Source organism: Mus musculus, chromosome 2 (assembly GCF_000001635.26).
Source record: "Mus musculus strain C57BL/6J chromosome 2, GRCm38.p6 C57BL/6J".
NCBI lineage: Eukaryota > Metazoa > Chordata > Mammalia > Rodentia > Muridae > Mus > Mus musculus.
In genome coordinates, this window is record NC_000068.7 from 83,884,819 (window position 1) to 83,955,678 (window position 70,860).

General features: G+C 40.8%; 1 protein-coding gene and 1 pseudogene across 1 annotated transcript; one reads left to right on the top strand and one right to left on the bottom strand.

The window, feature by feature from the left end:
- Nucleotides 1-30,260: 30,260 nt before the first annotated feature.
- Zswim2 (zinc finger SWIM-type containing 2) lies at nucleotides 30,261-56,408 on the bottom strand. Its single transcript, NM_027964.2, has 9 exons — nucleotides 56,196-56,408; nucleotides 54,809-54,885; nucleotides 53,915-53,955; nucleotides 40,244-40,454; nucleotides 38,751-39,002; nucleotides 35,845-35,929; nucleotides 33,076-33,185; nucleotides 32,027-32,180; nucleotides 30,261-31,179 (listed from the first exon to the last, which is right to left on the bottom strand). The coding sequence occupies exons 1-9, from the start codon at nucleotides 56,358-56,360 to the stop codon at nucleotides 30,379-30,381; spliced, it is 1,896 nt and encodes a 631-aa protein (NP_082240.1). The 5' UTR covers nucleotides 56,361-56,408; the 3' UTR covers nucleotides 30,261-30,378.
- The window catches only part of Gm13698 (predicted gene 13698), a 3,054-nt pseudogene continuing 2,980 nt past the window's right edge, over nucleotides 70,787-70,860 (top strand).

Below are 70,860 nucleotides of genomic sequence, written 5' to 3' on the forward strand. Positions count from 1 at the left end.
CTCCACTTTGCTAGTTGAAACAAACGGACATCTTTGCATCTCTATTTTTATAATGAATTATATGTGGGCAGAGCCTTCCTTAGCTGAGCCCCTCATTCCCTGGTCTTTGTACCTAAACTAGTGGTATTGTAAATAATAATCTATAATTTTATAGGGGTGTCCTACTCTTTTTTATGAGTTGGCTCTTTTCCTTCTTTTGTTCAGGTTGACAGTGGGTTTCATAACTCATCTGTTCACTGTTTCTAGTCCTTGTAGACCTTATTAAAATACTAGACTAACTACAGACAGTCTGATCCAAAACAAACTGGATAATTACAGCCCCAGGAGTCTCTAAGCTTGTTATACTCTGATGCCTTCATTAAAACACCTTTCAAAAATACAACACTGAAAAGTACAATTTTGGCTACTAGGAAAGGTGAAATAGTGTTTCAGAATATTTTTACTACATATTTCCATCTTTCAGCTCAGAAAATATATCTTTGTCTTGTACAAAAGTGGTAGTTAAAAAGTTATGCTCAAGTTTATCTCCACTAACTAGGATTTTGTGTTAAGTGGTATTTTGAAGCCTTACTTTCTATCTTGAATAATTGCTGAAATATTTGTATCCACTAAACAGAGAATATTTTAATTATGAATGTACACTTTTATAATTTTTCTTTTTGCTCATTTTTCATTTTTGTTTATTTCTAATTTAAAAATATTTTCATTTCATGAATTATTTATTAACTATTTTTTCTATTTTTAAAAGATTTCATATATTTATACAATATATTTTGAGCTCTTTAGTAAATACTATTGATTTGATTGCTGATTGTGGGGCAGAGCACATGAGGTTTGTCACTCAGGACTTTGTTTTTCTAGGGAGCACGTATATCTATAAGCACAAAGGGAGAAGAGGGAAAACAGGCACTTGCATGGTTAGATACTTTGCTTTCTTTCTTGCTGGTAAAAATGATAAATTAATTTTTTAAAGGATTCTAGAAATGAATTTATGCTAATGATTACTAACACACAAACTCATTTTCTGAAACCCTTGTTTCTCACCAAATATTCCTGTCTGCGATTTTCCTTTTCAGTCAAGGAACAAGTTGTAGATTATTTAGAGTGGAACTGAAATTGTTCCTCTGCTTATTGAGACTTAGCTTTGTCATCTGCTTATCTGTCTTCTTTTAGAAGTCCAGGTGGAATTTTGTACTATTAAAATTAATTTTAATAAAACAATTTTAGTGTAAATTAGATAATTTCTAAGACTCCCATCTTCCAAGACATACTCAATCACTTCTAAAGAGAAGAAAGGTTTTATTTTACTTATGTATGTCCTGGAGTCTGAGATGGTCTACGTTCTTACATTGCACTGATAACCTTACATATGTCTGCTAAGACCATAGGATCCCTGTGGATAGGAATTGCTCTTTAACACCCTTAGTTTCCAAGAATAGCTTTGTGATATACTTAATAATATTGATTAATGAATACATGATGATAGATTTTGTTCAATGGAAATATCTAAGTGTTTAGAGAAGTAAGGAGAGAGGTGTCAGCAAGATGGTAGAAAAAGAGCATCCTGGAGAGATGGTCTAGGGGCCCTAGGGAAAATGAGAAGCTGAGTTTGAATCTCAACACTAACATAAAAAGCTGGAGACATGTTCCTGCAGCCCCTGTGCTGTAAGTGGGAGACAGAAATAGGAGGTGCTCCGTGGGTGCCACCTTACATCCTGGTTTAGTAAGAAATTCTATCTCAAAGGAATAAGACAGAAAGTCATAAAACAGGATAACCATTGTATTCTCTTTTGTCCTCTGTGTACTCACATTCATGTGCATATGCCAGACACACATATGTGTGCACATGCACTTCCCACCCAACCATGTGCATATCACACACACTATGTGCATATCACACACACCATGTGAATATCACACATGTGCCTATCACACACACACACACACACACACACACACACACACACACACACACACGGCCTCCCTTCTTGCAATTCTAATAGCAATAATTTAGTATGTTTTCACAAACTAAAGAGTCTTTATAGCATCTTTAGGATATAGGTAGGAGGCTGTAAAACACTGTAAGGGTCAAAACTTTAAGGGACTTTTTAATTGTTAATATTTTTTTCCATTTTATTAGGTATTTACCTCATTTACATTTCCAATGCTATACCAAAAGTCCCCCATACCCACCCACCCCCACTCCCCTACCCACCCACTCCCTCTTTTTGGCCCTGGCGTTCCCCTGTACTGGGGCATATAAAGTTTGCATGTCCAATGGGCCTTTCTTTCCAGTGATGGCCGACTAGGCCATCTTTTGATACTTATGCAGCTAGAGTCAAGAGCTCCGGGGTACTGGTTAGTTCATAATGTTGTTCCACCTATAGGGTTGCAGATCCCTTTAGCTCCTTGGCTACTTTCTCTAGCTCCTCCATTGGGAGCCCTGTGATCCATCCATTAGCTGACTATGAGCATCCACTTCTGTGTTTGCTAGGCCCCGGCATAGTCTCACAAGAGACAGCTACATCTGGGTCCTTTCAATAAAATCTTGCTAGTATATGCAATGGTGTCAGCGTTTGGATGCTGATTATGGGGTGGATCCCTGGATATGGCAGTCTCTACATGGTCCATCCTTTCATCTCAGCTCCAAACTTTGTCTTTGTAACTCCTTCCATGGGTGTTTTGTTCCCACTTCTAAGGAGGGGCATAGTGTCCACACTTCAGTCTTCATTCTTCTTGAGTTTCATGTGTTTAGCAAATTGTATCTTATATCTTGGGTATCCTAGGTTTAGGGCTAATATCCACTTATCAGTGAGTACATATTGTGTGAGTTCCTTTGTGAATGTGTTACCTCACTCAGGATGATGCCCTCCAGGTCCATCCATTTGCATAGGAATTTCATAAATTCATTCTTTTTAATAGCTGAGTAGTACTCCATTGTGTAGATGTACCACATTTTCTGTATCCATTCCTCTGTTGAGGGGCATCTGGGTTCTTTCCAGCTTCTGGCTATTATAAATAAGGCTGCTATGAACATAGTGGAGCATGTGTCCTTCTTACCAGTTGGGGCATCTTCTGGATATATGCCCAGGAGAGGTATTGATGGATCCTCCGGTAGTACTATGTCCAATTTTCTGAGGAACCACCAGACTGATTTCCAGAGTGGTTGTACAAGCCTGCAATCCCACCAACAATGGAGGAGTGTTCCTCTTTCTCCACATCCACGCCAGCATCTGCTGTCACCTGAATTTTTGATCTTAGCCATTCTGACTGGTGTGAGGTGGAATCTCAGGGTTGTTTTGATCTGCATTTCCCTGATGATTAAGGATGTTGAACACTTTTTCAGGTGCTTCTCTGCCATTCGGTATTCCCCAGGTGAGAATTCTTTGTTCAGTTCTGAGCCCCATTTTTTAATGGGGTTATTTGATTTTCTGAAGTCCACCTTCTTGAGTTCTTTATATATGTTGGATATTAGTCCCCTATCTGATTTAGGATAGGTAAAGATCCTTTCCCAATTTGTTGGTGGTCTTTTTGTCTTATTGACGGTGTCTTTTGCCTTGCAGAAACTTTGGAGTTTCATTAGGTCCCATTTGTCAATTCTCGATCTTACAGCACAAGCCATTGCTGATCTGTTCAGGAATTTTTCCCCTGTGCCCATATCTTCAAGGCTTTTCCCCACTTTCTCCTCTATAAGTTTCAGTGTCTCTGGTTTTATGTGAAGTTCCTTGATCCACTTAGATTTGACCTTAGTACAAGGAGATAAGTATGGATCGATTCGCATTCTTCTACACAATAACAACCAGTTGTGCCAACACCAATTGTTGAAAATGCTGTCTTTCTTCCACTGGATGGTTTTAGCTCCCTTGTCGAAGATCAAGTGACCATAGGTGTGTGGGTTCATTTCTGGGTCTTCAATTCTATTCCATTGGTCTACTTGTCTGTCTCTATACCAGTACCATGCTGTTTTTATCACAATTGCTCTGTAGTAAAGCTTTAGGTCTGGCATGGTGATTCCACCAGAAGTTCTTTTATCCTTGAGAAGACTTTTTGCTATCCTAGGTTTTTTGTTATTCCAGATGAATTTGCAAATTGCTCCTTCCAATTCGTTGAAGAATTGAGTTGGAATTTTGATGGGGATTGCATTGAATCTGTAGATTGCTTTTGGCAAGATAGCCATTTTTACAATGTTGATCCTGCCAATCCATGAGCATGGGAGATCTTTCCATCTTCTGAGATCTTCCTTAATTTCTTTCTTCAGAGATTTGAAGTTTTTATCATACAGATCTTTCACTTCCTTAGTTAGAGTCACGCCAAGATATTTTATATTATTTGTGACTATTGAGAAGGGTGTTGTTTCCCTAATTTCTTTCTCAGCCTGTTTATTCTTTGTATAGAGAAAGGCCATTGACTTGTTTGAGTTTATTTTATATCCAGCTACTTCACCGAAGCTGTTTATCAGGTTTAGGAGTTCTCTGGTAGAAGTTTTAGGGTCACTTATATATACTATCATATCATCTGCAAAAAGTGATATTTTGACTTCCTCCTTTCCAATTTGTATCCCCTTGATCTCCTTTTGTTGTCGAATTGCTCTGGCTAATACTTCAAGTACTATGTTGAAAAGGTAGGGAGAAAGTGGGCAGCCTTGTCTAGTCCCTGATTTTAGTGGGATTGCTTCCAGCTTCTCTCCATTTACTTTGATGTTGGCTACTGGTTTGCTGTATATTGCTTTTATCATGTTTAGGTATGGCCCTTGAATTCCTGATCTTTCCAAAACTTTTATCATGAATGGGTGTTGGATCTTGTCAAATGCTTTTTCTGCATCCAACGAGATGATCATGTGGTTTTTGTTTTTGAGTTTGTTTATATAATGGATTACATTGATGGATTTTCGTATATTAAACCATCCCTGCATCCCTGGAATAAAACCTACTTGGTCAGGATGGATGATTGCTTTAATGTGTTCTTGGATTCGGTTAGCGAGAATTTTAGTGAGGATTTTTGCATCGATATTCATAAGAGAAATTGGTCTGAAGTTCTCTATCTTTGTTGGATCTTTCTGTGGTTTAGGTATCAGAGTAATAGTGGCTTCATAAAATGAGTTGGGTAGAGTACCTTCTACTTCTATTTTGTGAAATAGTTTGTGCAGAACTGGAATTAGATCTTCTTTGAAGGTCTGATAGAACTCTGCACTAAACCCATCTGGTCCTGGGCTTTTTTTGGTTGGGAGACTATTAATAACTGCTTCTATTTCTTTAGGTGATATGGGACTGTTTAGATGGTCAACTTGATCCTGATTCAACTTTGGTACCTGGTATCTGTCCAGAAATTTGTCCATTTCGTCCAGGTTTTCCAGTTTTGTTGAGTATAGCTTTTTGTAGAAGGATCTGATGGTGTTTAGGATTTCTTCAGGATCTGTTGTTATGTCTCCCTTTTCATTTCTGATTTTGTTAATTAGGATTTTGTCCCTGTGCCCTTTAGTGAGTCTAGCTAAGGGTTTATCTATCTTGTTGATTTTCTCAAAGAACCAACTCCTCGTTTGGTTAATTCTTTGAATAGTTCTTGTTTCCACTTGGTTGATTTCACCCCTGAGTTTGATTATTTCCTGCCGTCTACTCCTCTTGGGTGAATTTGCTTCCTTTTTTTCTAGGGCTTTTAGATGTGTTGTCAAGCTGCTAGTATGTGCTCTCTCCCGTTTCTTCTTGGAGGCACTCAGAGCTATGAGTTTCCCTCTTAGAAATGCTTTCATTGTGTCCCATAGGTTTGGGTACGTTGTGGCTTCATTTTCATTAAACTCTAGAAAGTCTTTAATTTCTTTCTTTATTCCTTCCTTGACCAAGGTATCATTGAGAAGAGTGTTATTCAGTTTCCACGGGAATGTTGGCTTTCCATTATTTATGTTGTTATTGAAGATCAGTCTTAGGCCATGGTGGTCTGATAGGATACATGGGACAATTTCAATATTTTTGTATCTGTTGAGGCCTGTTTTTTGACCAATTATATGGTCAATTTTGGAGAAGGTCCCGTGAGGTGCTGAGAAGAAGTTATATCCTTTTGTTTTAGGATAAAATGTTCTGTAGATATCTGTCAGGTCCATTTGTTTCATAACTTTTGTTAGTTTTACTGTGTCCCTGTTTAGTTTATGTTTCCACGATCTGTCCATTGATGAAAGTGGTGTGTTGAAGTCTCCCACTATTATTGTGTGAGGTGCAATGTATGCTTTGAGCTTTACTAAAGTGTCTCTAATGAATGTGGCTGCCCTTGCATTTGGTGCGTAGATATTCAGAATTGAGAGTTCCTCTTGGAGGATTTTACCTTTGATGAGTATGAAGTGTCCCTCCTTGTCTTTTTTGATAACTTTGGGTTGGAAGTCGATTTTATCCGATATTAAAATGGCTACTCCAGCTTGTTTTTTCAGTCCATTTGCTTGGAAAATTGTTTTCCAGCCTTTCACTCTGAGGTAGTGTCTGTCTTTTTCCCTGAGATGGGTTTCCTGTAAGCAGCAGAATGTTGGGTCCTGTTTGTGTAGCCAGTCTGTTAGTCTATGTCTTTTTATTGGGGAATTGAGTCCATTGATATTAAGAGATATTAAGGAAAAGTAATTGTTGCTTCCTTTTATTTTTGTTGTTAGAGTTGGCATTTTGTTCTTGTGGCTGTCTTATTTTTGGTTTGTTGAATGATTACTTTCTTGGTTGTTCTAGGGCGTGATTTCCGTCCTTGTATTGCTTCTTTTCTGTCGTTATCCTTTGAAGGGCTGGATTCGTGGAAAGATATTGTGTGAATTTGTTTTTGTCGTGGAATACTTTGATTTCTCCATCTATGGTAATTGAGAGTTTGGCCGGGTATAGTAGCCTGGGCTGGCATTTGTGTTCTCTTAGTGTTTGTATAACATCTGTCCAGGCTCTTCTGGCTTTCATAGTCTCTGGTGAAAAGTCTGGTGTAATTCTGATAGGCCTTCCTTTATATGTTACTTGACCTTTCTCCCTTACTGCTTTTAATAGTCTATCTTTATTTAGTGCATTTGTTGTTCTGATTATTATGTGTCGGGAGGAATTTCTTTTCTGGTCCAGTCTATTTGGAGTTCTGTAGGCTTCTTGTATGATCATGGGCATCTCTTTCTTTATGTTTGGGAAGTTTTCTTCTATTATTTTGTTGAAGATATTAGCTGGCCCTTTAAGTTGAAAATCTTCATTCTCATCAATTCCTATTATCCGTAGGTTTGGTCTTCTCATTGTGTCCTGGATTTCCTGGATGTTTTGAGTTAGGATCCTTTTGCATTTTGTATTTTCTTTGACTGTTGTGTCGATGTTCTCTATGGAATCTTCTGCACCTGAGATTTTCTCTTCCATTTCTTGTATTCTGTTGCTGATGCTCACATCTATGTTTCCAGATCTCTTTCCTAGGGTTTCTATCTCCAGTGTTGCCTCGCTTTGGGTTTTCTTTATTGTGTCTACTTCCCCTTTTAGTTCTAGTATGGTTTTGTTCATTTCCATCACCTGTTTGGATGTGTTTTCCTGTTTTTCTTTAATGATTGCTACCTGTTTGGCTGTGTTTTCCTGCTTTTCTTTAAGGGCCTGTAACTCTTTAGCAGTGCTCTCCTGTAATTCTTTAAGTGACTTATGAAAGTCCTTCTTGATGTCCTCTATCATCATCATGAGAAATGTTTTTAAATCTGGGTCTAGATTTTCGGTTGTGTTGGGGTTCCCAGGACTAGGTGGGGTGGGAGTGCTGCGTTCTGATGATGGTGAGTGGTCTTGATTTCTGTTAGTAGGATTCTTACGTTTGCCTTTCGCCATCTGGTAATCTCTGAAGCTAGCTGTTTTAGTTGTCACTGTTAAGAGCTTGTTCTTCAGGTGACTCTGTTAGCCTCTATAAGCAGACCTGGAGGGTAGCACTCTCCTTAGTTTCAGTGGGCAGAGTATTCTCTGCAGGCAAGCTCTCTTCTTGCAGGGCAGGTACCCAGATATCTGGTGTTCGAACCAGACTCCTGGCAGAAGTTGTGTTCCACTCACTAGAGGTCTTAGGATCCCATGTGGAATCCTGTGTGGGCCCTTGCGGGTGTCAGGCGACTCTGCTGGCAAGGTAGCCCGGGGCTCGAGTAGAGCAGAAGGGGTTTGTGCCCCAGATCAGGCCCGGGTAGCCTGCTTCCCTATGTACCGCAGTCTCAGGTTCAGCGCGATTGGATTGGGGCAGGCGCTGTGTTCCACTCATCAGAGGTCTTAGGATCCCGTGGGGAATCCTGTGTGGGCCCTTGCGGGTGTTGGGCGAGACTCTGCTGGCAAGGTAGCCCGGGGCTCGAGTGGAGCGGAAGGGGCTTGTGCCCCAGATCAGGCCCGGGTAGCCTGCTTCCCTATGTACCCCAGTCTCAGGTTCCGCGTGATTGGATTGGGGCAGGTGCTGTGTTCCACAATTGTTAATATTTTAAAGTTAAATTGTTTTAGATGATTTCACACATGTGTGGAATACATACCCCATACCATTATTTCCACAAATCTCTCTCACATTTAGATCTATTATTTTTTTATGATCCCTGTAGCTATACATTGGAGTCTGGTGGGCTCCTTGACTTCCTACTGGGTCTTGTGTGGACCCGGAACAGTACAGTTGTGAGCTAATGGCTGCAATCTTATGAATCTAGAAAATGGCATTTTGTTGCCCTTCACCCCATTTTCCACTCTTACATTCTTCCTGTTCTGTCTTCCACAATGTTCTCCGTGCCTAAAGGCAGTGGGATGAATGTTTTGTTTAGGGCTGACTCTATGTGGTCGGTTGGAAGGGATCCTGAGGAATGCAGTATTCATGCCTTATATTGTAAGTCCAGCTAACAACCCAGGGCTGATAAGGTTATAGGTCTAGCCAATACATTTACTACTGATATTTAATAAAGCTGATGACACAGCAAAATTCCTTCTAAGTATCCACACTTAGGCTGATAAGCAAAAGTTGCTTTCAACCATAGACCAGCATGGGTCATGACTGGCTCGTCATCTGAGGGTCGAGATGAAGCCTCATCCCAACAGAGCTCAACTTTATGAAGGTTTCCCCTGGAAATAACAGTCAGACCAAATATGGACATGGTAGCAGTCACATGACCTCATTTCAGCCTTACTTGAACATGATCTTGGAGGCATTTATATCAACCAGAGATTGCCCAGAGACCAAAAAAAGGACAAGGACTTTTCTTGCCAAAACCAGCTAGTAAATACTGGAAGAAATGTTTTCACTTTCAAATGCTGACATTCAAGGTTTTGCAGGTAATGGACAACTTAGCAAACATGAAACATTACAGGAAATTAAAAATCTAGGAACCAGTTCCTTGGAAAAGGAGGCCCACAAAATTCTTGAAAAGTCATTTGAAGTGATTACCTCAAGGCTCAGCTAATAGCAAGAAAATACCAACAGGAAACTACATAAGATCAGGGTAACAATGCATGATGAAACAAACTGGAAATTTAGTAAAGAAATAGAATACAAATGAACCAAACTGAAGTCTCAGAATTGAAGAAGGAAACAGCAGAACTGAAAAATCCAGCAAGGACCATCACCAACAGAGTTCGTCCAGTGGGAGAGGTAATTAGTGAGATCAACTAAGCATGTTTAAGCGTAGTGTAGTAATGATAAATAAGTATAACAGAGTGAAGAGGAAAAAGGAATAATGTGATACCACTTAATGTACGAGTAAATAAATTATGGGATTTTAGAAGGAAGGATAGTAAGGTAGAGGAAGAGAAGGGAGAAGGAAAGGAGAGAGAAGGGATAGGGAAGAAGGAAGAGAAAGAGAGAAGTCTATTCGAAGAAATACTATCTCAAAAATCCACAAATATTGGAAGAAACATGGACATGGATTAAGACAAGGATTTTAAGCAACATTGAAATGAAATACAATAAGTAATGATAACTAAATGATCAAAGAAAGTTAATGACTGTTTCTAACAATAAGAGAAAAGTGATGACCTCTATCAGGAGCTGCTACACTGCTATCAGCAGACTTCTCAACAGATCCTTGTGAGGTCACTGTGGCAGGGGACAAGTCCTTCAACGGTAGAGGCTACTCTACCCAGAAAATTCCTCCCCCAAAATGAGAGAAACAGTCCTGGATGAAAAAATGCTGTTGAAATTCATTGCTGTTATATCTTTCTCAAGAGGAATGGTCGAGGGATTCTCTGCACGAAACAACATAGTGTGAAAACATAAAGCTCACTGGTTAAAGTGAACACACAGTCAGATTAAGACAAATAGTCTATGAACTGCTCTCTTCTTTAGTACAAAAGCTGGAGCAAAAGTATTTAAAATACAGTTCCAATAATGTTAAATTATAAACAAAAGGCTATAATGTATAACCTCAAGAGCATAAAAGATGTGGAGGAGGGAAGTAAAGTGTAGAGTCTTGCATGTGTCTGTATTTAAATTATTATTTGCTTAAAATAGAATGTTATAAGTATGTTTATGTAAGTCGTACGATTAATCAAAGGAAAAATTCCCTCTAGTATATACACAAGAGATTAGAACAAAGGAATTAAGACATGTTACTATTAGTCTTAGTACATCATATAGGAAAGTGGACAATTGGGGGAAAACAAAGGAATTACAAAATAAACAAGTTAAAATATCAATAAGAAGTCCTTATAAATCAACCATTACTTTAAATGCAAAAGAATAAATTCTCTAGTCAAATGGTGTACAATACTTGAAATTAAAAATGATCAGGCAAACACTACTCTTTACTATTTTTTCAAGATTAAAAAATATGCTGCATATGAGACAATAGTAGCAGGGCTGCCTGTGAGTGTATTAGACAAGATAGCCTTCAAGTCTGTAACTATGTAACAGCAATGCCATTGACATGAGTCAATCAAGAGAAATCTATTTATAAATAAATGTGTCCTAAACCTTAGAGTATTTAATATACCACAAATGTCAAAAGATATACATGAAAAATTTTATAGCAGTATAAAAGTACTTCATTTTCAGTAATGGGATATTTAATACAGACCAATTTCTCTAAAATCTATTAGATCAACATGGGAATAGTAGATATAAAGATATTATAGACCAAACAGTTATAAACATTCATAAATGTATGATTGCTTTCAACAGCAGCAGAATACACAACCTTCTCTAGCCTAAAACATTATTCAGAAAAAAATCACATATTAAAAATGAATGTATGTTGTGAGAAACCACAAGGCCTGCCATTAGCACAGTAGCTTAAAGAGGTGATGCTGAAGTCAGGAGGCAGGCGCTTGCTCACCCACTCAGGTTAGAAATGTGGCAAGCCTTCACCCAAAGCAACCCAAGCTGGGAGGAGATGTATACCATTAAGGAGAGTAAGAGGAGGATCAATCTTGGCCTTGGATTTGAAGTCCAGTTCCAGGACTGCTGCAGCGAAATCTTGTTCTGGGAAACCTCACACAAACCCTACTCTTCCAGCCAGCACTGCTGGATGAAACTGGGGAACTGTTAAGGCAAACGGTGACTGGTACCTTACCTCAGAACCCTGGGTAGAGCAGGAGCAAGACTCTGGGAATCAGGGGTCAAGGAAGGAAGTTATGACTGGTTTTGCGTGAAGATAGGTTCAGGTCTATTGACACACAGTGCATGGTAGAAACACAATACACAAGCCATATTTTACACTTGGAGCCTCTAGATAGACCCTACCATTACTTTGAGCCTTGTGATGCATTACAATAGACTCGTGCCTATGTCATTTCCAGCTTTGGAGATGGCAAGATGCATTTGCAGTATTCCTGAGACTTCCAGCCTCTGTGTCTGTGGCATCATGTCATGATGCAACTTAGCATTAGCCTTTGTGTCCAAGGGACTGTCTCCTTCACTTGTCCCCCCAACTCTGGACTGTCTCCTTCACTTGTCCCCACAACTCTGGATGGTGCAACTATCACTAAGCCAGTGCTTATAGATAGGATCCCACAACTGCCTAGTGTTACAACGGTGATGCAGAAGCTCAGATTGGCCTTTCTCAGAGCCAGGCTAAATCCAGTTGTGACATGCTAAGACTGTGTCCCAGAGAATCTTTGGGGGCCATAATATCTTAATATCTAGATCTATAATTCACTACTCAGCAGTAACTCATGGGATCTAAAGTTTTACCATGGAATCTGGACTGTTTGCTTAGATGAATAAAATAGTAGTGAAGCATGTCTATAATCTATTATTTCATTTTCACGTAAAACCAACTTATTTAAATTATCTTTCATACACAATTAAAAAAAAACCAAAACACTGTCATATGACTACCTACAAACTGATCTGAGGGTCGGTTTCCCGTTCAGAATTCTCTCTTCTGCTCTTTACTCTCAGGGTTTCAAGATATCGAGCAAGTAAAAATCTTGGAAATAGTATATAAAAATAAAGTATACATATACAGCTACAACAGTGTCTATTCACAAACTCAAAATGGATTTTCAAGCACTGAGACTCTCAGTGATCTAAACCTGTGATGTGGTCTTTTATATAAATCCATGTTTTAATGCGTAAACTGAAAAGGCTTCTCTAATCTTCAAGAGATCATTCTGTTAAGGTTTGGTCTGTTGTATTGAAATGTTAAATTCTGTACCCCAAGGTCTAGGCCAGCTTTTGTTGTGCAAATCTTGTTCCTTAATTGAAAACTATTGATTAAATAAAAAATGGCTACAGCCAATTGCAGGAGGCATTAGAGGTAGGTGGGGTTTTGAGTTACCTGGTTAAGGTGAAAGGGAGAAGGAGAATGAGGAGGAGAGAGGAGAGGCACCATGAGCATGTGACCAGGAGAAGCGGGGAGTATTTGGGGTACACCACTGGGCAGTAGTCAGGCCAGCAGTTAGAAAAGTAGACTAGGGGCTACCTCCCAGTAATTGTCAAAGCCAAATAAATTAACCATAGTCTGAGACTCATTTTTTTTTAAAGCTAGTCAGAGATAAGTTTAAATTGGTTGTACTATATCATTCACACACTCAGATAATACTAATTACATATTTTTTACTTACTGGTCTTTGCCCTTTGATTGTAGCCAAGGAGCAAAGCTGGCTTCATGCGTATCACTCACTATTGTGGTAGAATTCCTCATTCTCTACAAGGAAGGCTTTGAACTGGGTTTCATCTTTGAATTAAAATTTGAGACCCAATATATCACTGGTATATTGTAGATGCATACCCATCTACTGTTCATTTGAGGCTCAAGGATTCTCAGATACTGGCACAGTCTGGATTTGTCAATCTGTAATTGAATTTTGACTGTCTAGGAGTGATGCTAAGTTTTTGAGATGGTATTTCTTGTTAGGATGGCAGCCATGCAGTTTTAGGTGTCTTACTCAGTACTTAGGGGCATCCTGGCTGTAAACTGATTTAAAATATACGTCTTTCTTTCTTTCTTTCTTTCTTTCTTTCTTTCTTTCTTTCTTTCTTTCTTTCTTTCTTTCTTCCTTCCTTCCTTCCTTCCTTCCTTCCTTCCTTCCCTCCTTCCTCACTTTTCTTCTTCCTCTTCTTCTTCCTCTTCCTCTTCTTTTTCTTTTCTTCTTCTCTTCTTTCTTCTTTTCCTCCTCTTCCTCCTTCTTTTCTTCTTTTCCTTCTCCTTTTCCTCCTTTTTCTTCCCCTTCCTCTTCCTCCTCTTCCTTCTCCTCCTCTTCTTCCTTCTCCTCTCCCCCTCCTTCTACTACTGATTCTTTGTGAGTTTCACATCCTGTTCCCCAATCTTACTCATATCCCTGGTCTTCCATGTCCACTCTCTGCTCTTGCAACCTCCTCTCCAAAAGTAGAAAAAAAAATCCAACCCAAAAAAAGATCTTGTCTTGGAAGCTGTAGAGTGTTATGTTCGTCACATAGTATATCCTTTTGCCCACATATCCCTACTTGGAAATGTTCATTACAATGAGTCATTGGTCTGGCTTCTGCTACACTGTCAATGAACCTCACTGGGATTCTTCTCACATATCCTGTTGCCCTGTCATGGAGATCCTGCAGCTTTGAGTCTGCAAGACTGGCTCTTCACATGTTCTAGCAGTTCCTAGGTAGAATAGATGTTGGGTTGGGGCAACTCAAAGTCCTGGATGTGGGCTTGGGAGGAAGCTGAGTTGGTCAGCCCACCAGCTCGTCTACACCCACACCACCAGGCAAGCTCATCAGCAGTGCTCTGGCTAGCTCACCCAATGCTGCATCCTGCAAGGGGAAGGGGCAGGTCTCTTGTTCTCATGTCTTCAGAGACAGCTTACCTGTGCCTTTGCCACCAGGGCCAGCTCTACTGTGCTGCCTAGGCAAGGTGCAGGGCCAGATCATCTGAGTGTGGCAGCTGGTGAGGGGCAGGGCCATCTCTTCTGCTTTCATGACCTCAGGGCCAGCTCTCCCACCTGCTGTAGGTGATGAGGTGCAGGGGAATTGCCTATACCACCTGTACTGGCTAGTTTTGTGTCAACTTGACACAGCCAGAGTTACCACAAAGAAAGGAGCTTCAGTTGAGGAAATGCCTCCATGAGATCCAACTGTAAGGCATTTTCTCAATTAGTGATCAAGGCGGGGAAAGACCCCTTGTAGGTGGGACCACCTCTGGGCTGGTAGTCTTGGTACTATAAGAGAGCAGGCTGAGCAAACCAGGGGAAGCAAGCCAGTAAAGAGCATCCCTCCATGGCTTCTGTATCAGCTCCTGCTTTCTGACCTGCTTGAGTTCCAGTCCTGACTTCCTTGGTGATGAACAGCAGTATGGAAGTGTAAGATGAATAAACCCTTTCCTCCCCAACTTGCTTCTTGGTCATGATGTTTGGTCCAGGAATAAAAACCCCGACTAAGACAAATTGGTACCCGCATAGTGGGGTATTCCTGTGACAACCTGACCATGTTTGGGGAGGACTGTGGAAGAACTTTGGAACTTTGGGCCAGAAGATCCATTTGCTGTTAAGAACTCTGTGAGATGTTGTGTAGGAGCTTGGAGGATAATGTTGAGAACAGTACAGAAAAATGGAGGCCTGGCTTGTGAGATTTCAGAGGGAAAATTAAAGACTCTTTTCAGGGCCATTGCTATTTTGATTGGGAAGATTCTGTGGTTCTGGTTAGCTGGGGCTGAAGAATCAGCTGTGATTAACAAGATACCAGAACTACTAAAGTAAAACCTTTGCATTACTGGGACTATTGATGCTGGTTAGCTGGAGCTAAGAAATTAGTGGTGATTAAGAAGAGACCAGCATCACTGAGATGAAATCTTCTGGGAAGTGTTTTCTTGAGAGCACAGAGGCTGGGTTCCAGAGATAGCCAAGGTTGTATCTTGTGCTGTGGATGGACTTAATGTGTAAGAGTTACCCAGGTGGTACTTGTTTTGAAGGCACGAAGGGGTCACACAGAGCAGCTGAGGCTCGGCAGTATGAGAGGTGATGGAAGGCCATTGGTGAAGCCTCAGTTGCAATTGACGGCCCAGGACTGAAGGGGTCATGCAGTGTTTTAGAGATGCCAGAACCATGAGATGACCACCAAGAGTAGCAGCAGTGGAGTACAGGCATCTGGAGCCTAGAGGATGACATGTGTGCTACAAAGAGCATGGCTGGAGAAGTGACCCAAGCCCTTGGAGGAGCCCAGAATATCGTGAGTTGGATCCCAGACATTGGACGGTTGGAGATTGATTTTAGCTTTTGATTGTGACTGTGCCCTGATATTTTTCCCTCTTGAAGGAAGTTTTTTAGTGAAGCCCACAGTTAAGAGACTTTTAATTGTAAAGAGAATTTGTAAAGACTGTGGGAGTTTTAAAGTTATTTAGATCTTGGGGATGAATAAGAAACTAAAGGTTGAGGCTTACCAGTGATGTGTTTGTGTGTCAAGTTGACAAGGGGTCAATTGTACTGGCTAGTTTTGTGTCAACTTGACACAGCCAGAGTTACCACAGAGAAAGGAGCTTCAGTTGAGGAAATGCCTCCATGAGATCCAACTGTAAGGCATTTTCTCAATTAGTGATCAAGGGGGAAAGGCCCCTTGTAGGTGGGACCATCTCTGGGCTGGTAGTCTTGGTTCTATAAGAGAGCAGGCTGAGCAAGCCAGGGGAAGCAAGCCAGTAAAGAACATCCCTCCATGGCTTCTGCATCAGCTCCTTTACCTGACCTGCCTGATTTCCAGTCCTGACTTCCTTGGTGATGAACAGCAGTATAGAAGTGTAAGCTGAATAAATCCTTTCCTCCCCAACTTGCTTCTTGGTCATGATGTTTTGTCCAGGAATAGAAACCCTGACTAAGACACCACCCCATGGCAGACAAGGGGCAGGGCTAGCGCTCTTGAGGTTATTCCCTTGGGGCTCGCTCAACCCTCTCCTACCATCAGGGTTAGCTCTACTGTACTGTCCAAATGAGGGACGGAGCTAGCTCCTCATTGTCCAGTCCAGACTAGGGACATTTTCAAGGCCTTTGATGGTAACACGGGACTGGGACAACAATACAGACTCCAGATGCCATAGGACCAAGGACCCAGACATGGCCCACAGCAGCTGCCTGGGTCCAGATGTCCCCATGGTCTCAGGTGGCAATACAGGCCACTAAGATCCACTTGGCCTTTGATGATAACTCTGTTCACAGATATCAACATAGAACCCAGCTGGAGCAGGACCATGGACCCAGATATGGCCATTGGTGGCAGCACGGGCCAGGATCTCACCATAACCTCCTCATGGGCCTATTCCTCACCACAGTCTAGTCTCCAGTTCTGCCTTTCTCCACAGTGCTTTGCTTTCGTTTCCATCTCTCCACCAGCTACTCCATCTTTCCCATCTCTCTGTCACACATTCATTTACTGTAGTGGGGCTTACAGAAGATGCTTGAATGTCTTTTAGCTGCCCCGGTGGGCATGGCCTGATTTTAGGGCTTTTTGCTCAGAGAAGGCTGTTCCTGGCTGGAGAGACTTTTGTTCATGCTCATAGGTGGTTGCTGCAGATTCATTCTGCTCATTGGAAATCACTGAATGGTTGTGATTTGCCAGAAACTTTGAAGAGCAGTGTTGAATGGACTCCCAAGTGCTAGCAATCCTGGTTGCTAACAGGATGTCCTAGTCACACTCTGAGAATAGGAAGGAGTTGTCTTGCTGTAGCTTCATGATTTTCTTACTCCTCTCCAAATTTATTTGTAACGTCTTTTCCAGATTGCCCATTCAAAATGCAATTAACCTTTGAAATAGAGGCTGCTAAAACAACTGAGCTGGATTAGAACTCCAACAGAGGAAGGAAGTAATCCTGGTCTCTGAGGAAGAGCCTATCAGTAGTTGCTCTGGATCATTTTCTCAGTCAGAGAAGGTTGTATCCCTGTTCTTCCAACCCACAGGAATGACCAGGGCCTGGTGACATTGCTTGCAAGTTAAGAGTACTTGTTGCTCATGCAGAGGATCATTTTCTAGTTCATGGAATGTGGCATCTTTTGACTTTAGGCCAGTGACCAGTTATTGAAATTCTTCACTGGTTAATCATTGAAATTAAGGGGCTGAATAGGATTGGTATGTACTAGTTGGTGAGAGTTAGGAGTCCTTTGAAAAAGGTCAGAAACCATGTGAATGGATTGGCACTGTTAAGCTCACAGCTAGCCTAGAAATCAATAATGAAATGATGTGGATAACTGGATACTGAATGAGAAAGGGAATGGACTTTGCCAATGACTGTATAAACACGCCTGCACACAATGAGTTCATAAACACTTGGGGTCATCAGGAAGGGAGAAAGAGCAGAAAGCCCAGCCTTAGTGGTGTGGCCAAGCTGCAACAAATATTCAACCAGTGCAGGCAAATTATGTCAGCCTCACATCATGGTTAGAAAAAAATGTAGGACTCTGAGAGAATGTTAATGATCTCCCTTTCAGTTTTACAGCTCTGACCCTCTTGGCTTTCCTGAAAATGAGGAAGACAATCCTCTTGTTTGAATACAAAGTTTTTCTCTGTAAGACTGAAGTGTGCTCCCTCATGAATTTATCTTTACCTTCTTTTATGGTCAATAGATGTATAATTATAGCTAAGTCTTAATTAATAAACCCAGCCAGGGATGTGCTGGTGCCCATATGGCCTAATATCCTTAAGATATAGTCCTACTAGTGTGTATTGTAGAAGAGAATATGTGGGTCTGAATTAAGAGATTACTTAGACTAGCTGGCTTTCTGTTGCTGTGATAAACATCATTACCAATAACAACGTGGGGAAGGAAGTTTGGCTTTATTTGACTTACACTAACCTATTATAGGATTATAAAATGGGTTGGTTTCATTTGCAATATATCACAATGTGAATTTGACACATTCAGTGTTGGGCACTAGCAGTGTTTTGGGCTTGGTTTCTGAATGGGTCAGCTAAGTAGGGCAGTTAAAAGTGGATGGTACCTAGTTACTAGATGTGGTCTTAGCAGTGGTTAAAAAAAAAAAAAAGGGAGTGGAGCTAGGGCAGTGCCTTCATCAATGTGTTATCCACATACCTTTGGTACACACTAACTTATTTATTCTTCTGGGACCTGTCCAGCCTGATAGAAAAGCCACTGCCTATGCTACTGGGGGGGATTTCTCCCTTGTCATAAGCAGGGAGATACTCTGCCTGGAATCTGTTTAACAAAATAACAAGACTAGTCAACTTCCCTTCTTTGAGTCACCAAAACTCACTTCCCAAATTGTGATCAATGCTAGTGCTGGTTACATAATAGCTGCTGCTTATTATCCCAAGAAATTGCTATTAGATCAGATATATTTTGTAAGTAACATATTATTCAACAATAAAACCCAAAGTCATTGTGAAACCTTCACAGAAAAGTTTGATTAGCATAAGACTAGTATGATAATTTGAATAGGTATGGCCTTTAATGATTTGTTTGATTGCTTGGCCATAGGGATTGGCACTATTAGGAGGTGTGGCCTTGTTGGAATAGGTATGGCCTTTTTGGAGGATGTATATTACAGTGGGGACAGGCTTAGAGCTCTCTTATGCCTAAGCTATACCCAGTGTGGACACAGTTTCTTCCTGCTGCCTATGGATCAAGATGCAGAATTCTTAGCTCCTCCAGCACAGTGCCTGCCTGCTGGTGCCATGCTTCCTGCCATAATGGTAATGGACTGAACCTCTGAAACTGTAAGCCAGCCCCAATTAAATGTTTTCCTTTGTAAGAGTTGCCTTGGTCATGGTGTCTCTTCACACCAGTAAAACTGTAACTAAGTCAACTAATATCTTTCTTACAAAACTATTTTATAGCATCATTTTTCTTGGCTAGCATGTGGATATCATTTTTCTCTTCCACAGTTTTGCTTTCTAAAACATTTATCCTTTCCCTAGGGATGATTTTGAGAAGACAAATATTTGTTGTAAAGGAAATATTGGGATAAATAAAGAATTACATTGGCTTTTCCTTAACCTATGTTTTAAACAATTAGTTTGATAAATTCTGGGTTTGTTGACAAATATATGTATTCATTTAAATATCAGAAACAAGCCAAACTTTCAGTTTTAAAATGTGGCTCATTGTCATTCATTGTTTGTGGTACTAAGGGGGGTAGGGGAAGAGAGGGGAAGGAAAAGAGCCCGCGTCTGGCCAGAGTTCCACCTATGCTCTGGGCAGGCAGATGTGGGAGGGCTGCCAGATGCTTTCCACTCGACCCTGGGTGGGCATCTAAGCCACTGACCCCATTCGATGGGGGTGGACAAGGGTTAGCTCACAATACCAGGGGCCCTGGAGTGACACCCTTGGCCCCGGGGATACAAGAGAGAGGGCAGAGGGAGAGGTTCCCACGCAGGTGAGAGTCCTTAGTCCAGTCCGTGGCTGGAGCACAGGAAGGCCTTCTGATGGGAGATGAGAAACAGCTATTTAGGAGAAAGCCTATCCCATCATCCAAGCACAGCAGACCTTGATGAACAGAGACAATCTATGGTTTTAGAGCTTTATTGTAGAAAGGCAGGGGGGAAAAGAAAAGAAAAGAAAAGGAAAGAGAGAGAGAGAGAGAGAGAGAGAGAGAGAGAGAGAGAGAGAGAGAGAGAGAGAGAGAGGCCATGGCCAAGAGGAGAGAAGGGGGGAAAAGGAGAGAGAGAAGAAAGGCTAGAGAGTAAGAAAGAGAGAGGGAGAGGGAGAGAGAGTAAGAGAGTCAGAGGAGAGAGTAAGAGAGTCAGAGGAGAGCATGAGGAGAGGAGAGAGTGAGGTGGGGCCAAGCAGCCCCTCTTATGGTGGACTGTTATCTTGCCATTGCTAGGTAACTGGGAGGAGTCTAGCCTGAAGGTCAGAAGCTTGGGACATTGTGTACGTTCGTTCTCCTGTGGGGGCTGTGGAGGTGGTAACTTTGACAGCAGACAGGGTTCCAGAAGACATGAAGGAACACCTACCGTGCCATGTAGGTGAATTATCACCACTGGGTTTCTCCAGGGTTCAGTCCTCAGCTCGACTGTTTGCGTATAGCCCAATGCCCCACAATTGTTGCTACATTTTTGTAATTACTTTCTTGATTAGTCTAAATACTTTTTAAAAATTCAAATGCATCTTATCTTTCCACCCCCTCTTTCATGAGGTACCCCGTCTCCTGGGGAGGGGGCACCTGATGGACACTTTCAAATTAAATTCTCTCTTTACACAATGTCTGGGTATGGGTTTCTGTAACCAGCTCTTGTCTTTTGTGAGAGGAAACATCTCTGATGACAACTGGATAAGGCACACTGATCTATGAGTATGAGTATAGCAAATTATTACTAGGAATTGTTTGATTGAGTCTTTTTTTTTTTTTTTTTTTTTTTTGCCAGTCATGTTTGGTTCTTCCTAGGTCTTTGGGCTATCCAGTATCCAGTTTCTGGTGACCCAGGCAGTTTAGGGCATGGTGTCACTCTCATGGCATGGACCTCAAATTAAACCAAATATTGGATGGCTGTTCCCACAAATTCTGCACCATCATTGCTCCAGTGCAACTTGCAGGCAGGTGTCCTTCTGTTTTGCCTACTCTTGGGACTCTTCTCCTATTGGATTGCCTTGTCCAGCCTCAATATGAGGACCTTAGCCTTGTCTTATTGTATCTTGTTTTGCCCCGTTTGGATGGTATCACCTGAGGGTCTGCTCTTTTCTGAACAGGAAACTGTAGAGGAATTTTAATTCAGCAATTTGGCTGCTCTGGTATTGTGTTACATCCAAAGACATTCTATGTCCATGTGCTCTGGTTGGAATGACATACTTTTAATCCCTCTGGCTGGAATACAGATACACCGTTTGCACAGACCTTTAATCCCAAACAATGAAGGTAGAGTTAATTTGTAGAAGGAAGCAGTCATGTTTGAAAGCGACATCTAATTGAGGAGCAGACAGTGATGAGTCAGAAAAAGATTTGAATGAATGAACTATATGCCCAACTCTTTTTTTTTCTTTCCTTCCTTTTGTTCTTTTATTTATTTTTTATTATTTTCTTTATATACATTTCAAATGCTATCCTGAATGTTCCCTATACCCTCCCTCCACCCTGTTCCCCTACCCACCCACCCCCACTTCTTGGCCCTGGCATTCCCCTGTATTGGGGCATATAAAGTTTGCAATACCAAGGGGCCTCTCTTCCCAGGCATGGCCAACTAGGCTATCTTCTGCTACATAAGCAGCTAGAGACACGAGCTCTGGGGTTACTGGTTAGTTCATATTGTTGTTACACCTATAGGGTTTATGCCCAACTCTTATGAGAACAGTCAAGAAAGAAAGGCTACTTAAAGAGAGAGCAGGGCAGAGTGGGTCAAGAAAGGAAGGGAGGGTAGTTCAGTGAGTGCAGTTCAGTTGAGTTCAGGCAGTGCAGCGAAGCTCAGTTGAGTTTACTTCAGTGCAATTTGGTGCAGTTTGGTTGAACAAAGTTGAGTTTAATTAGTCTGACCAGTCTGTTTGTGCAGGCAGTGTAGTCAGTGCAGTTCAGTTCTCAGAATTCAGAGGCATTTTTTTCTTTTTTTTTAAAAAATTTATTATTATTTTTTAAAACTGGGTATTTTCTTCATTTACATTTCAAATGCTATCCCAAAAGTCCGCCAGACCCTCCACCCCACTGCCCTCCCCACCCACTCCCACTTCTTGGCCCTGGCGTTCCCCTGTACTGAGGCATATAAAGTTTGCAAGACCAAGGGGCCTCTCTTCCCAATGATAGCTGACTAGGCCATCTTCTGCTACATATACAGCTAGAGAAACAAGCTCCTGGGGTACTGATTAGTTCATATTGCTGTTCCATCTATAGGGTTGTGGACACCTTTAGCTCCTTGAGTACTTTCTCTAGATCCTCCATTGGGGCCCCTGTGTTCCATACAATAGCTGAATGTGAGCATCCACTTCTGTGTTTGCCAGGCCCTGGTATAGCCTCACAAGAGACAGCTATATCAAGGTACTTTCAGCAAAATCTTGTTGGCATATGCAATGGTGTCAGCGTTTGGAGGCTAATTATGGTATGGATCCCCGGGTATGGCAGTCTCTAGATGGTCCATCCTTTTGTCTCAGCCCTAAACTTTGTCTCTGTAACTCCTTCCATGGGTGTTTTGTTCCCAATTCTAAGAAGGGGCAAAGTGTCCACACTTTGGTCTTCCTTCTTCTTGAGTTTCATGTGTTTTGCAAATTGTATTTGTATTTTGGGTATTCTAAGTTTCTGGGCTAATATTCACATATCAGTGAGTACATATCATGTGAGTTCTTTTGTGATTGGGCTACCTCACTCAGGATGATGCCCTCCAGGTCCATCCATTTGGCTAGGAATTTCATAAATTCATTCATTTTAGTAGCTGAGTAGTACTCCATGGTGTAAATGTACCACATTTTCTGTATCCATTCCTCTGTTGAGGGACATCTGGGTTTTTCCAGCTTCTGGCTATTATAAATAAGGCTTCTATGAACATAGTAGAGCATGTGTCCTTCTTACCAGTTGGAACAGCTTCTGGATATATGCCCAGGAGAGGTATTGTGGGATCCTCCGGTAGTACTATATCCAGTTTTCTGAGGAACCACCAGACTGATTTCCAGAGTGGTTGTACAAGCTTGCAATCCCACCAACAATGGAAGAGTGTTCCTCTTTCTCCACATCCTCGCCAGTATCTGCTGTCACCTGAATTTTTGATCTTAGCCATTCTGACTGGTGTGAGATGGAATCTCAGGGTTGTTTTGATTTGCATTTCCCTGGTGATTAAGGATGCTGAACATTTTTTTAGGTGCTTCTCAGCCATTTGGTATTCCTCAGCTGAGAATTCCTCAGCTGAGCCCCATTTTTTTAATGGGGTTATTTGATTTTCTGGAGTCCACTTTCTTGAGTTCTTTATGTATATTGGATATTAGTCCTCTATCTGATTTAGGATAGGTAAAGATCCTTTCCAAATCTGTTGGTGGCATTTTTGCCTTATTGACAGTGTCTTTTGCCTTACGGAAGCTTTGCAATTTTATGAGGTCCCATTTGTGGATTCTCAATCTTACAGCACAAGCCACTGTTGTTCTATTCAGGAATTTTTCCCCTGTGCCCATATCTTTGAGGCTTTTCCCAACTTCTCCTCTATAAGTTTCACTGTCTCTGGTTTTATGTGGAGTTCCTTGATCGACTTAGTTTTGACCTTCGTACAAGGAGATAGGAATGGATCAATTTGCATTCTTCTACATGTTAACTGCCAGTTGTGCCAGTACCATTTGTTGAAAATGCTGTCTTTTCCCCACTGGATGGTTTTAGCTCCCTTGTCGAAGATCAAGTGACCATAGGTGTGTGGGTTCATTTCTGGGTCTTCAATTCTATTCCATTGGTCTACTTCTCTGTCGCTATACCAGCACTATGCAGTTTTTTTTTTTTTTTTTTAATCACAATTGCTCTGTAGTACAGCTTTACGTCAGGCACAGTGATTCCACCAGAGGTTCTTTTATCCTTGAGAAGAGTTTTTGCTATCCTAGGTTTTTTGTTATTCCAGATGAATTTGCAGATTGCCCTTTCTAATTCGTTGAAGAATTGAGTTGGAATTTTGATGGGGATTGCATTGAATCTTTAGATTGCTTTAGGCAAGATAGCCATTTTTATTATATTGATCCTGCCAATCCATGAGCATGGGAGGTCTTTCCATCTTCTGAGATTTCCTTTAATTTCTTTCTTCAGAGACTTGAAGCTCTTATCATACAGGTGTTTCACTTCCTTAGTTAGAGTCATGCCAAGGTATTTTATATTATTTGTGACTATTGAGAAGGGTGTTGCTTCCCTAATTTCTCTCTCAGCCTGTTTATCCTTTGTGTAGAGAAAGGCCATTGACTTGTTTGAGTTAATTTTATATACCATTACTTCACTGTAGCTGTTTATCAGGTTTAGGAGTTCTCTGATGGAATTTTTTGGGTCAGTTATATATACTATCATATCATTTGACTTCTTCCTTTCCAATTTGTATCTCCTTGATCTCCTTTTGTTGTTTAATTGCTCTGGTTAGGACTTCAAGTACAATGTTGAATAGGTAGGGAGGAAAGTGGGCAGCCTTGTTTAGTCCCTGATTTTAGTGTGATTGCTTCCAGCTTCTCACCATATACTTTGATGTTGGCTACTGGTTTGCTGTAGATTGCTTTTATCATGTTTAGGTATGGGCCTCGAATTCTAGATCTTTCCAAGACTTTTATCATGAAAGGGTGTTGGATTATGCCGGATGCTTTCTCAGCATCTAACGAGATGATCTTGTGGTTTTTGTCTTTGAGTTTGTTTATATAGTGGATTATGTTGATGGATTTTCCTATATTGAACCATGCCTGCATCCCTGGAATAAAACCTCCTTGGTCAGGATGGATGATTGTTTTGATGTGTTCTTGGATTCGGTTAGCGAGAATTTTATTGAGGATTTTTGCACCGATGTTCATAAGGAAAATTGGTCTGGTGTTCTCTTTGTTGGTTCTTTCTGTGGTTTAGGTATTAGAGTAATTGTGGCTTCATAGAATGAATTGTGTAGATTACCTTCTGTTTCTATTTTGTGGAATAGTTTGTGAAGAACTAGAATCAGATCTTCTTTGAAGGTCTGATAGAACTCTGCACTAAACCCATCTGGTCCTGGGCTTTTTTTGGTTGGGAGACAATTAATGACTGCTTCTATTTCTTTAGGGTATATAAGACTGTTTAAATTATTAACCTGATCCTGATTTAACTTTGGTACCTTGTATCTGTCTAGAAATTTGTCCATTTCATCCAGGTTTTCCAGTTTTGTTGAGTATAGCCTTTTGTAGAAGGATCTGATGGTGTTTTGGATTTCTTCAGGATCTGTTGTTATGTCTCCCTTTTCATTTCTGATTTTCTTAATTAGGATGCTGTCCCTGTGTCCTCTAGTGAGTCTGGCTAAGGGTTTGTCTATCCTGTTGATTTTCTCAAAGAACCAGCTCCTCTTTGGTTGATTCTTTGAATAGTTCTTCTTGTTTCCACTTGGTTGATTTCACCCCTGAGTTTGATTATTTCCTGCTGTCTACTCCTCTTGGGTGAATTTGCTTCCATTTGTTCTAGAGCTTTTAGGTGTGTTGTCATTTTGCTAGTGTGTGCTCTCTCTAGTTTCTGTTTGCAGGCTCTCAGAGCTATGAGTTTTCCTCTTAGAAATGTTTTCATTGTGTCCCTTAAGTTTGGGTATGTTGTGGCTTCATTTTCATTAAACTCTAAAGAGTCTTTAATTTCTTTCTTTATTTCTTCCTTGACCAAGGTATCATTGAGAAGAGTGTTGTTCAGTTTCCACATGAATGTTGGCTTTCTATTATTTATGTTGTTATTGAAGATCAGCCTTAATCCATGGTGATCTGATAGGATGCATGGGACAATTTTAATATTTTTGTATCTGTTGAGGCCTGTTTTGTGACAAATTATACGGTCAATTTTGGAGAAGGTATCATGAGGTGCTGAGAAGAAAGTATATCCTTTTGTTTTAGGATAAAATGTTCTGTAGATATTTGTTAAATCCTTTTTTTTCATAACTTCTGTTAGTTTCACTGTGTCCCTCTTTAGTTTATGTTTCCACAATCTGTCCATTGATGAAAGTGGTGTGTTGAAGTCTCCCACTATTATTGTGTGAGGTGCAATGTGTGCTTTGAGCTTTACTAAAGTTTCTTTAATGAATGTGGCTGCCCTTGCATTTGGAGCACAGATATTCAGAATTGAGAGTTCCTCTTGGAGGATTTTACCTTTGATGAGTATGAAGTGTCCCTCCTTGTCTTTTTTCTAACTTTGTGTTGGAAGTTAATTTTATCCGATATTAGAATGGCTACTCCAGCTTGTTTCTTCATACCATTTGCTTGGAAAATTGTTTTCTAGCCTTTCATTCTGATGTAGTGTCTGTGTTTTTCCCTGAGATGGCTTTCCTGTAAGCAGCAAAATGTTGGGTCTTGTTTGTGTAGCCAGTCTGTTAGTCTATGTCTTTTTATTGGGTAATTGAGCCCATTGATATTAAGAGATATTAAGGAAAAGTAATTGTTGCTTCCTATTATTTTTGTTGTTAGAATTGGCATTCTGTTCTAGTGGCTGTCTTCTTTTAGGTTTGTTGAAGGATTACTTTCCTGCTTTTTCTAGGGCGTGGTTTCTGTCCTTGTATTTTTTTTTTCCTGTTATCCTTTGAAGGGCTGGATTCATGGAAAGATAATGTGTGACTTTGGTTTCTCATCGAATACTTTGGTTTCTCCCTCTATGGTAATTGAGAGTTTGGCTGGGTATCGTAGCCTGGGCTGGCATTTCTGTTCTCTTAGTGTCTGTTAACATCTGTCCAGGATCTTCTGGCTTTCATAGTCTCTGGTGAAAAGTCTGGTGTAATTCTGATAGGCCTGCCTGTATATGTTACTTGATCTTTTTCCCTTACTGCTTTTAATATTGTATCTTTATAAATAAGTGCATTTGTAGTTCTAGTTATTATTTGTTGGGAGGAATTTCTTTTCTGGTCCAGTCTATTTGGAGTTCTGTAGGCTTCTTGTATGTTCATGGCATGTCTTTCTTTAGGTTTGGGAAGTTTTCTTCTATAATTTTGTTGAATATATTTGCTGGCCCTTTAAGTTGAAAATCTTCATTCTCATCTACTCCTATTATCTGTAGGCTTGGTCTTCTCATTGTGTCCTGGATTTCCTGGATATTTTGAGTTAGCATCTTCTTGCATTTTGTATTTTCTTTGATTGTTGTGCCCATGTTCTTTATGCAATCTTCTGCACCTGAGATTCTCTCTTCCATGTCTTGTATTCTGTTGCTGATGCTTGCATCTATGGTTCCAAATTTTTTTCATAGCGTTTCTATCTCCAGTATTGCCTCACTTTGGATTTTCTTTATTGTGTCTACTTCCCTTTTTTGGTCTAGTATGGTTTTGTTCAATTCCATCACCTGTTTGGTTGTGTTTTCCTGTTTTTCTTTAAGGACTTCTACCTGTTTGGTTGTGTTTTCCTGTTTTTCTTTAAGGACTTGTAACTCTTTAGCAGTGTTCTCCTGTATTTCTTTAAGTGAGTTATTAAAGTCCTTCTTGATGTCCTCTACCATCATCATGAGATATGCTTTTAATTCTGGGTCTAGTTTTTCGGGTGTGTTGGGGTATCCAGGACGGGTGAGGTGTGAGTGCTGGGTTCTGATGATGATGTGTGGTCTCGGTTTTTGTTAGTAAGGTTTTTATGTTTGCCTTTAGCCATCTGGTAATCTCTGGAGTTAGTTGTTATAGTTGTCTCTGAATAGAGCTTGTTCCTCCCGTGATTCTGTTAGCCTCTATTAGCTGACCTGGGAGATTAGCTCTCTCCTGAGTTTCAGTGGTCAGAGTACTGTCTGCAGTCAAGCTCTCCTCTTGCAGGGAAGCTGCACAGATATCTGGTGTTCAGACCTGCCTCCTGGCAGAAGATGATGGCCCGAAACAGGGCCTGTCCCAGAAGCTGTGTCGCTTCTATAGTCCATACTCTCACTTCTGCAGACTAGTCTCTGAGGAATCCGGGAACCAAGATGGCTCCCGCAGGTGCTCCAGCAAAGCCCTCCCAGGAGGATTGGACAACTCTCCTCTGGCAGGGAAGGTGCCCATATGTCTGGAGTCTGAAACAGGGTCTGCCCCAGAAGCTGTGTGGTTTCTGCCTATCCTAGAATCTGTTAGCTTCTGTGTCCCCATGCAGAGGTGGGGTAGGGGCAGATCAGCTTTCTGTGTTATCTGCATCACTGTCTTTCTGCATCTCTTTATTCCTTGAGTTGTATCTTTCATGCAGAAGCTTCTTTTATTTGGATCAGATCTTTATCAATTTTGATGGAACCCATTGTCTCTCATCACTGTGATTCACTGTCTCAGAGAGTCCTGTGTCATTTCTTGCTCTGGGCTTCAAACTCCAGCAGCTTTGGAGTTTCCCCTAGTCTCTTGGGTATCCAGCCAAGCTCGAGGAATGGATGCTTCCTCTGGATCTGATCCCAGGCAAATTTTTTCTCTGTGGCTTTCTGTAAGATGCCTCCTGTCCTCTGCAATAATATTCTCTGATTTCTGCAACGTTGGTGGGTTTTCTCCTTCTCCAATCATGTTGGGCATTGGATGCTAGGATGAAAGCCTGCTATTTCAGAGAAGCAGAGAAAGTATCTAGCTGACCTTTTCCCACAACCCATGTCCTAAAAGGAAAAGAAGTTCTCCTTCTCCATTGTGTCTTGAAACCCCTCAGATTACATGTCCTACCCTTCTACTTCCTGTGCAGCTATTTGTCTTCCTGACTTCTTTCTACTCTCTGTGTTTCTTCCCTATGTTCACTCCCTGTCAATTTGATTGCTTGCTCTACTTCTCACCTATGGTTGACTTCATTTAATCTTGCTTACAGTAAACAGAACACTCCTGGATTAAAGGTATGTGCTAAGTCTGAGCCACACCACACCTAGAAACAGGTTTTTCCAGTAAATAACACAATTTTAGGGTTCACAGTGCGATAAAATATCCTGCAATACTGATGGAGAGGTGCACAGGAAGTAGAAGGAAGGGACACTGTTTGAAGGAGGTTGATGTTTGAGATAGCATGAGGCACTGGTGGGATGTCTATTGAGGAGAAAGGTCAGCTAGGTGCTTTCTTTGTCTCTCTGACCTAGTAGACTTTCACTCCAGCATCTGGCTCCTGAGTCTTTTTTGGTAAAATTGAAGGATTGACATTTTGTTTAAACAAACAAACAAACAAACAACAAATTGTTTCTCAGAACTGTGTGTTACATTATCATGACAAAAATATGGTAGATTTCCTTCCATGATACAAATAAAAATCAATGATACGGTAATGTTTTAAAAGAATATTTGGTGGCCTTACAGATTAATTAGTGGGCTAAAGCACTTAAGGACAAGTTTGAGTTGGATCCCTGGAACCTACATGGTGGAAGAAAAGAACTAATTCCCTTAAGTTCTCCTCTGATCTCTATATTTATGGCATTGCAGATGTACACTGATATACATATGCACACAAAATAAAGAACATTATTTGAGAGGCTGGGGAGATGGATCAGTCAACAAAGTGCTTGCCACCTAAGCGTGATGACCCAAGCCTGAATCTTAGCACCTGTGGGTGTGGGGGGTGGGGTGGGGGGGAAGCAAAACAACAACAACAACAACAACAACAACAACAACAACAACAACAAAAACTGAGTGCAGTGCTTATAATCTCAAGATGAAGGCAGATAGGAATCCCTGGGACTCAATGGACAGCCAGGTGTAGCTGAATCAGTGAGCCCCAATCCTAACAAGAGATGTTGACTCAAAGTGTAAAGTTGATGTCTACTGAATAAACACACCTGAAGTTGGCCTCTGCCATCCACATGTGTAGCTTGCCCTCTCAGTACCACAGTTTTTAACAAAGATGTAAAAACCTGCCAAGTCATGCAATATAAAAATATAATAAGCATCTAAAGGTTATTATTTTTCAGATGAATTTTTGAAGCATTGATTTTTTAAAAATAGCTCTGACTTTGAAAAGTAATTGTAAAATAAATATTTCTTAAAAATAAAATGATGAACCTACTGTCAATGTGTCATGGTTTAATTGTATTATGTTTCCTTTCACATGTAATAAAACTGCTTTAAGGAAGCAGAACAAAAGTAATACCGTTAGGATTTTTGTATAAGTTTTCAGTGATTATTAGTGTGAAAAAAGTGAGAAATCTATGTAGTTCCCCAGAAGTAATTCTGTATGCGATGTTATTCTTTGGCCGTGTTAGAGCAGTGACTCAAAGCAGGGGAAAATCTTTCTTTAGTGAAAAAAAATTAGTCAACCTAAAATAAGATATGAACACTCTATTCATTATTCACAATACGTAACATCTTGAGTCTTCTCATCAAAACACATATTGTTAGTCTCCCACGTAGCAGGAAGACTTCTGTAAGCACAGTAAGTTATTCACAGACAAGTAGGCAAAAATGACAATAGAGTATTTTATATATATTTGTCAAGGATGTACATGGATTCTTATGTGTTACAAATAAAATATTTTGCATATTAAATATTCATTTTTTCAGGTGTAATAAAACTGTTTTTTTTCAGAGTTGAATTCCTTGCATTATTAAAGACAGAGCAGCATTTTGTGTTTGTAAAGGGGGATACGCAGGTCGTCTGGGTGGATGACCAAGTTTTTGTCTAACTTTCCCCATGGAATTATTTTGCCTCTTAGACAAACTAAGTTTGGTTGTACCCAAGTTGATAGTAAGATTTAAATCTTCTGAAGATAATGCACTTGATCTCTTGTGTTGTCTTAATCTAGAACCAAGAGATTTCCTTGTGTTATAGTTTATATGTTCGTAACCTCTGCTTGTCTTTTGACTCTGACCAATATGATCTTTTTCATAGATATGTGGGCTTTCCCTTCCAGTGAGACAAATAATGTTCTTATGAGGAAGGGAAGGAAGAAATGTTTGAGATGGTGTTTGCCCAGTGGTTGGATTTTTCAGATATGTGGGGAACTGTTTGCTAATTTTATATCCAAAAACTAATTTTCTGGAATTTGAATTATCTAATTTGACTGAGCATAGGTCGTCCATTGTTATATTCTGATAGTTGTCTGATGGATTTTGAAGTGTAGTCAATACTTTAGAATTATACTGGGGAATGCTAGGTAAAACCCCCATTCTCTTTCCTTTTAAAACTAATCCAGTACCAGGAATAAAAAGTTTTGGCTCTTGCTGCTTCGACAGACAGGCGATATCTTTGCTTGAAGCCAACTGATGTGCTTGTCCATCCGTGGCTATGCCTTTCCAGATCAGAGGGTTATATATGACTTGTCTGTCAATCGGGCATGAATTGCACTTGTGGAGTAACCAATTGTCAATACATTTCCTGTGAAACTTGAAACAAAAATGCTATAAGTTCATCAGATGCTACTTACATAAAAATTGCCAGCCTACTTGTGTACTGAAACGATTGAGCAAAGACCAAGATGGTGCCAACTTAACAAGTTTTATGACAACATTTGAACGCATTCATTTATACATACAATGCCTATACTGACTGATTTCCATTTCACATTGTAAAATGCAAAGCCCTTTATGTAATCACCTTCCTGGCTTTGATAGAAACTCACTAGTTGAAGTATTATTTTCATGCTAATACTTCTAATGAAAGTACTTAAAATTTATAACCAACTAGAGTTGAGAATGGCTCTAGCAATCATAAGATGCTAAATAACACACATGCATTTTTGCTTATAAAGAGGTACTATCAGATAGTTTAAGTGTAACTTTAAAGCTCTTTAAAATAAGCATGTATGCTTATTTTAAACAATGCTATTTGGGGGAAAATATGATAATTAACAATTACATTGGATTTTGATTAAATAGTGAGTCCTTATGAAAAATTTTCAATTAAGGCATTTCTTTTTTTATCTGGAGAACTATAAGAACACATGGCACAGTGCTAGGATTCTATAGCCTTTTTCTATGTCACATGTAACATTAATTGCCATTTATCCTAGTCAGACAGTGTGTAAAGAACGAAGTCTTACTAAATGCAAATTTGTCATGAGAGCAAGATACCTCCTCTGCAGGATCGTGTCCACCTGTGTTGTGCCAGTGAGCATCTCTGTGCAGAGCGCGACCAAAAAACAGAAGGGATGACTTCAACTGCCACTTTACTCCTGAATTTATTACTAAATTGCCTTTTAGTAAAAGTAAAGTGAAGGGTTGTGGCTTTTACCTTGTGAGTACATGGTAGCAGTCTTGTATATTGACCAAAAGAAAATGATTTCAAGCAAAGTCGACACTGGTACCCTGGGGCCAGCAGCTTGCTCTTCTTTGTAATCATCAGGAGAGGCAGAGACTTTACAACATGCTTCGGTGTGTAAAACTGACTGAGAAAGACAAACAGAGAGCCGGGAATGCTCATGTGTGATTACAGATTAGAAAGTAATCCAGAGCACAGATTGGCTACATAAGTAATACAACGGAGCCCAAGGTTTTCTTGAGTTAGAGATCTATGCTTGTTGTATAGATCCGGAATCTGGTAGGGCTGATATCATAACACCGTTTAACTTAGCCACATCAAGTAGAAATATTGATGTGATTTTTGTTTATACTTTCAAGTCAATAAAAAGACAACATTTGGAGAGTCAAATAATTAGACATACATTTAGAGAACACAAACCAGCTTACTTGTCAACAGATGAGGTGCACAGCAGTAAGCTCAAATACTCAAGGATAGTGATGGCAATTGGTAGATGACAGTTTGTGAGAGAATTCCGTGCTTACCCCCTTATGGTGAGACTAACAGTGCAATGTTAAAAGTACAATTATCATAAGATGACAGATTGAAATAACTGGTTCTCAGTGCCATTAGAAACTGGTGAGACAGACAGAATGGCATTCAAGAACAAAAGCAGAGTTAAAGGAGATATGGACCTTATTCACATAGTCAACAAAAAAGTTCATGTTTCCCATTACTGTACAGATACATACCCACAATGGCACAATGTTATCCATCTTTTAAAACGGGAAAAATGTGCAGAGAGAAGTGAAGTTTGTATCCCCAAAGCCATCTTGATAGTGTGTGCTTGACTAGGACTGGATTTGAGTGGGCTGACACAAGACCCTTGCCCTTTGCTGGGATGTGAAATGGTACTTGGGATACATGTGCAATTGTTCAACAAATTTGAAACCAAAGAACACATATAATCCGTTTAAATTAAAAAAATTTTTTTTACCAATCCTGTCACACCAGAAAAGTGTGAACTTCACTGAGACTCTTACCCCTGCTTTTCTTGAAAACATCCCGGCTTTGCTTCACCCTCATTTTCAGTATTTAAATATTTCATGACTTCTGATCTTTTTTCTACTGATCTCCATCTTTGGTTTCTTTTCTGAAATTGGCGGGGAAAAAAGTAGATGTTACTTTGTAAATCATTAAGAATTGTTTTCTGATTAAATCAATCAAGGCTTCATATTAACAATATATTGTAAAATACTCATTTTAGAATATCTACTTTACCACATTACAATATCAAATTACTAAGAGATCTCACATCCTGCTGTGGGTTTACTAGAATGGCTTTACACTCTTTCTCAACACTGGTTTAACCAATGGAACACTGAGCAACATCCATTACTTTGAATTCATTAATTTATTTTTAATTAAAATGTTATTTATTTTATATGTATATATGGGTGTTTTGCCTACATGTGTATATATGTGTGCCATGTGCATGCCAGTGCTCATAGGTCTTGGAATTGGAGTTAAAGGAAAGTTTTGAGCCACCCCATGGGTCCTCTGGAAGAGCGGCAAGTATCTGTATTACTGGGAAAAAAAAAAACCAAAAAACCTCTCTATCCTCTTCTTTTGTAAGTTCCTAATGTTATCCAGACTGGCATTGACTTTGCAGTCCTCAGCCTTTGAGAAACTGGGATTTTAGGTATATACCACCACACCCAACATCACTCCTCCTCCAATTTTATTATTTATTTAGGTTAGTATTCTTTCTGACTCTGTCTATCTCTGTCTCCCTCTCCCTATTACACCCCTCATCCTGTGAGTACATACACTTGCATTGAGGACAGACATTAAATTACAGGAGTAGATTCTCTCTGTTGACATTGTAGGTCCCAGGGATTAAACTTGGGTCTCGAGGCTTGACAGCAAACACCTTTACCCACAGAGTAATCTTGCTGGCTTGCACAGTTCTTCTTAACATAAAAATATTAATTATAACCAAGTATTGGTGGCACATACCTTTAATTCAAGCACTGTGGAGACAGAGTCAGGTAAATCTCTGAGTTCAAAGTCAGACTGGTTTATAGAGTGAGTTCAAGGACAGCCAGGGCTACACAGAGAAACCCTGGTTCAAACAAACAAGCAAACAAACCAAAATTAACTATAGTAATAGATGTTTTATTTTTATAGTTAGAAAAAGGTAGCATTACTCAGTATCACTACACACACACACACACACACACACACACACACACACACACACACACGTATTGCTAGGTTTCCCTAGGTAGCCCAGATTGACCCAAAACATGTGACTGTTCTGCCTTAGACTGCAAAGTGCTGGGATTACAGGTCTGTGCCACCACACCTGACTTCAGGAGATACTTTTAAAATGCACAGTTCAAATGATCCATAAAACTTCTATGTATTATTTGTAGGTATGAGAAATTTTAAGAGAAAACCATAGCGGTTGTTGTTATGATAAGCCTGCCCACAGGCTAGGGTGTCTATAGCTTATTTTCAGGCTGAGGGTGCCTGCTCTTAAGGTTTCTTTATGACACTCAGTGCTTGGTATTGTGATGGAATTTGTAAAGCACCAGTACAAAAGTCGGTTGTTTTGTACACACTTACAGGAGAATTCTAAATGTGATTTCTAAATTAAAAGTCAGTTCCTTCCACCTCACACTAGCCAGGATGACTAAGATAAAAAAAAAAAAAAAGCAACTCAGGTAATAGCAGATGCTGGTGAGGATGTGGAGAAAGAGAAACACTCCTCCATTGTGGTAGGATTGCAAGCTGGTACAACCACTCTGGAAATCAGCTTGGTGGTTCCTCAGAAAACTGGACATAGTTCTCCCTGAGGTCCCAGCTATACCACTTCTGGGCATATATCCAGAAGATGCTCCAACATGTAATAAGGATACATGTTCCACTCTGTTCATAGCAGCCTTATTTATAATAGACAGAAGCTGGAAAGAACCCATATGTCCCTCAACAGATACAGAATATGTGGTACATTTACACAATGGAGTACTACTCAGCTATTAAAAAGAATGAATTTATGAAATTCCTAGGCAAATGGATGGACCTGGAGGGCATTATCCTGAGTGAGGTAACCCAATCACAAAAGAACTCACATGATATGTACTCACTGATAAGTGGATATTAGCCCAGAAATGTGTAATACCCAAGATACAATTCACAGACTACAATGAAGCTCAAGAAGAAGGAAGACCCAAGTGTAGATACTTTGGTCCTTCTTAGAAGGGGGAAAAATATCCATGGGAGGAGTTACATAAAGAAAGTATGGAGTATATACTGAAGGAAAGACCATCCAGAGACTGCCCCACCTAGGGATCCATCCCATATACAGTCACCAAACCCAGACACTATTGTAGATGCCAACAAGTGCTTGCTGACAGGAGCCTGATATAACCGACTCCTGAGAGGCTCTGCCAGTGCTTGACAAATACAGAGATGGATGTTCTCAGCCAACCATTGGAGTGAGCACATGGTTCCTAATGGAGGAGCTAGAGAAAGGATCCAAGGAGCTGAAAGGGTTTGCATCCCCATAGGAGGACATAGGGGGATTTTGGAGGGGAAACCAGGAAAGGGAATAACATTTGAAATGTAAACAAAATATCTAACGAAATATAAAGACAAAAAACCCAACAACAACAGCAAAAAAACAAAAACCACAAACAAACAAAGTTATTTCCTTCCTTCCAGAGTGTTCTGTACTTTTCATGCTCTTAGATCTGCCGGTCTTTATGGCACAGCACATGGCACATTGGTTTTTGGTGGGCACTTACCTCACGGGACGCAAAGGCATGGGAAGAGTGACAGCAGCTGTCAAAGCACTCCTGGCATAAGTGGTACTCCACACACTCAGTACACCTGGAACACAGCAGTCAAGGCACAGGAGAGAAAAACCCGATCACTGCCACTGTTTTAGGCGAGAACATTGAGAACATCCCGGTGAATGACAAAGCCCACTCTGGTCACAGTGTGACTTAGTTTCCTATTGCCTCTGTAGAGTTTCCTATAAATGTGTTAGCTTAAATAGCATCCATTGATTATCAGAGGGTCCTGATAATCAATCAGAAGCTTGGTAGGTCTCAGAGATAAAGGTAAAGTGTTGGCCCAGCTGTGTCACTTTTTGAGGCTGCAGAAAAACATGTTTCCTTGGCTGTTGCTGTATTCTAAAGGCAGCTTACACCTCCTAACTTGTGGCCCTTGCTCCATCTTCTAGGTAATTAAGAACACTTTCTGTCTCTCTTCCACAGTGTTTAGAAGGCTATTTCCCTCAAAAATAAGAAAAAAAATGTGTCCTCAGACATTTCAGAAGACACAGGCTCTGATTTACTTATTACTTCTATTCTTATGTGTGGATTCTTAATAATCAAGATCACAAACGAGTTATGCTGCAATTTGCTAGATACATCAGAATAAGTAAGGATAAAAGCTTAAGATAATCAGCTGTTTTATGAATTAATATAAAAGGTGAATCAGCTGCAACATGACACACTAATGAAAGGGAAACTATGGCTTCCATTTAGTAGAATTTGATTTTTGGGCTGAATGAAATGTTCAGTACTTGAAGGAAAGAGTAGAAGGTTGAGTCACAAATGTCACAGATACAGCTTTGATTTGTAACCAAGGAATTCAGAACGGGTACTTGTTAGCCAAATCCAAATTCAAGTTACGAGAAGTTTCCCTCAGATGAGACTGAGCATGGAGCAGAGAAGCACAGTCTAGAAGGAAGCAACTTAGTGGTTTCCAGAAGGACCGAAAACAGACAACATCCTGGCCAAGGACTTGAGCATTATTAACAATTACAGGCTAATAGTGTTCCACCATCTTTGATAGAATCAACCCCATGGTTCCTCTTCACACCCTTCTCTCTCACACAGGACATTTGGTCCCTAAGTGTTCCAACACTGTTTACAACAGTGTTTAAACTATTCATGCAATAGCTGCCAAAGACCATCATTCCTAAAACCAACAGTCCTGAGCTAGCCCACCTCATGCTAAAAGTCTGTGCAAGTTCTGTCCTCAAGTCAGATAACTACTTGGAACCCTCTTTGGCCAGCCATTTTCTTTTTTTCTTTTTTTTTTTAAGATGTTATTTCTTAGAAAGTCTTTAAACTGATGGTACAAAACGGTTGTTTTCAAATACAAAAAAATAATTTTTAATTGATGAATACTTAAGACATTTTAATAAAATTGTTATAGTTTCTGACCTCATGGGATGGTCCAATTTCCTGAAGGTCCCACCGCTTCTCATGTAATGACCTGATAGGATCCCTGCACTACCTGAGCAGTTAGTACAAGCAGTCGTTCTCCTGGCCACAGCTGTTAAGGTCCTCTGGTTCGCCAGCAGGTGCTTTGACCATGAGGACGTTCTGTTTTGATTCCACAAGTAGCAAGTGACAGTGTACAGTTTCACGAATGCTATTCTCTCATTTATTTAACAAATATTTTTGGAATGCCAGTCATGCTGTCTTATATATACTTGAGAAGTTGTCTGTGAACATAAACAGACTAAAGTCTTGGCCAGCCATTTTCTAATACTGATTTCTGCTCATGACTAATTTTCTTCGGTGTACCACAGGCTTAAAATTGAAGGACAAAAGTATAAAGTATTGCTGGGGTTAAAAAAATTCCTATTCCATCAGAAAGTTAAACTAAATATTTAATGTGGCTGACCATAGTCTAATTTCAGGACAATAGAAAAGTACATTGATATATTTCAGGAAAATTTTAAATGAAAATTGAAACAAAACATTTTTAAATATACAACTTAATATTTTATTCAAGAAATTATAGTTACCAAGGTATAGCAATTATATGGTTGTGGCAATTATAGGAAGGTTTGGCATTACACATAAAACATTCAAACTGTTTTCTCTACGAATCATTGTTTTTGTTAGCACTGAGCTGAATATGAATGAAAACAAAACCATACTCAAGGCAGATGGAGATACAGTTTGTAATTTGGGGCAGGTGGAAGTGTATTTAAAGTTCAGCCAGTCTAACCAATATCCTTCTATGACTATTAGGAGACTATAGCCATGTCCCCTTCATCTGTGATGCACTGTGTTACAGGATGTGCGATATCCTGTAACAGGACCCTGAACATGGAAACTCACCTAGGGCAAAGAAATAAGAATAATGTCAGAGTTTCCATAAGTTGCTTCATAGCCAACTCCTGTGAGAATGCAAAGCCAATCCTCTTGCAAAAGCAAGGAAAATAAAATGAAATCCAAACAAGGCAGACCGGGGTAGAGAGAGGAGAGGAGAGGGGAGGGGAGGGGAGGGGAGGGGAGGGGAGGGGAGGGGAGGGGAGGGGAGGGGAGGGGAGGGGAGGGGAGAGGAGGGGAGAGGAGAGGAGAGGAGGAGGGGGAGGGGAGGGGAGAGGAGAGGAGGAGGAGGAGGGGGGAGGGGAGGGGAGGAGGGGGGGAGGGGAGGAGAGGAGGAGGAGGATGGGAGGAGAGGGGAGGGGAGGGGAGGAGAGGGGAGGGGAGGGGAAGGGAGGGGAGGGGAGGGGAGGAGAGGGGAGTGGAGGAGAGGGGAGTGGAGGGGAGAGGAGGGGAGTGGAGGAGAGGGGAGTGGAGGGGAGAGGAGAGGAGGGGAGGGGAGGAGAGAAGAGGGGAGAGAGGGGCAGCCTAAAGGCCAGATGCACTGATGCTCAGAGCCATGAGCACTGGAGACTTACTTGTAGCACCTCCCCTCGATTGGCAGTTGGTTACAGTTATTACAGGGAATTCCGAGGTGTTTGTCCAGTCGTTCTTTCTCAGATATAGTTATGAGTTTGTTAGAGTTTTTGAACTCCTCCAAGATAACTTTTAGTGGTGCAAACTCTTCTCTGCACAGCGGACATCTTAACACGGAACTGTCAGACCCTGTGTCTTGGTAGTTAGCCAAGATCCGCATGCATTTTATGTGAACATTATTGCCACAACCAAATCTATCAGAAATAAAATTCAAGCATTATCATTCATTGTCTGTACTCACTATAAATATTTAAGTAAATTAAAAACCTCTCTGGGAACATCTTTATTCCTTATAAAGTACACTTCAAACTGATTTCTAAATATAGCTGGATTACAAACAGACAAAAATTTAATTTACCGTCTTTATCAGAATTCCAAACACAGTTTTCCATTTAGAGGAAATGGTGAAAGACTTAGATCAAAAAATTATTTTTCATTCATAAGGCCAGAATAAGTGTAGCTTCAACACAAATGAAAGTTAAAATGTTAATTCTTTAAACGGGGTGTGTGTGGGGGGGGTGCGTAGATCCTACCCTCCTTTTCTCTCTTTTGCTTTATTGAAAAATCATGAGACATCTTAAACATGTGAGCAATCTCTGTGGGAGAAATAATGTTTGGGGAAGTAGTACCTTTTAAGTATCCAATAAAAGCAACCACATGGACATATGCAAAATAGGAGTCAAAATATTTGGCAAGTACACAGGAGAAAAAATAGAGAAGAGAATTAATCAGCAAATGGCACCCTCAACTTCTAAAAGTCCAGCTTGAGTGCCCTGAAGAACAGTATGAACGAGCTTCTCTCAGTGAGGACATTCACTCGCTAAGTAAAAAATCTGAACACCTTAAATTAGAAGATAGAATTCCTTAAAAATTGAAAAGAACATTTACAACTTCAAAGTAAAATAATTTTTATATTCAGAAAATATCATTACAGTCATATAATTTCACCATATAAAGAAGAAAACAAGGACTGGTGAGATGGAAAATGAGTAAAGGCAATTGGGTAGTGATCTCATTGCTGAGACACAAAGTGGAAGGACAAAAATCAGCTTCCACAATTCTCCTCTGACCTTCACATGGGCCAAAGCATGTGACTCCACACACCCACCAAACCAGTCAACTAATCAGTTAATCAATAAACGTAAAAGGGATTAATTTTAAAAAGTCTTCCTATTCTTCATTAATTAAGGTAGAGGGATGAATAACTATGGACTGATACTTTCAATTTTTACCCTGAAAACATAGCCTAGAAGTATTTAGAAGAACAGGACATCTCATAAGATACACACTAGGAAACAAAAGAACACAAAGGAAATAAACACACACAGAGGAAGCTTTTCCTTTTTGTTTTTTTCTATCAAGGAATTTCATGATGGAACTTCCTAGGAATATTAATCGAGAATTTTCGTAAGGCTTTAGAGTACAAAAGCATCACCTGCAGAAGGTGACAGGGAGTTTTTTCTCCAGCAGCACTTCTTGACAAATAGGACAGATATCCCCTGCATTGATGTCCTTCTGCTTAAGGTAGCCGTCTTCTTCCACCTGTGCAGTCTCATCACTTGCTCTAAGCTGTGGAGCTTGGACCTGATGTATCCCCCGGAGCAAGTCATTTATTTCTCCTTCGGTAAGACCCAACTGAAAAGCAGCTGGTGAAAAATGTTGAAGCATTAGAATTTGGTGGCAAGAAAGGAAACGCAAAGAGGCAGTCACAGACTGACTTATAGTTTTCTTTCAAATATGAGAGAGATAGTACCAGGTGGACTGTTCTGGCCATGCTCACCACTTCTTTGTGTTCTAATTGGGGGGAAAGTGGCTAGAAAGGAGCAATTAATAGAAATAATGCAACTGCCTTCCTCCCATCTTGTTACTGAAGCTAGTACAGCCTGCATCACGGGCTTGGGGTGTGATAATATTACCATAGGATTGTCATCATGCTGACATTTGGTCTTTTCATGTGTCCACAAACAAATATGTCATCAATATACAATAGTATTAAAATAAGGGTGGAGGCATGGCTCATTGGTTAAGAGCATGTACTGAACTGGCAGAGCACACAGGTTCACTTCCCAGCTCCCTTGCAATCACAGCTTCAGAGATTCCAACAGCCTCTTCCTGACCTCAGTGGATACCCACACATTGGTCATACACCCATAGAGACGCAAATACATACACAAATATAAATAAAGAAAATGAATAAAGGCTTGAGTGGGTTAAGCAACAGTATGATTACATAGAGAAAACAGGGGCACGTGAATATGTACGCACGGCAAGTGTTTGTTAATGAGCAGACAACAGAGAGGAGGCTCTCTATTAGATAATACTTGTGGCTTTTTCCTGTTTTAGTTTTGTATCCATAGAAAGAGAGCTTTGATTATCTGTGTCATGGCAGAGTTGGACAGTGCCATTGCCTGTACCCTTGGAATTTACATTCTTTAGGTATGAATTTCCCACATCCCTTTGCTCCTATAAACAACTGTGTTGTATGTCGTTATAGTCTTACAACTTGAGATTCTTTCTCCCTATCCATGGCTCCTTCCCCCTTCTGCCTTCTCTCCCTATGATACCACAGTTTAAATTCTGGTTGTTAGACTCCTGAGTTCTGTTTATGTTGTATATTTTAAATACATGTAAGTTAAATATTATATGCAGGGGTGTGAAAGCTCTTGTGTTCTTGGAAAGATTCCCCCAATTAAACACTGAAGGAACTGCAAAAAAAAAAATAGTATTTCTGTTTCAGTACAATAACCTTTTGTTTCTTCTCTTGGGTGGCGTGGCAGGTGCAGGTGGATTGTGGGAGGAAATCAAACTTTAATCACCCAGTGCTTGGAGAAGGGGCATTATTTGATACAGAGAAACAGCAACATCTGCTCTCTTTAACAAAAAAGAAAGGAGAATACAAAAAAGAAAGTGAACAAAAGATTGCACATTTAAGAATTTCACAAAAGAAGCTGCCCAGAAACTGTTCTGTGTGGTATAAAATGAATTAGACAGTAATAGAACCACCATGAGATCACATGGAAAAAGCAGTGTCGAGACCAATGGAAATGTTCTGTAAGACAAGAGCAAGGGAGCTAGCCTTGTCAAAACCTCAATCTATTACATGATTTAAATTTTACTTATTTACTGTTCTTATGGTCTTGAGAACATGAGACAAACAACACAGTTGCATATTTGTTACGTTTTATTTCATGTGTGTGCTCCTCTTATTTTGACTACTTCTCTTCTGATTCTAATGAGATTTGCAAGGCTATCACCCAGTCCTTGTTTTCTATGTGCAATCCTTTATGCATAAATTATCCTTTGGCTGTTTGTTGAAATAAAACTAAAAAATCATTTCAGAAATGACACCTTTTTGAAAGTGTGTTCCTTGCATTCCGTGTGCTTTCTCCGTGGCTTCTTCCTACTGTTAAACCGATTTCTTTTATTTTCGTGTGCACGGTCTCTGCCCTTTCGAACCACCTTTTCTTTTTCCAAAATGGCAATGGTTTTTGTTACTGTGGTATCTGTATGTGTTGGTGCAGGGTGGAAGGTGGTCTTTGGTTTGAATTAATCATCTTTGCATCACCACCCAGTTGCCTCAGTGAATTACTTTCATCCTTCTTTCAAGTGAATTAAAGCAAGAATAATGCAGAGACATTAAATTAAATCTATGAAACAAATAATAATGAGTGAAAGTATAAACTTTCTATACTTAAGATGTTCTTTGGAGGCATCTGGGATTTCTGCATAGAAACGTTTGACATGTGAGAGAGCGAAAACAATCTTGTGCTTAATTTAGAAGGCATGAGAAAATCACTATGAATTTTCATCTATCATTATTTACAACTTATACGACTTAGTCTGTTTTGTCCTAAAATTATAGTAATATTAACAGGTCAAAATGTTTCTCTGTATGTTTATTTCTTGTAGAGACTTAAATATGTGGTTAATATCTTTATGTTCTATTAAACATGAACCTAAAACCACGTAATAATATTGATACACTTCTGAACTCATGGCAAACCAGTGCAAGTATTTAAAAGAGTAATCCGTATGAGAAGCAAACAAAAATTTTTAATATGACTGTTAAAAATTAATGATTTTTCTAGGCTCCAAAATTAAAACAAAAAAGCATCATACAAAGGAATACAATAAGTAGAAGTGAAATAAATATTGAATAATAGGTTAATTTTCATATGCTATATATAGTCAGGGAACAGTAGCCATTTGGAAAATTTACAACAAATACATAGAATTGAAAATACAAAGTGATAGAAATTGTGTGGGAAAGGCAGAATACAGAATTCAAACAAAATACGTCTTTGTAGTTTTACATTTTTAGTATATACATATATGTGTGTGTATTTATAATCATAAAAGCAGCATATAAAAATTCTGGATATATTTATGTGGAAATTTGAAAGTTTCTTTTAAAATATGTTTTTATTTATGTATGAATAATTTAACAGATGGCTTCATACACCATTGCATTAAAGAGAAACCACTGGATGATATATTTAAGTTTGAGTAGAAATATACTTTTGGGAGAAACAGAGTTCAATGTTCAAAATATTTATTTCAGTTAGGAAGTATAAAGTTTCAAAATTAATGTACACAGTCGATATAAATAATTTACTAATTTAATACTTTCTGTACGCATGGAAAAATAAAGGCTTTTGCCTTCACAGAGTACAAAGTACATGAAATATTAGAACAATCAATAGTTAAATGCTGCTTTTGAAGTGAGAATGTACCTAATACACACACTTAAATGTAATATTTTACATCTAAGTAAATGTAGTATTTTAGACACTGTGTAATATTTTAGCCACTGGCCATTGAAACTGTCATATGCCTAGACTTAGCTAATATGACTGAAAAAATATGAATTAAAATTTTTGTTATGTTTACCGCTGATCATCTGCAGTTAACAATGTTTTTATGAGTATGTTTGTGATGACTTGGGAATTATATAAGTCAAATTTTCTTTTTGTTATTTATTTGTTTTATTTTGTATTTTATTGGATATTTTCTTTATTTACATTTCAAATGTTAGCCGCGTTCCAGGTCTCCCCTCTGGAAACCCCCATCCCCTCCCTCCTCCTCCTGCCTCTATGAAGGTGCTCCCCCACCCACCTGCCCACTCTTGCCTTCTAGCCCTGGCATTCCCCTACGCTAGGGCATCTAACTCCCTCAGGGCCAAGGGTCGCTACTCCCACTGATGTCCAACAAGGCCTTGTTATTTATCTTTAAGTTAGCAATGAGGTAATAAATTTCCTTATGACATTTTCATACATTGGACCACAAGCAGATCAAATGTTCACAGTTGAAATATAGTGCTTGAGTACAGAGCCTGAGAAGTTTAAAACACATTAGATTTTGAAGACAAAATAAAAATGAGAGAATAGTGTTTCTAATATCTATTCCAATTAGACAGTGACAGTTTATTTTGCCATATTGTTAGAATATGTTTTTCCATTCTTCCTCAGTTCCTTTTGATTCTTATAAAACTGCAGCTACAAAATTTCACATATGGCTTGTCTTACTTTTCTGTTCTACAACCGAAACATTGAAGCTTGTGAATATATTATGGAAAGACAGTATTAAGGTCAGCAAGAATGAGACTTTTGGAGAGAGTCAACATGTCACTTAGTGTTGAAATAGAGAAGAACACATGTGTGAGGTCACACAACCTTGTCAACATGCGGAAAGGATTTACAGAGTGACAGAGGAGGCATAAACAGTGAAGTGGAGAGGTCAGAGGTAAGCTGGTGGAATAATGGGAAGAACACCACAGCTAGGAAACCTGAGGAAAAGGCAGGGTGTAGAATACACAGGGTGGGGAGAATGGCTAGACACGGAAGAAGAATATGAGGAGACAAATGAAGAATTGTATGATTTCTAGGTTCAGCAAGGAAATAAAAGGGGAAGTCAGAGTGGGTGGCTCACGTATTTGAATGCTTAGTTACCAGGGAGTCTTCTTTGATTGAATTAGAGGATTAGTAGGTGTGGCCTTGTGGGAGGAAGTGTGTCACTAGATGAGGGCTTTGAGGTTTCATGCCAGGGCTAGTGTCTGTCTTTCTGCTTTCAGATCAGGATGTAGCTCTCCACTACTGTTGCAGTGTCTGCCTGCTTGATGGTAATGGGATACATCACAGAAGCTGCTAGCAGGCCGCAAGTTAATGCCTTCTTTCCTATGAGTTTCCTAGGTCATGGTGTCACTTTACAGCAACAGGACAGTGACTGAGACAGTATGTGACATCTGGCATATGAAAGGGGAACAGGGATCAGGGAAATCTGCTGCTTAACATGTATGTGGGGGGCCTTCAAAATGAGCTTTCCAGAAGGCAGCTGGAAATGTTGGTTTGTGGCTAAGCAGCAATCAGCAATACAAAATTAACAGCTGGAGTTGTAAAAAGTAGGAGACATTTCTGAAAGACTATGTGAACTTAAGACACCAAGAGGAAACTACATGTGAAAACACCAGTGTCAATTTATTAACATAAAATTAAAATATATTTATAATAGTTTGGGGGGATGAATTTGCCTAAGTAAAAGTTTTGATTTAAAAAATTTAAATGACCTTCCTGACAACCGACCACCTTCCTGGTGAGAGCACAGGTGTCCGCCTGGCCAAGAGGCTTCTGCCTCACTTTCCACGGGGGCCACCTTGGTTCTGGGACTCCGCGGCGGGCAGCCTGCAGGTGGGAGTGTGGAACACAGAGGCCAGCAGCTCTTGGGACAGGTGAGAGCCACCATAGCATCTGAGGCAGCGCCATTTCCGGCTCCAGACAACTGACCACCTTCCTGATGAGAGCACAGGGGTCCGCCGGGCCTGAGAGGCTTCTGCCTCACTTTCCTCGGGGGTCACCTTGGTTCCGGGACTCCGCGGCGGGCGGTCTGCGCGTGAGAATGTGGAACACAGAGGCTTCTGGAACGGGCGAGAGCCACAGAGCCTCTGAGGCAGCGCCATTTCCGGCTCCAGACAACTGACCACCTTCCTGATGAGAGCACAGGGGTCCGCCCGTCCAAGAGGCTTCTGCCTCACTTTCCGCGGGGGCCACCTTGGTTCCGGGACTCCGTGGCGGGCGGTCTGCAGGTGAGAGTGTGGAACACAGAGGCCAGCAGCTTCTGGAACGGGCGAGAGCCACAGAGCCTCTGAGGCGACGCCATTTTCGGCTCCAGACAACCGGCCATCTTCCTGGTCAGAGCACAGGTGTCTGCCCAGCCCGAGAGACTTCTGCCTCACGTTCCTCGGGGGCCACCTTGGTTCCGGGACTCCACGGAAAGTAGTCTACACAGGTGAGAGGGTGGACTACTGAAACAAAGGCTTCTATGACAGGCCAAAGCAACACAGCTTCTGGGAAAGATCCCGTTTTGGGCCTTCAGCTTCGGCCAGGAGGAGGTCCAAACTCCAGATAAATGTGCACCTCCCTGAAAGAGGAGACCTTGCCTACAGAGACTGCTCTGACCACTGAAACTCAGGGAAGAGAGCTAGTCTCCCTGGTCTGCTGATAGAGGGTAACAAAATCACCAGAGGAACAATCTCTAAACAGAGACAACTATAACAACTAACTCCAGAGATTACCAGATGGCGAAAGGTAAACGCAAGAATCTTACTAACAGAAACCAGGACCACTCACCATCAACAGAACCCAGCACTCCCACTTCACCCAGTGCAGGGCACCCCAACACACCTGTAAAGCTAGACCTGGATTTAAAAGCATATCTCATGATGATGGTAGAGGACATCAAGAAGGACTTAAATAACTCACTTAAAGAAATACAGAACACTGGTAAACAAGTAGAAGACATTAAAGAGGAAACACAAAAATCCCTTAAAGAATTGCAGGAAAACATAACCAAACAGGTAGAAGACATCAAAGAGGAAACACAAGAATCCCTTAAAGAATTGCAGGAAAACACAACCAAATAGGTGATGGAATTGAATAAAACCATCCAAGACCTAAAAAGGGAAGTAGACACAATAAAGAAAACCCAAAGTGAGGCAACGCTGGAGATAGAAACCCTAGGAAAGAAATCTGGAACCATAGATGCAAGCATCAGCAACAGAATACAAGAGATGGAAGAGAGAATCTCAGATGCAGAAGATTCCATAGAGAACATTGGCACAACAATCAAAGAAAATGGAAAATACAAAAAGATCCTAACTCAAAACATCCAGGAAATCCAGGACACAATGAGAAGACCGAACCTACAGATAATAGGAGTGGATGAGAATGAAGATTTTCAGCTCAAAGGACCAGCAAACATCTTCAACAAAATTATTGAAGAAAACTTCCCAAATCTAAAGAAAGAGATGCCCATGAATACAAGAAGCCTACAGAACTCCAAATAGACTAGACCAGAAAAGAAATTCCTCCCGACACATAATAATCAGAACAACAAATGCACTAAATAAAGATAGAATACTAAAAGCAGTAAGGGAAAAAGGTCAAGTAACATATAAAGGCAAGCCTATCAGAATTACACCAGATTTTTCAACAGAGACTATGAAAGCCAGAAGAGCCTGGACAGATGTTATACAGACCCTAAGAGAACACAAATTCCAGCCCAGGCTACTATACCCAGCCAAACTCTCAATTACCATAGATGGAGAAACCAAATTATTCCACGACAAAACCAAATTCACCCATTATTTCTCCACGAATCCAGCCCTTCAAAGGATAATAACAGAAAAAAACCAATACAAGAACGAGAACAACGCCCTAGAAAAAACAAGAAGGTAATCCCTCAACAAACCTAAAAGAAGACAGCCACAAGAACAGAATTCCAACTTTAACAACAAAAATAATAGGAAGCAACAATTACTTTTCCTTAATATCTCTTAATATCAATGGACTCAATTCCTCAATAAAAAGACATAGACTAACAAACTGGCTATACAAACAAGACCCAACATTTTGTTGCTTACAGGAAACTCATCTCAGAGAAAAAGATAGACACTACCTCAGAATGAAAGGCTGGAAAACAATTTTCCAAGCAAATGGTGTGAAGAAAGAAGCTGGAGTAGCCATTCTAATATCTAACAAAATCGACTTCCAACCCAAAATAATAAAAAAAAGACAAGGAGGGGCACTTCATACTCATCAAAGGTAAAATCCTCCAAGAGGAACTCTCAATTCTGAATATCTATGCTCCAAATACAAGGGCAGCCACATTCATTAAAGAAACTTTAGTAAAGCTCAAAGCACACATTGCACCTCACACAATAATAGTGGGAGACTTCAACACACCACTTTCACCAATGGACAGATCATGGAAACAGAAACTAAACAGGGACACACTGAAACTAACAGAAGTGATGAAACAAATGGACTTAACAGATATCTACAGAACATTTTATCCTAAAACAAAAGGATATACCTTCTTCTCACACCCCATGGTACCTTCTCCAAAATCGAGCTCATAATTGGTCACAAAACAGGCCTCAACAGATACAAAAATATAGAAATTGTCCCATGTATCCTATCAGATCACCATGGACTAAGGCTGATCTTCAATAACAAAATAAATAATAGAAAGCCAACATTCACATGGAAACTGAACAACACTCTTCTCAATGATACCTTGGTCAAGGAAGGAATAAAGAAAGAAATTAAGGACTTTTTGGAGTTTAATGAAAACGAAGCCACAACATACCCAAACTTATGGGACACAATGAAAGCATTCCTAAGAGGAAAACTCATAGCTCTGAGTGCCTGCAAAAAGAAACTAGAGACAGCACACATTAGCAGCTTGACAACACACCTAAAAGTTCTAGAACAGAAGGAAGCAAATTCACCCAAGAGGAGTAGAAGGCAGGAAATAATCAAACTCAGGGGTGAAATCAATCAAGTGGAAACAAGAAGAACTATTCAAAGAATCAACCAATCAAGGAGCTGGTTCTTTGAGAAAATCAACAAGATAGATAAACCCTTAGCTAGACTCACTAGAGGGCACAGGGAAAGCATCCTAATTAACAAAATCAGAAATGAAAAGGGAAACATAACAACAGATCCTGAAGAAATCCAAAACACCATCAGATCCTTCTACAAAAGGCTATACTCAACAAAACTGGAAAACCTGGATGAAATGGACAAGTTTCTATACAGATACCAGGTACCAAAGCTAAATCAAGATCAGGTTAATGATCTAAACAGTCCTATATCCCCTAAAGAAATAGAAGCAGTCATTAATAGTCTCCCAACCAAAAAAAGCCCAGGACCAGATGGGTTTAGTGCAGAGTTCTGTCAGACCTTCAAAGAAGACCTAATTCCAGTTCTTCACAAACTATTCCACAAAATAGAAACGGAAGGTACTCTACCTAACTCATTCTATGAAGCCACAATTACTCTGATACCTAAACCACAAAAAGACCCAACAAAGATAGAGAACTTCAGACCAATTTCCCTTATGAATATCACTGCAATAATCCTCAATAAAGTTCTTGCTAACCGAATCCAAGAACACATCAAAACAATCATCCATCCTGACCAAGAAGGTTTCATCCCAGGGATGCAGGGATAGTTCAATATACGGAAATCCATCAACGTAATCCAGTATATAAACAAACTCAAAGACAAAAACCACATGATCATCTCATTAGATGCTGAGAAAGCATTTGACAAAATCCAACACCCATTCATGATAAAAGTCTTGGAAAGATCAGGAATTCAAGGCCCATACCTAAACATGATAAAAGCAATCTACAGCAAACCAGTAGCCAACATCAAAGGGAATGGTGAGAAGCTTGAAGCAATCGCACTAAAATCAGGGACTAGACAAGGCTGTCCACTCTCTCCCTACCTATTCAACATTGTACTTGAAGTCCTAGCCAGAGCAATTAGACAACAAAAGGAGATCAAGGGAATACAAATTGGAAAGGAAGAAGTCAAATTATCACTTTTTGCAGATGATATGACAGTATATATAAGTGACCCTAAAAATTCTACCAGAGAACTACTAAGCTTCAATGAAGTAGCTGGATATAAAATTAACTCAAACAAGTCAATGGCCTTTCTGTACACAAAGGATAAACAGACTGAGAAAGAAATTAGGGAAACAACACCCTTCTCAATAGTCACAAATAATATAAAATACCTTGGAGTGACTCTAACTAAGGAAGTGAAAGATCTGTATGATAAGAGCTTCAAGTCTCTTAAGAAAGAAATTAAAGAAGATCTCAGAAGATGGTAAGATCTCCCATGCTCATGGATTGGCAGGATCAACATTGTAAAAATGGCTATCTTGCCAAAAGCAATCTACAGATTCAATGCAATCCCCATCAAAATTCCAACTCAATTCTTCAACGAATTAGAAAGGGCAATCGGCAGATTCATCTGGAATAACAAAAAACCTAGGATAGCAAAAACTCTTCTCAAGGATAAAAGAACCTCTGGTGGAATCACCATGCCGGACGTAAAGCTATACTACAGAGCAATTGTGATAAAAACTGCATGGTATTGGTATAGTGACAGACCAGTAGACCAATGGAATAGAATTGAAGACCCAGAGATGAACCCACACACCTATGGTCACTTGATCTTTGACAAGGGAGCTAAAACCATCCAGTGGAAAAAAGACAGCATTTTCAACAAATGGTGCTGGCACAACTGGTGGTTATCATGTAGAAAAATGCGAATTGATCCATTCCTATCTCCTTGTACTAAGGTCAAATCTAAGTGGATTAAGGAACTCCACATAAAACCAGAGACACTGAAACTTATAGAGGAGAAAGTAGGGAAAAGCCTTGAAGATATGGGTACAGGGGAAAAATTCCTGAATAGAACAGCAATGGCTTGTGCTGTAAGATCGAGAATCGATAAATGGGACCTCATAAAATTGCAAAGCTTCTGCAAGGCAAAAGACACCATCACAAAGACAAAAAGGCCACCAACAGATTGGGAAAGGATATTTACCTATTCCAAATCAGATAGGGGACTAATATTCAATATATATAAAGAACTCAAAAAGGTGGACTCCAGAAAATCAAATAACCCCATTAAAAAATTTGGCTCAGAGCTGAACAAAGAATTCTCACCTGAGGAATACCGAATGCCTGAGAAGCACCTGAAAAAATGTTCAACATCCTTAATCATCTGGGAAATGCAAATCAAAACAACCCTGAGATTCCACTTCACTCCAGTCAGAATGGCTAAGATCAAAAATTCAGGTGACAGCAGATGCTGGCGAGGATGTGGAGAAAGAGGAACACTCCTCCATTGTTGGTGGGATTGCAAGCTTGTACAACCACTCTGGAAATCAGTCTGGAGGTTCCTCAGAAAATTGGACATAGTACTACCGGAGGATCCTGCAATACCTCTCCTGGGCATATATCCAGATGTCCGAACCGGTAAGAAGGACACATGCTCCACTATGTTCATAGCAGCCTTATTTATAATAGCCAGATGCTGGAAAGAACCCAGATGTCCCTCAACAGAGGAATGGATACAGAAAATGTGGTACATTTACACAATGGAATACTACTCAGCTATCAAAAAAAATGAATTTATGAAATTCCTAGGCAAATGGATGGACCTGGAGGGCATCATCCTGAGTGAGGTAACCCAAACACAAAGGAACTTGCACAATATGTACTCACTGATAAGTGGATATTAGCCCAGAAACTTAGGATACCCAAGATATAAGATACAATTTGCACCTAGGATATCCAAGATATAAGATACAATTTCCTAAACACATGAAACTCAAGAAAAATGAAGACTGAAGTGTGGACACTATGCCCCTCCTTAGAAGTGGGAACAAAACACCCTTGGAAGGAGTTACAGAGACAAAGTTTGGAGCTGAGATAAAAGGATGGACCATGTAGAGACTGCCATATCCAGGGATCCACCCCATAATCAGCATCCAAACGTTGACACCATTGCATACACTAGCAAGATTTTATCGAAAAGACCCAGATGTAGCTGTCTCTTGTGAGACTATGCCAGGGCCTAGCAAACACAGAAGTGGATGCTCACAGTCAGCTACTGGATGGATCACAGGGCTCCCAATGGAGGAGCTAGAGAAAGTACCCAAGGAGCTAAAGGGATCTGCAACCCTATAGGTGGAACAACAATATGAACTAACCAGTACCCCGGAGCTCTTGACTCTAGCTGCATATGTATCAAAAGATGGCCTAGTTGGCCATCACTGGAAAGAGAGGCCCATTGGACACGCAAACTTTATATACCCCAGTACAGGGGAACGCCAGGGCCAAAAAAGGGGAGTGGGTGGGTAGGGGAGTGGGGCTGGGTGGCTATGGGGGACTTTTGGTATAGCATTGGAAATGTAAATGAGCTAAATACCTAATAAAAAATAGAAAAAAAAAGATACAATTTGCTAAACACATGAAATTCAAGAAGAATGAAGACCAAAGTGTGGATACTTTGCCCCTTCTTAGAAATGGGAACAAAACACCCATTGAAGGAGTTACAGAGACAAAATTTGGAGCTGTGACGAAAGGTTGGACCATCTAGTGATTGCCATATGTAGGGATCCATCCCATAATCAGCTCCCAAACGCTGACACCATTGCATACACTAGCAAGATTTTGCTGAAAGGACCCATATATAGCTGTCTCTTGTGAGACTATGCCGGGGCCTAGCAAACACAGAAGTGGATGATCACAGTCAGCTATTGGATGGGTCACACGGTCCCCAATGGAAGAGCTAGAGAAATTACTCAAGGAGCTAAAGGGAACTGCAACCCTATAGGTGGAACAACATTATGAATTAACCAGTACCCCGGAGCTCTTGACTCTAGCTGCATATGTATCAAAAGATGGCCTAATAGGCCATCACTGCAAAGAGAGGCCCATTGGACTTGCAAACTGTATATGCCCCAGTACAGGGGAACCCCAGGGCCAAAACGGGGGAGTAGGTGGGTAGGGGATTGTGGGGGTGGGTATGGCGGACTTTTGGGATAGCATTGAAAATGTAAACGAGGAAAATACCTAATACAAATAAAATAAAATTAAAAAAAAATTTAAATGAGTTTGTCACTCTGATTCTTCATGGCTATTATGAACATTAATCACCTAAATTCACAATTCAGTCCTTTTGGTGAACACCAAACAACTCCTCAGTCATAGGCACTACTTTTGTACAGACAACGGTATCTGGAAAATGAAAGACTTTTTCTTTTGAGGTCAAACCAAATTTAAGTAGCATAAAAATGTTTAAGTCTCCTCCTCCTCCTCCCCTTCTCCTTCTCTTCTTCTTTTTCTCCTTCTCCTTCTCCTTCTCCTTCTCTCCTTTTTTTCTCCTTCTCCTCCTCCTCCTTCTTCTCCTTATCCTGCTTTTCTCCTCCTCCTCCTTCTTTCTTTTGTTTTCCCTTTTCACTATATATCTCTGGCTGTACTGGAACTCACTCTGTAGACCAGGCTGGCCTTGAACTCAGAAATCCACCTACCTCTGCCTGCCTCAGCCTCCTGAACACTGGGATTAAAGACATGCACCACCATGCCTGGTTTAGCCAAGGTAGTTTTGAGTGTAATTATGTGTCATGGTAGTTCTGGGACCTGAAAATTTTCACTTATTCTATACAAATTTTGTATATAAAACCACTATGAATCTTTGCCTAGAATAAGAAAAGTTATTTTCTTCCAAATAACACCATTGTCTCATCTCTGCTTCTTTTTTCTAAATTTAAATCTTGTGCAAACTTTCAAGAAAACACTTTTCTTTTATTAAATTTTGAGTCAGTTTTTATGTACTTCTATTATTAATGTGTGCCTGCTCCTTCATGTGAGCATGCACCACAGTGTAAATGTGGAGCACAGGACATTTCAGGGGTTGGGTCTCTTCTTCCACTATGTTCAGGGACTGAATTCTGCCCCTCAGGCTTGCCCTGCCCGCAGTTCTACCTGCTGAACCAGCTCTGTAGTCCTCATCTAAGTGTTTATTAAGAATCTGAGTTTGAGTGGAATATACAAATGTATTTTTGCTTAAGATGAGACTGAACTTTCTGAAATGTAAGAAGTTTAGAAAGAGATAGTTAACTTGAGAAATAAGTTTAGGAAAAATAAGCATTCAGGTTTAGAATATGCTTAAACGAAAGGTTATCATAGTTTTGTTAATTTCAAATTAGTAAAGGATTAGAAAATAAAAAGTCAAAAACTTACATTCATGATTCCTTGGAAGCTTGAATTTTTTCAATAACACCCTAATATTCACAAGTAGAAAAAATTAAAACATTTATTTATATAGTCTTAAAACATATTGTTTGAACATGTAGACTAGAAAGAGAATTATTTAATGCAGACAATGTTATAAATAAACTTAAACTTAATCAATTTTCTGTTATAGTTATGTTTGAAGTTGATGTGAGATTGACAGAAAAATTATGTCATGCTCAAGGGCCTGATTAGAGAGAGAGTGTCTTTATTTCTCAAGCCACAGTCCTTACAGGAAGAAATCCAGGAAGTCCTTCCAAGGAGAGTGAAGAATGTCAGGCATTGCCAGTAGTCCTTTTAACTTCCTTACAAGTGAATTTCAAGTTACTGATTTCCACATCTACTATTTTAATGTACAGTAGAAAAATTTCAAATCTCACTAACATTGTGACTTTAAAGAGCATGAAAACACATAATTTAAAAAATATAGTAAATGTGCTTCAGCATTAATTACATTAATATTAATATGTGCTATATACTTGGATAATATTTCCACTTAGTTTATGGTTAAAATATTATATGAAATGAGTTATAGTATATTAAAAGCAGAAAGGAATAACCATACCCTGTCCTGTCATAAAATAATACTGGAAATACTGTAAGCATTATGAGGACACAGCATATATTTGAAAGGCCAGTATATTTATCTTTCTTTCAGGTAGAACCAGTAACCTATGTTAATAGATGTTTAATAACAAGTGACCTAAGACACATGCTGGTAAGCTATGGCATTTTAGTTTTTAATTCCCTCAATACCAAACTTCTTTATTTGTGGGGTATTCAAACCCTGAACAGAGGTAAAGCAGGTTTCTTTGTGGAAGGCCATTGCTAAGAGTCACTCACCAGCATATGTGCTTGCACAGTTCCCCCCTCTTCAGAAACGTGGGGCAGCTGCACTCATGTGGGTTTCCAAGCAAAACCTTTACAGTAAAAAAAAAAAAAAAAAAAAATCCCAGTTAATTTTAAGAGTTACGGTAAAACTAAATTGATAAAATAACTAGATTAAAAGAGATTTAAATTCTTGACTGGTTTAGTGGCTCTGAACTTTGGATATGATCAAACAGGGCCTTCTGAAAAATATTCTCTCTTAACATTGGAAACTGGGTTTCTACTCCTTTATTCTTGGCCTTGGTTACCAACTGGCACTGTGAATGAACACTTTTTCTAAAAGTCATCCATGCTTAGATGAAATTAAATCTAAAATTAAAAGCTCTCCTTCCAAACCATTACTTTTTTTTTAAAAGTATAGAGTTATATGAGTTTTGTAAAAAGGCTTGCTCACTTTGATTATTTATTGATTGATATTTTTGGTTGATTGACGTTTGCATTCGAACTTTACTTTTGGTAGAAGATTAGTTTTATTTAAGACTGTATAGGCTAAAACAACTACACTCAATAAATAAGCAAATCAAAGAAGCATGCTTTGAACAAAGCACAGAGTGATAAACTGTATCCAGTACTCCTAACTATGAGGCAATAGATTTAAAGTTTCTAAAACGACAGGGAAGTGTTCAGTGGCTCATTTTTGACAGATAAGAGCAGGACATGTAAATATGAAACATCTCTTCTCTTTTAACAAGACGAAATGGAACTCTTCCTCATGCACATGCTTTCAAAGTATGAACATTTAAGCTACCCTTTAATGAGCTGTTACAGTTTTAAAACTGAGCAAAAAGAAAATGATCATAGAAACTATCATAGAGAAACTGATTTTAATGAGCAAATATTTAGAAGATAGTAGGATTCTCATTTAATTTACAGGGCTGGGGAACACCAACAAGGCATCCAGGAATACACACCATCATTTTACAAGAATCGTACGCAATTTGAATTCCTAACTATCAAGGAAGAGCATTTTCTGGCAAACAGTATTTACTTTTGTAAGGTGCACATTTTTAAATTCTGGGGAGTACTCATGGGAATGATCTCTCTCTCTCTCTCTCTCTCTCTCTCTCTCTCTCTCTCTCTCTCTCTCTCTCTGTCTCTTCAGAGACAGGGTTTCTCTGTGTAGCCCTGGCTGTCCTGGAACTCACTCTGTAGACCAGGCTGGCCTCGAACTCAGAAATTCGCCTGCCTCTGCCTCCTAAGTGCTGGGAGTAAAGGCGTGTGCCACCATTTCTGCAGAAACTGGGAAGTTGGCTTGGGACACCTCCCCTACTCCGCCCCCTCCCGCCCTTCTCCTACTGCCCATCCCCCAATCCCCAAGGGAGCTTGGTGGTGCGGTAGTTACTCGGAAATCCCCCTTTTCTGGCTCCTCCTCCTTCAGTAGGAAGCCTGTGGGGCCGATCTGTCGCAGGAGATAGATGCTGCTACTCAGCGCCTGGTCTTGCTGCCAGCTGAGGCTCTCGCTTAAGTGTCTTCGCTTTTCTGAGGCTTTACAGCCTCCGCGAAGCATCCCTGGCGGCCGTGGAGCCTCTAGCTTTCTGAGGCGCCTTGGGTCTCTATGGCAACAGCGTGCAGCGCGGTTGCTGCGGTAACGGTGGTTCTGTCCAGAGAGCTACCCTGCAGTAGTTGGGGTTGGAGAAATTTCCGAAGTCCAAGCTTAGACTTTGAAACCTGAGGTCACAGGCACAGCTGCACACCTAGTATTCTTTTTGCTTATTTGTTCACAGGCAAGACTGTCGATCTGCACATTCTTAGATCCAGTTACAGTGTGGGCTCCAGAGGATGAAGTTAAGTTCTGTGAATTTCTCTTTCATAATAAAAAAAAAAAAACTCACCACGATGGTTGATATTCCACAAACATTTTCCAGTGGCTCACAACAGCATGCAATTAGTGGCTGAGGAAAGATGGAGAAAGCAGGGCTAGTACACCCTCTAGGGGTGTGTGTGAGTGTGTGTGTGTGTCTCTGTGTGTGTGTGTGTGTGTGTCTGTGTGTCTGTATGGTCGTGTTGGTTTTGAAGCTAGGAGAAACTCTCAAGTTTCATGTTGGGTTTGGATATTGGATGTGCTGTCAATATCCACACCCTCAAAATTGATAAAGCACTATTTTAAGGAGTAACATTTTTCAAGGCTGACCCAACAATCCACAAATTGTTTCTGAACTTTGTTTCTATATTCCAAGTTGAGAGCTATCCTAAAATATTAGTCAATAGTTTGAGTCATGGTTACTGAATCCATGTGGCTGGATTCTTTTTAAGAAACTGAAAGCGGCAGAGAGCTCTGCTTGGTGGCTTGGTCACAGGAAGAAGGAATGCATTGATCCTATCTTATCAGGAGAGGAAACCACAACTAGATCAGGTCAAGAACCGGAAAAGAAAATGGCAAAGGGACCAGCCTAGTGTGCAGACGGTGGTAATGGCAGCTTTGACAAGGCGTGAGCCATCTGTACAAACACTATGGAACCTCAGGTCCAGGGTTTGAACAAAACTATTTTGTTTTGCTTTCTTATTAAGTAATGAAGAACTAACAGTTACACTATCATTCTTCCAACACTAGCATTAGTGAAACATTGTGTTAGCAAAGGAAAACACCATACATTAAGAAAACCCCTGAGAAGAAGATAAACTGTAAACTCATTTTATATAATAGTGTTTATTATTTAAAAGCTCAGAATTAGTGAATGTCAGTTCATATTTTCTATGAAATAGAATGAGTTTGTTTTCATAGTGAAGGTACTTTAAGTAGTTACTATTCACACACCATACTCCGTGTGCCTGAATGTGTGTGTATGCATATAGCTGTTTGAGGATTTAAAAACCAAACAGCAATAAATGTTTAAGCCTTTGCATTTATTTAGAATGATATTTGCTTCATGTGTGATAAGTACTATTTTCAAAAAGGTCACATGCTTAAATTATAAATTATATAAGTTGACTGTAGTTCATTAATTCCATTTGAGGATTGGTAGAAGTACAGAATTCATGTTCTCATGCAAGTTAAAAACAGAAAGTACAGATTGCTAAACAGAACTGTAGTCTAGCTGGATGACATTTGCTTTTGTATCTGTCAGTTAAAATGTTAGAAACAGCTTTAGAGTCAGGTGACTGGTCCATATGCTTTCTTTGTCTTTTGAAATTTTGACGACAGGAATAATATTTTTGCAAATATTTTAATTTGAAGAATTACGAATGTCTCCTTAAATGTACATTATTATCTTTCATGTTACAAGTCAAGGCATATTTCCACTCAGGGAAGTTGACTGAGCTTTCTGAATTGATAAATCTGTTTAATGAATGAACCATTAATGCAATTGGCCATAGAAGACAGGCATTAGTGACTGTATTTCCAACTTGAGATATTAAAAAAAAGCTACCCTTACAGTGCTGGTGCAGAAGGAAGAAGAGTAAAGTCGGAGGGAGGGATCACCTGCTACTCTCCATGGATGTGTGTAGTTAGCATAGGACTGGCAAACACAAATTGAGTTGAGATGACCTGAGGATGCCTCAGACTGATGTATAGAGGAAGATACTTGGGGGGAACAGAGCTAGCAAGAGCTAATCTACTAGAAATTGTCAGGTTTTGTTTTGTCTAACACATAGTGAGGAGTATGCTGAGGTATTGAAGGAAGAAAGATGAATGAGCTGTGAATTGTGTTTGGCTCTGTCCTGGCTACATTTGTGTCAACTTGACTACAGTTAGAGTATTCCAAAGTCTTCTGAAAGGGAGGAACGTTAATCATGGAAAAGACACCTCCATCAGATTCAGCTGTAGGGAATTCTCTTAATGAGTGGTTGTGGAGAGGCCTCAACCCATTGTGAGTGGTGACATCTCTGGGCTGGTGGCCCTGGGTTCTATAAAATGGCAGGCTGTGGTGATTTGAATACATTTAGCTCCCATAAATTCCTGTGTTTGAATGCTTGGCCATAGGGAGTGGCACAATTAGGAGGTGTGGCTTTTTTGGAGGAGGTATGACCTTGTTAGAGGAAGCGTGTCACTACATAAGCGGGCTTTGAGGTCTTCTATGCTTAGGCTCTCTATCCAGTCTGGAATCCAGTCTCCACCTGGCTGCCTTCACATCAGAATGTAGATCTCTCAGCTCCTTCCACATGCTGCAATGCTTCCCTCCATGATGATAATGGACTGGACCTCTGAAACTGTAAGCCACCCCCAATTAAATATTCGCCTTTATAAGAGTCGCCTTGGTCATGGTGTCTCTTCCCAGCAATGGAAACCTAAACTGAGACACAGACTGAACTCGCCATGAGGAGCAGGCCTCTGCATTAGCTCCTGTCTCCAGGTTCCTGTCCTGTTTGAGTTCCTATCCTGACTTTCTTCAATAATGAACAGTGCTGTGGAAGTGTAAGCCACAGACACCCTTTCATGCCCAAGTTGCTTTGGTCATTGTACCTCATGACAGCAGTAGTCATCCTAACTAGGCCAACTTAGAATGAGTAAAGACAGTCAGAGAATATTAGAGGTGATGTTTTCCTCTAGCAAATGTTCACAAAAGGAAAAGGAAGGTACTGAATGCATTGAGCTCAAGACTGAATAGAGGCAGAAATAAGGAGTCCAGTAGAAGGTGCCAGCAGCATGCCAACTTAAGGAAACTAAAATAATTTTAGTCACAACAGGCAACACCTGTCCCACAAGTGACTAGTAAGAATCTAGGAGACACGTATGCATTTAAGGTCCTCAGCTTTTGTTATCAGATTCAAGTGTATACACATTTCAGTTTCCTTGTGCCCTTTATACCTTCTTGGGGAAAATAGTGGACTGTACAATAATTTTAACTGTCTACTTGTCACAATCTTGAAATACCTGGAGTGAGAATCTCAAAAAAAAAAAAAGATTTTTCTAGATAAAAATGACCTATGGACACACTAGTGGGGAGTTTGTTTCTTCATTGTGTTAGTTGATGTGTGAAGAGCCATTCTCAATATTGGCAGCCATGTTTCATGGGCTGGGCCTTGAATTATGCAAGAGTGAAAAAGTCGAGCTGAGGAAGAATTTATCTCTCGTTTCTTGATTGCAGATGTGGTGTGACCGGAAGCTTTAAGCCCCTGCTTTGATGGACTCTAACCTGGAATTGTGACTTTGGATAAGTTTTCTGTTTAGTTGTTTTTTTGTCTGGATATTTTAATCCCAGCAACAGAAACAAAACTAGAATAGGGTAAGATCTCTGACTTTAGATCTCTGACTTTCCTTGAATTTCCCAATTGAAAATTACCAGAAGAAATAAGCAGAAATGCTTCTGTGAAGTGCAAGCATTTGATGGTATCAAAATATAGTAAAATTCTCCTGGAAAATGTGGATTTCCTTCCTCCCCCCTCATTTTAATCAAGGAGAAGACTCCTATATCTTGGTAACAATACAGTCTCAATTTAGTAAACTGTCATGTAGTAAATACAATGGCCAAGTCACAGTGACTAACACCTCTCTTCCCACATGGCAATGCATTTCCACAGCTCATTCAAATGCCCAGGATTTCCTGTTCTTATCTCAGTATAATTGACTTTGATCTCTCTCCTTATTGCAATTGCATTCATAAAGACGTCTGTGTGTATTTAACTCTACCCAATGCAATTTTCTTTGACAATAGATATTATTTAGCTAAAATTGTTTAATTGTTAAATCATACCAAATTACATTTAGCAAGGATTTTTTTTCTTCTTGTTGTAACTAAGGAAAATGGAGGCTAGCAAAGGTGATTGAGTCATTCATAGAGAAAAGCTATTCCCATGAAAGAAGAAATTGAGAGATACAGTTGCAGAAATAGAGAAAGACTAAGAGTGATTACATGGTCTGGAGTAAAAATGGATTTGTTTGTGTGTATGTGAATGTGATAAACACCTATGAAATTATAAGACAAAGGATACTCTACTTTACACTTCCAGGGAATGTGGTGTCTAATCCTAAACTCTATGCTAAAAGTGATAAAACCCTAGGGGAGGGGCTCAATGAAATAAGTAGGCCCGTGGGGCCATGTCATTAGGGACTTCTTGATACCATGTTTTCATTTCTCTCCATTTTCTAGGTTGATGAAGGAAACAGCTCTTCTCCACTACAAACCACACACTGTTGGCCCAAGAATGTAGTAATGTGAGACTATTTCTGAGTGCTTGTGAGAAAACTCCCAAGACACCAAGCCAAGAATCTTGTGATGCCACTTTCTTCAAAACACAGAATGTGTTCTTGGCATGTGTTTTCTTGCTCCTCCCAGGTACAGTGGCTAGGAATGAGTTTACCTCAGGTTATCTATTACATGACTCGGTGTGAAAACATGTTTTTGCCACAGGTGGCTTGCCCACTACATGCAGCTTGTCTGCCCCAGGTGTGACTCTCTTACGTGTAGGGCTAGTCACTGTGATTGCATGCTTGACTCATGTGACCCCATTTAACCCTCAGAGAGTTTAATTTGTCTGACATGAGGGACAAAGTCGGCTATTGCATGAGACCTTAGTCTGCCTCACTCATCAGCTCCATTCTCCCAGGACTTCTCCAGAGCAGTAAACACGTGGCACTTGGAGGAGGAACCTGAAGTTGGTGATAAGAGAGAAGGAGGTGAATGAGGGCAATCCAGGGGAGGCTTTGCCTTATCTTAAACTTGTACGACATTAAAAAAAATGTCTTATTTATTTACATTCCAAATGTTGCCCCCCTTCCTGGTGCCCGCTGAAAGAATTCTTCATACCATCCACCCTCCTCTTTGCCTCTGAGAGGGCTCTCCACCCCACCCCCACCCCTCCCCACACCCCTCCCCCTCCGCCACCCCTCTTCTCTGGGGCATCAAGTTTCTACAGGAAACTTGCCTTTACCATTGAGGTCAGGCAAGGCAGTCCTCTGCTATATATGTGCTGGGGAGGCAGGGGTGGGGTGGGGTGGTGGTGGTGGCACAGACCAGCCATGTATGCTCTTTGGTTGGTGGCTTACTAAGTCTCTGGGGGCTCCCAGGGGGTTAGTTGATACCCTTGGTCTTCCTATGTGGTTGTAGTCCTCTTCAGCTCTTTCATTCCTTCTCCTAACTCTTCCATAGTGGTCCCTGACTTCAGTCTAATGGTTGGCTTTAAGTATCTGCATCTGTCTCAGTCAGCTACTGATAGAGCCTCTCAGGGGACAGCCAAGATAGGCTCCTGTCTGCAAGCACAACATGGTATCCGTAATAGTGTCAAGGGTTTGGTGCCTGTGCATGGGATGATCCAAAGTTGGGCCGGCCACTGGATGGCCTTTTCTTCAGTCTGTGCTCCATTTTTGTCCCTGTATTTCTTTTAGATGGGAACAACTCTGGGTCAAAAATTTGAAGGTAGGTTAGTGACCCCATTCCTCCACTGGGGTCCCTGTCTATCTACTGGAGGTGGTTTCTTTAGGTTCCATCTCTCCACTGTTGGGCATTTCAACTAAGGTCATCTCCATTGAGTCCTGGGAGCCTCTTACTTCCAAGGTCTCTGGGACTTTCTAGAGGTCCCTCCTACCTCCCACAACCCTTAGCTGCATATTTCCATTCCTGACCCTCTGGGTTTCTCTTCTGTCTTCCCCCATACCTAATCTTACCCCCTCTACCCTCTCCCTCTCCTCTGTCATCCTGATCCCTCCCTCCCTTTGCCTCCCATGATTATAAGGAGGAACACAAACATTGAAACCATAGCTATTAGATTGCTTGCTGTATTAGTCAGGGTTCTCTAGAGTCACAGAACTTATGGATAGTCTCTAGATAATAAAGGAATTTATTGATGACTTACAGTCGGCAGCTCAATTCCCAACAATCGTTCAGTCACAGCTGTGAATGGAAGTCCAAGGATCTAGCAGTTACTCAGTCTCACGCAGCAAGCAGGCGAAGGAGCAGGAGCAAGAGCTCGAGCTAGACTCCCTTCTTCCAATGTCCTTATATTGTCTCCAGCAGAAGGTGGAGCCCAGATTAAAGGTGTGTTCCACCACACCTTTAATCCCAGATGAAAGGCGTAGCCCAGATTAAGGGTGTGTTCCTTAAACTCGGAGATTCAATCTTCTGGAATCCATAGCCACTATGGCTCAAGATCTTCAAACCAAGATCCAGATAAGGATCTCCAAGCCTCCAGATAAGGGTCACTGGTGAGCCTTCCAATTCCGGATTGTAGTTCATTCCAAATATTGTCAAGTTGACAACCAGGAATAGCCACTACAATCCACCCCTTGTCAACTTGACACAAATAATATCTCATGTTCACATGAAACAATAACAAGGTTGTAAATACGCCTAACATGATATAACTATCCCTCGTACAATCGCAAACGCATTAGTAAATTTACAATGGGCATTCATATTACTTTATAATCCTCGTTTCTGCAACTGGTTACGTGGCCTTAATTGGTATTTATAACTACCTTCCTCTACTACCCATTCTGTATTTCCTTCACCTTCAGCCAGCACCTCAGCAGGTCTTGGCTCTTTTCCTGGAGGATTGACCCATACCTTCATTCCTGATGGGTCTGCGTCCTTTGTCATCCTGCTTGGATTAGGCTGTTGTAGTTTCCCATTGACTTTAATCACAGGACATGGTAGTACTAAGAGACGCCCTAAGGGATCTCCTACACTCCAGACATAATCTTGCTTACCACCATTGTGAAGAGGTAATCCAATTTCCCCATGGTAATCTGGATCTATCACCCCTCCTAACACTGTTATTCCTTTTTTAGCCTGTTGGTTTAAGGGCATTAGAAGCCCAAAATGACCAGGGGGAAGTCTGAGCTTCCAGTTCAATGAAATGTTTGTTGTAGCTCCTGGTAGGAGCACTCCCCTCTCTGGAGCCAAAACTTCTAAGCCAGCAGAACCTAGAGTTATGGGGACAGGAAGCAAAAATTTTCCTAGAGGGTCACTAGGAGTGATAGTAAGTGGAACTATTCCGTTTTCCACCCCTTGATTCCTGGACCCATGAATCCTGGCTATGGGTGAAACTGTACCATATATCGAGCGCTGATTCAAAGCATATACTGCCTTCTGAAGAACTCTGCCCCAGCCTTCCAAGCTGTTACCACCTAATTGGCGCTGTAACTGCGTCTTCAAAAGGCCATTCCATCTTTCTATCAGCCCAGCTGCTTCAGGATGATGGGGAATGTGGTAAGACCAGTGAATTCCATGATCGTGAGCCCACTGTCGTACTTCTCTGGCTGTGAAATGAGTTCCTTGGTCAGAAGCAATACTGTGTGGAATACCATGACGATAGATGAGGCATTCTGTCAGTCCGTGAATGGTGGTTTTAGCAGAGGCATTACGTGCAGGAAAGGCAAATCCATAACCAGAATAAGTATCTACTCCAGTAAGAACAAAACGCTGTCCTTTCCACGAAGGAAGTGGTCCAATGTAGTCAACCTGCCACCAGGTTGCTGGCTGGTCACCTCGAGGAATGGTGCCATATCTGGGGCTCAGTGTTGGTTTCTGCTGTTGGCAGATCTGGCAATCAGCAGCAGCAGTAGCCAGGTCAGCTTTGGTGAGTGGAAGCCCGTGTTGCTGAGCCCAAGCATAACCTCCATCTCGACCACCATGACCACTTTGTTCATGTGCCCATTGAGCAATGACAGGGATGGCTGGGGAGAGAGGCTGACTGTCCACAGAACGGGTCATCTTATCCACTTGATTATTGAACTCCTCCTCGGCTGAAGTCACCTTTTGGTGAGCATTTACATGGGACACAAATATCTTCACATCCTTTGCCCATTTGGAGAGATCTATCCACATACTTCTTCCCCAGATGTCTTTCTCACCAATTTTCCAATTGTGATCTTTCCAAGTCCCTGACCATCCAGCCAATCCATTGGCTACAGCCCATGAGTCAGTGAATAATCGTACATCTGGCCACTTCTTCTTACAAACAAACTGTAATACCATGTGTACTGCCCGAAGTTCTGCCCACTGTGAAGATTTCCCTTCACCTGTGTCTTTCAAGGTTGTCCCAGAAAGGGGTTGTAATGCTGCAGCTGTCCACTTCTGGGTGGTGCCTGCATAACGTGCAGAGCCATCAGTAAACCAGGCTCTAGTCTTCTCCTCTTCGGTCAGTTGATCATAGGGAACACCCCATGAGGCTATAGGTGCATGCTTGGCAGCAGATGGCATTGTAACAGGAGTAGAAACCATAGGCATTTGAGCAACTTCTTCATGTAACTTGCTTGTGCCTTCAGGACCTGCTCTGGCCCGATCACGTATATACCACTTCCATTTGATAATAGACTGCTGCTGTGCACGTCCCACTTTATGACTTGCAGGGTCTGATAGTACCCAGCTCATGATGGGTAGTTCAGGTCGCATAGTGACTTGGTGTCCTATTGTCAGACGTTCAGTTTCCACTAAGGCCCAATAGCAGGCCAAGAGCTGTTTTTCAAAGGGAGAATAGTTGTCTGCAGATGATGGTAGAGCTTTGCTCCAAAATCCCAAAGGCCTTTTCTGTGATTCACCTACAGGGGCCTGCCAGAGGCTCCAAACAGCATCTCTATCAGCCACAGACACCTCAAGTACCATCGGATCTGCTGGGTCATATGGTCCAAGTGGTAGAGCAGCCTGCACAGCAGCCTGGACCTGTTGAAGGGCCTTCTCCTGTTCCAGGCCCCACACAAAGCTAGCAGCTTTCCGAGTCACTTGGTAAATAGGCCTAAGTAACACACCCAAGTGAGGGATGTGTTGTCTCCAGAATCCAAATAGACCCACTAAACGTTGTGCTTCTTTCTTGGTTGTAGGAGGGGCCAGGTGCAATAACTTATCTTTCACCTTAGAAGGAATATCTCTGCATGCCCCACACCACTGGACTCCTAAGAATTTCACTGAGGTAGATGGTCCTTGAATTTTGGTTGGATTTATTTCCCATCCTCTGATACGCATATGTGTTACCAATGAGTCCAAAGTGGTTGCTACTTCCTGCTCACTTGGTCCAATCAGCATAATGTCATCAATATAGTGCACCAATGTGATATTTTGTGGAAGATCCAAACGATCAAGATCCCTTCTAACTAAATTATGACACAGGGCAGGAGAGTTAATATATCCTTGAGGCAAAACTGTGAAGGTATACTGTTGGCCTTGCCAACTGAAAGCAAATTGCTTCTGGTGGTCCTTATGGACAGGTACTGAGAAGAAGGCATTTGCCAGATCAATAGCCGCATACCAGGTGCCAGGAGATGTGTTAATTTGCTCAAGTAAGGAAACTACATCTGGTACAGCAGCTGCAATTGGAGTTACTACCTGATTTAGTTTTCGGTAATCAACTGTCATTCTCCATGATCCATCTGTTTTCTGCACTGGCCAGATAGGAGAGTTAAATGGAGATGTGGTGGGAACCACCACCCCTGCATCTTTCAAGTCCTTGATAGTGGCAGTAATTTCTGCAATTCCTCCAGGAATACGATACTGTTTTTGATTCACTATTTTCTTTGGCAGAGGCAACTCTAAAGGCTTCCATTTGGCCTTTCCAACCATAATAGCCCTCACTCTACAGTTCAGGGAACCAATATGAGAATTCTGCCAATTTCTGAGTATATCTATCCCAATTATACATTCTGGAACTGGGGAAATCACCACAGGATGTGTCCGGGGACCTACTGGACCTACCGTGAGTCGGACATCAGTCAAAACTCCATTAATCACCTGCCCTCCATAAGCCCCTACTTTAACTGGAGGGCCACAATGTTTCTTGGGATCCCCTGGGATCAGTGTCAACTCAGAACCAGTATCCAGCAGACCCCGAAAAGTCTGATTATTTCCTTTTCCCCAGTGTACAGTTACCCTTGTAAAAGGCCGTAGGTCCCTCTGGGGAAGAACTGGAGAAAGGGTAACAGCAAAACCTTTGAGTGTCTTATCAAGATCCTTCCTCAGCGGAACCTGGCCACCCCTTCATTCAAGGGGTTCTGGATCTGCAAACTGTCTCAAGTCTGGAAATTGATTCACTGGCCGAGATTGCTGTTTACCACGATCTAATGTAGCCTTTCTTTCATTTGGCTGTTTACCACGATCTAATGTAGCCTTTCTTTCATTTGTTTGAGAATTTTTCTGCTTATACAGATCAAACAAATATGCAGTAGGCTTCCTATGTATTTCATTCCTGGAAACACCATGATTGGTTAGCCAGTACCAAAGGTCCAACCGAGTCATGCCATTATAAATTTCACCTCTCCTGTGCTGACCATTACTGGGTATGTTATTATAAACATTCTTTTGTCTACACTGTCCATTATAATAACTAGAATCACCTTGTCTCGGGCAATTCAATGCTGCCACCTGGCCCTTGTTACCTCGGAATCCAACTAAACCCAGTGAATTTAATTCATCTAATTGAGCAGAAGCATCTCCAATGCTAAGATCTGGCACAAGGAAAAGGGAAAGAACAAAACCCTTCAAATGTGCTGGTGCCCCTCTCACCAATTTGCGTCTTATAGAGCTGGTGAAAGGCATATCTTCTGGACCTTCCCTTTGTGGACAATTATGCTTTACACAATATATCCACTCTAGCATTGCAATTTCCCTAAGTCTTAAAATCCCTTCATCAACACTAAGCCATGGAATATCAGGCATCTCCAAGTCATTTCCAGTAGGCCATCTTTTGATAAACACCTCAGCCAACCATTCAAACAAACTTTTGACACCTTTTTTAACTATGCGAGCTTCCGTATTAAACCTAGAATCTCTACTCAGAGGACCCATGTCAATAAACTCAGCCTGCTCTAGTTTTATGTTCCTTCCACCCTTATCCCACACCCTTAAAATCCATTCCCACACATATTCACCAGGTTTCTGCTTGAATGAATTAGCAAACTCATTAAGCTCCTTAGTAGTGTAGCGAATTTCCTCATGGACTACACTTTCTACCTCCCCTCTAGGAGCCTGTTTTGCTTTGAGTCTGGTTACAGGTCTAGAAGAAACTATTGGTGGGCCGTGAGCAGACTCTGCAAAATTAATTTCCTCATGTGGGGAAGGCATTATTTCAAGAGGTGGGGCTGAGGGTACTACTTCCTCAGGTGGGGCAAACCCTTGAGAATCTGAGGATTCAAAATTCTCAGCTTCAACATGGTCTTCCCACACATCCCCATCCCATGTTGTAGGATCCCATTCTTTGCCAATTAGAGCCCTTACTTTAACTGTCGACACACTCTGAGGCTGAGACTTGAATTTTCGCTGTAGTTCAGCCAACCTTACAATGAGAGTTTCTGTTTGATTTTCTGCAACTTGAGCTCTATTGCTACAAGAGAGAAGATTCTCCTCAAGGACACACTTAGCAACTTTTAGATCGTTTACTTGTGTCTGGAGCCTTTCGATTTTATCACACAACTCCTTCCTTTCATTCATCATTTTTTCCACAGATACTAAGAGCAGCCAGCCAGTAAAATCATTTTTCGATTTTTTCCCCATCTTGTAGAAAGCTTTGTGCACTGAATCACCTAATTCATTAAGAAAATCAAGGGCATTAGCTTCTTTAAGTTCGGAATATAGTTTCAACCATGGGTCTTCAAAATTCTCTGAGCTCCCAGGAGGGAGAGAATCTGGAGAGGTTTCAATAGTTGAAAGTGCTGGTGGATCAACAAGCCAATTCCAGAATTTTAAAAGATTCATCCTTGTACTTCTGTTACTCTAGAACCACTCCTGGTACCAACTTCTGTATTAGTCAGGGTTCTCTAGAGTCACAGAACTTATGGATAGTCTCTAGATAATAAAGGAATTTATTGATGACTTACAGTCGGCAGCTCAATTCCCAACAATCGTTCAGTCACAGCTGTGAATGGAAGTCCAAGGATCTAGCAGTTACTCAGTCTCACGCAGCAAGCAGGCGAAGGAGCAGGAGCAAGAGCTCGAGCTAGACTCCCTTCTTCCAATGTCCTTATATTGTCTCCAGCAGAAGGTGGAGCCCAGATTAAAGGTGTGTTCCACCACACCTTTAATCCCAGATGAAAGGCGTAGCCCAGATTAAGGGTGTGTTCCTTAAACTCGGAGATTCAATCTTCTGGAATCCATAGCCACTATGGCTCAAGATCTTCAAACCAAGATCCAGATAAGGATCTCCAAGCCTCCAGATAAGGGTCACTGGTGAGCCTTCCAATTCCGGATTGTAGTTCATTCCAAATATTGTCAAGTTGACAACCAGGAATAGCCACTACACTTGCATTCTTTTTCTTTTGGACTACCTTCTGGAATCTATTAGGGTACATGCTCTTTAACTATAAAAGTGAATAAATGAAGAGAGAATCACAGCCACAATGAATCTTGTTAGAGATACAGATGATCAGGGTAATTTGTACACAGGTATCTAAGACTGAAGCAGTTCAGAAGTTTCCAGATTTGTTATTTTCAAGGAGAACGTATGTATTAGTAGAACAGAGGATGTGTGAAAAGTATTGAGTGAATTTTTTAAAAGATAGTTTCAGAGCTTGTTAAATCACTAATAGAGACAGAAATGTAAGAAACAAATCTCTCAAGAAGGTCTTGGATGCATCTATTTTGGTGATCGTTGGGTCGTAGTTCCAGCCCAGTAGCAGTGTGACTGACAAAGTTCACATGAGCCTTGTCAGGGCCTTATTTTATGTGTGGCCATGTGTCCCTTGTCTCCTGTTTGCCTCGCTGGGCTGTTAATGCAAGGCTGAGATACTGCTCATAGGACCATTCTAACTTCTTTGGAATGAAGTTAGTAGCAAGGAAGTAGAACTTTCAGTACTAATTTGGGGCATAAGGTTGGGGATTTTAATATCCCACTCCTGACTGTTCTGAAGATGGCCTTGCTGCATGGAGCACCAGCTCTGCTTGACGCCAAAAATAATATCCAATAAGTGTGCTCTCAATTTTTCCCGAGTTCCCTTCTTCTCCTCCGTCCTCTTTTCTCCAGAGACTTTTCATACACATACACCTCCCCCTAAAATATTGCCATTGCAGTTTATTCTAGATTCTTATCCAGAGAACTGGGCTTAGAGGGAAACAGACTATGTCAACAACAAAAATACATTAATTAGATAGAATGTTGTTGAGAGATACAAAATGGAATTACAGTTTACCACGCTACAGCAGTCTCTGAACACTATGGAGATGTTCAAGATGTGTTTATCAATGGTAACAGAAAGCATGATGCAGTCCTCTGATGAGAACGACAGGACTGAAAAGAAAAAGGTAAGTCCTCAACCCACTTGTGGGAAGCAAATAAAACAATTAAGTAGTTGCTGTAGGATATAGACATGAAAATAAAACACAGATAAATTAATTGACACGTACGTTTGAAGAATGAATGACAGACTTCCGGTATGATGGCGGCGCGGTGGAGCTTTAGGTAATTACGGAACTCTGAAGACTTGGGATAGACTAGGAGCCAGAGTGGGGGCGGCGGGTTGCTAGGTCGCGTGGAGAGGGCAGGGACTTGCGAGGGGCGCTTGCCCGGTGGGTCTTGCTTTTCTCACGTGGCTGCGCCGTCTCCACCGACGGCCTGCGAGGTGTGGTGTGAGCCGGCTGGGCCTAGCGCCAGCGGCGGGGCGTGCGTGTCTGGGCCTTGGTCTGGGTTGTCATGGGTGAACATCTCTCCTGGGAGCTCCCTGGGTCGCTTCCCCAGTCGGAATACTGGAATATTTGGAATGAACTACAATCCAGAATTGGAAGGCTCACCAGTGACCCTTATCTGGAGGCTTGGTGATAGAAGTTTCTGATCTGGATCTTGGTATGGAGATCTTGAGTCATAGTGGCTATGGATTCAGAAGATTAAATCTCCGAGTTTAAGGAACACACCTTTAATCTGGGCTACACCTTTCATCTGGGATTAAAGGTGTGGTGGAACACACCTTTAATCTGGGCTACACCTTCTGCTGGGGACAATATAAGGACATTGGAAGAAGGGAGTTGAGCTCAACTTGATCCTTCGCCTGCTTGCTGTGTGAGACTGAGTAACTGCTAGATCCTTGGACTTCCATTCACAGCTGCGACTGAACCATTGTTGGGAATTGGGCTGCCGACTGTGACGTGTAGAGACAGAAAAAACTGTCGAGGAACTCAGACCATTGAATGAACCTGAAGAATCTGGTTGGGGCA

Excerpts from the sequence above, each read along its gene's own strand:
- Zswim2 (NM_027964.2), bottom strand. The coding sequence starts at position 56,360 with ATGCTTCGCGGAGGCTGTAAAGCCTCAGAAAAGCGAAGACACTTAAGC. Across the intron at positions 40,455-53,914 it reads GCTTCCAAGGAATCATGAAT|CTGCTTTTCAGTTGGGTCTT; the intron begins GTAAGTTTTTGA and ends ATTTTTCACCAG. Across the intron at positions 31,180-32,026 it reads TGCTACCATGTACTCACAAG|TTTCACAGGAAATGTATTGA; the intron begins GTAAAAGCCACA and ends TTTTGTTTCAAG.